This window comes from Odocoileus virginianus, chromosome 5 (genome assembly GCF_023699985.2).
Source record: "Odocoileus virginianus isolate 20LAN1187 ecotype Illinois chromosome 5, Ovbor_1.2, whole genome shotgun sequence".
Lineage (NCBI taxonomy): Eukaryota > Metazoa > Chordata > Mammalia > Artiodactyla > Cervidae > Odocoileus > Odocoileus virginianus.
In genome coordinates, this window is record NC_069678.1 from 48,346,787 (window position 1) to 48,413,034 (window position 66,248).

Sequence of the window (66,248 nt, forward strand, 5' to 3'; positions counted from 1 at the left end):
ATATCTACTTTTTCTTCACGTTTTTTATATTTCTTGACTACATGGTTTATCGGTAAGTTTTTCAAACCAGTGCAAATCTCCAAAATTTTGTCCAATATATTTACTGAAAAAGATCTACCATCAGTGGACCCGTACAGTTTAAACGTGTGTTGCTCAAGAATCAGCTGTAGACTTTTTGATGTTATTCTCAGCTGGGTTTTCAGGAATCAGGTTTACATCCACGAAAGTCTTCAATTTTATTCCTTCAAACATTACTGAACATCTATTATTCACAGAAACTGTACTAAGTGAACTGACCACAAAAAGCAGTGTGCCTATACATGGCCAGGTAGCTAAATAACATACAGTGTGATAATGCTTGAACAGAGTCAAGCAGAATGCAAATGACAGAGAAATCAATCCTGATTGGCAGGTGGTAGAGAGGTATAAGAGATGAAATACTACAGAAGGGAAACATGAATAGTAATAGGCATTTGTTTACTGCCTAGGCTTCCTTAGTGGCTCAGTGGTGAAGAATCTGCCTGCCAATGCAGGAGACATGGGTTCGATTCTTGCATCTGAAAGATCCTCTGGAGAAAGAAATGGGACCCCCGGCCCAGTATTCTTGCCTGGCAAATCCCATGGATGGAGGAACCTGGCAGGCTACGGTTGCTGGGGTCACAAAAAAGTTGGACATGACTTAGCAACTAAACGACAACAGCAACAACATTTACTGTCTACTGTGTTTCTGACACTTCAAAAAGTACTTTAAGTATACTTTTATTTAATCCTCAAAAGAATTCTCCGAGGTAGGTACTATAATTATTCCCATTTGCCAGATGAGAAAACAAGGTACATAGAAATTAAATAACTTTCCCAAAGTATAAACAATGGCATGGAGATGGGACAATGCATAAAACAGTTAGGAAGAGGAAGTCACTCAGTGCAGCACTTGTTTTAGTGTTTGAGATCAAGTATGTCCAGATTAGGAAAAATATCCTAAGAAGTTTGGACATAATGCTGTGTAGGCAAAGGAATTCATCATAAATCTCTGAAAGAAGCATTGGTAGGGAACTAGGGCACATGGTCATGTTTTTGGAGCAATGTGCTATAGTAACAAATTTGCAGACTCTTCTTTCGTATAGAATAATGCTAAATCAAATATAAATTCACGTTGAAGGAACATGACTCTTGAAGCATAATGTTTCCTCTGTTATACATGAATGTAATTTGCCTGCACAAATTAACTCATGTGTAAGTGGGTTCGAACCTCATTATCCAAAAGTAATGTAATTGAGAATAGCATTGTTTTAAAGCAAAAGACAAAAGTTCCCATTTTATGTGTTTATTGATCACCATAGGCCTTGAGCATCATACATTCAAATTTCTATTTAAACATGCTAAAATAGTATATGTTAATAACATCTTAGTTTGCAAACATGCATGAATAATGTCTGATATAACACCAGGAATAAAAAAATTCTAGCACAGAGCACAGCATTTCCAAATGCTATCATATATTCAACACCAGGAGAAAATCATCTTCCACTTAAATAGTGCATACCTTTAACAAAATTATATTAAAAAAATTTTTTTCTGTTGTGATGGTTTTCCTTTAAAAAAAAAAACAAAACAAAATTAGAAGCCTTAGTTTTTAGTTGAGCTTCCAAATTCAACCTTCACCACCTTCTCCATTTAGAGCATTGACCACTAGGGGGCAGAAATGACCCAATCATTTAGTTTGTTTCTGTTTGTTTCAGATTTTGAATCTGAGATGTATGCTCCTAAAGCCAAAGGTGTATTTTCTTAAAAACTGCATATCAAACAAACAAACAAAAAGAAAGAAAAAAAAAACTTAATTCAATTTTAAGTCTTTTTCATTTTTTATTAGTTACCAAGTCCAAATCTTTTGTTTGTTTTCAACTACAATAAAATTAAATTTACAATAGAGAAACCACTGCAGTGATGTAAAGTAATTAGCCTCCAACTAATTAAAAAAAAATTTGCAATAGAGAGATTGATAGTTGATTATTGGTTTGTTTGATAGTTGATTACTGGTTTGTTGTAGTATAAGACTAGCAACGTCCTTCAGTACCTGGGTTTATGTTTCTAAGTGCCTACACTAATGATTAATGTAGTTATGAATATTACCTAATTCACATATATTATTAATTACATATATACATATTATACATTATACATGTTAATGTAGTTACATATATTATCTAATTATGTATATACATATATTATCTAATGATTTAGTTATGTATATTACCTAATTTAGTGCTTATGACATGTCTATGAATAAAGTGTTAGCACCCTCATATGTAAAATGGGGAAATTAAAGATTTTTTAAAAGATTGCAAATTATGCAGCATAATAGGGATTTAGACCCAGTTCTGCAAAATTCCAAAAGTTTTCTATGATACGAATTTTTTTCTGTGTTAGTATGGAATATACAATACATGCAGGAAAGTACATAAAATACAAATATTAGTGTCCTTTGTTTTGATCAGAATGGTGGTGCCCACCATTCTGATCAAAACAAAGGACACTTTTAGCTCCTGCAGAGGCACCAGGTGCTACTTACTGTTCACAAACCCCCTCCACCTTGGGAGGTAAAGAAATAAAAGAGTCTACCCGATTTTCTATGTTCTTGCCTGTAGAGACCAGCTCAACAAGCAGGGTTTCCAAAAGTGTGACATGGCGAGAGAATGAGAAACAAGACACAAGAATTTGGATAAAAGCGAGGATCAGGGGACCAACACCGCTCCAAGGTGAAGGTGCCGAAAAGGAATCCAAGCCAACTTTATTATACTTTCAGCCGTGAATGAAAGAATATGCAGGGAGTTAAGCTATAACTCATGTGGCCTTCAGGCCAAAGAACAAAATGATCATTAACCATTGATTAAAAGGTCCGTCTAGTCAAGGCTATGGTTTTTCCAGTAGTCATGTATGGATGTGAGAGTTGGACTGTGAAGAAAGCTGAGCGCTGAAAAATTGATGCTTTTGAACTGTGGTGTTCGAGAAGACTCTTGAGAGTCCCTTGGACTGCAAGGAGATCCAACCAGTCCATCCTAAAGATCAGTCCTGGGTGTTCATTGGAAGGACTGATACTGAAGCTGAAACTCCAGTACTTTGGCCACCTCATGCGAAGAGTTGACTCACTGGAAAAGATCCTGATGCTGGGAGGTATTAGGGGCAGGAGGAGAAGGGGACGACAGAGGATGAGATGGCTGGATGGCATCACAGACTCGATGGAACTGAGTTTGAGTAAACTCCAGGAGTTGGTGATGGACTGGGGGGCCTGGCGTGCTGCGATTCATAGGGTCACAAGGAGTCGGACACAACTGAACGACTAAACTGAACTGAACTGAACTGAATTAAGAAACAGTAATCAATAACAAATCAGTAACTAAGACTAATATTCTTATCTATAGATTTTTCACTGGATACGTAAAGCATGTGACTCTGAGACACCAGTTGAGAAACAGTTTGTGGTCAGTTTTCCAACTCCAGGATCATATCTTGTTTTCAAGATTATGAATTGTTCCCTCTGGACTTGTTCCAAAGGTTTATTTGTTCCAAATATTTCCTTCTTTTTATTGCTGAATAGTATTCAACTGTGTGGATATACCACATCTTTTTACTTATTCACCAGTCAATAGGCTTTTGGATTGTTTCCAATGAAGTTGAAGATATGTAGACAGACCCAATGAGCTAGCAATTTCTCAGTTATACATCTTAGGGGCAATTTTTATATGTGCCTCAAAAGATGTATATAAGAATCTTTGTAGTAGCATTATCCATTATCATCCCAAATTGGTGATAATCCCCAGGCCTATGAATAGTTTTAATAGAATAGATAATAAATTGCAGTATATTACATAGAGCCCCTCTCTACCTTGAAATGTAATCACCATCTTCATTTTTATGACCATCATCATTTCTAAGATCATCATTTCCTTTGTTTTACTTAGCACTTCTGTGAGATTTATATAAATCTATTCATCATGTATAGATTCATTCATATCTTTCTCCTTTTGGTCAATAGTATATTTTTAATATTTATTGATACTGTTGTATATAGTTATAGCTCTTTAATTTTCATTGCTACATGAAATGAAATCTCTATGTAATATTAATTTGCTACATCCTTGAAGAAGTGTTCAGATATTCAAACAAAAATGGCTTTAAGTTAAAGAATACATTAACAGAGACCCAAAGAGAATCAAGCACTTTAGAAATAACATAAGAAGGCAAAAATTAAGACAACATGGGTGAAGGTCAGAAGATGTTGACAAGTCATCTTAAAATAATCTTTTCCAAAATCACACACACACACGTATGGACACACTCAAGTTAGACTTCAGTTTTACAAGAAGAAACTTGAATTTTTCACAGATACAGAACATAATTTTTAAAGAAATTATTAGTCTTTTGTACAATTAGTGACTTAAATTGTGCTGTTCCTCTTTATAGGTATTATGATTTTGTATGTGTAATTTCATTCTAGACTTAAATAAAATATCCCCCTCAGGTTCAGCTGCTTCCCTTTTCCCCGTATTTTCTCATTTCACACTTCTCACTCTTCTATGATGAGATTAAAAGCTTCAATATGCAACATGCTCACTTATTTTCTTTATTCACACTTGATCATTTCTTTCTTCTGATCTCCGAGTAAAGGAAAAGAACATATTCTTAATGGGTTATCTAGGGAAAAGCACAGAGAAGGCAATGGCACCCCACTCCAGTGTTCTTGCCTGGAGAATCCCAGGGACAGCGGAGCCTGGTGGGCTGCCGTCTATGGGGTTGCACAGAGTTGGACACGACTGAAGCAACTTAGCAGCAGCAGCAGCAGGGAAAAGCAGCCAGTAGGAAGAAGAGACACTGGTCTACAGGAGGTCTACATCAACCCTGACTTTGGGAGTGCATTCCCCACAAGGAAGGGATGGAATGGAAAAACCAAGATGGCAGAGTCAGAACCACAAACGTAGTAGTGTGATAGTTTCCCAGGAGTTTGCAAGCCGGAGAGCCAGAGATACGATACTCTGATTTCCCACAAACTGAAATAAGATTTGAGTTTAAGTTAACTCCTGCTTATCTTTGATTGGAACAGTGCAGCATGTACTATCCACAGGTTGATAATAGGAAATACACATAATACTAAAATCTGAAGTCATAAACAGGAAAAGCACCCACCTCTACGCAGAACTGATTACACCGCATTAAGACAGGCTCTGATGAGGGAAAGCCATTGAAAAGTCAAGTCAAAAAAAAAAAAAAAGGCATAACTATAAAGCTCCAAGGAAGGACCAATAATCAAAGATCACATCTGATCAGGAACAATGCTGAGTCAATCCTTTTCTGAGTCCCAAGCAGCAAAGCGCATTTTGACAAAAGAGAACAAGGATACTGCTTGGTCTGTTAAGACAGAGGTGAATCATTTCAAATTTTCATTTTAAAACAAGACAAGAAGGGGAAGAAGTAATGTAGGTCCAATATGCACCCAAATTGGAAGTAGCCACATAGTAGACACCTTGAAGCTTTTACACCGTCAAACACATCTACCTGTATTCTCAAGAGGCAAATTCTCTAAGAAGTCATCTGCAGCCCACAGCATCTCTTTCAGTGCAGAGAGGATCAGGACATCTATGACAGGCTCCAGTTCCCACTCTGAGGTATAATTACTAACCACAAAGATGTCAGAAAGAGCGAATCCAAGTTTTCTGTGAACTGCCTCTAGCTGCAATAGAGAATGTAAAGCCCAGAAATCTTAAAATAGTGAAAAATACAATTTTATGTCAATATAAATTATGAAAGCACTAACATATAGTAAGGACTTGACAATGCTTTTGCTGTTGGAGAATGTAGAGACAGAGATCTGGCCCCATAAAGGGGTTTCTTCGAGAACTTCACAAGTCAAGTTCTAACATCATTGCTAATTTTCATTTAGAATACACATAATAAATTCGATATAAATGAGAAGTGAAAGGTACCTAATAGTTTCATACAAACTACACTGAAATTCAAGCATTTTAACACCTTTATATTAGAATCTATCATTTCCTTTAATTTCCTTTTTAAATTTCTTTTCGATTTTTATTTATTTATTTTTGGTTGTGCTAGGTCTTTGCTGCTTTGCACAGACTTTCTCTAGTTGTAGCGAGTGGAGGTTACCCTCTCTTTGAAATGCGCAGCCTTTTCATTGCAGTGGCTTCTCTTATTATAGAGCGCGGGCGTTAGGCACACGAGCTTCAGTAGTTGCATCCCACGGGCTCAGCCTTGCAGTGTGAGGGCCCTAGAGAGCGCAGGCTCCAGTAGCGGTAGCATTCAGGCTTAGTAGTTGCAACACATGGGCTTGGTTGCTCCGGGACATGTGGGATCTTCCTGGACCAGGGATCAAACACAAGTTCCCTGCATTGGCAGGTGGATTCTAATCCAGTGTACCACCAGGGAAGTTCCTTTTCAGTTTCCTTTTAAAGGTTATTCTCAGGATAATTTAGTGTTATGCTTAATTCAGGCTTTGCCTAGTTTATTTGTGGAACCACACTTCCTAGGTTCGAAATAAGACTCTGTCACCTCCTAGCACCATCAGTAAACTAGCAATTGTTTTACTCTGTATACTTCTGTTTCCTTATCTATCAAATGTGGTAATGACGGTGCCCATCTCATAAAGCTGTTATAGAGTATTGAATAAGAAAACGCATCACATGCTCAACGGGCTTCCCTGTTGGCTCAGTGGTAAAGAATCTGTCTGTAATGCAGGAGACCCGGATTCAATCCCTGGGTCAGGAGGATCCCCTGGAGGAGGGCATGGCAATCAACTCCAGTATTCTTGCCCTGAGAATCCCCATGGACAGAGGAGCCTAGAGGTCTACAGTCCATGGGGTCACAGAGTCAAGACATGACTGAAGCCACTAGGCAGCAATAGTGCTCAACAAACATTAACTGTCTTTACTTCCTCCCAACTATGGTTCCCACCTCCAGGTTCCCTCGACTCTGCACATGGGTGGCAGATTTTTATTGGCTTAACTTTGGTCATACCATTGCTCTTTCAAAAAAAAATTGCTGCAATTCCATATAATGCACCTAATTAATAGAATCATCTCATGCAAATGGAACTTCCTCACTCTCTCTACCACTCCAAGGATTCAGCCCTCCCCTAAACTAAACAGTGCCATGCTTCCCATACACACTACCTTTTGCTTCATTGATGCATTGACTTATGCTGTCCCTGGGGCCTCAGATTTTCCCCTTCTGGTCCCTTCACTTCCTGAAATGCTCCTCCTCAGTATCAACCCAGTAATGAAATCATTCCCCTCCCCTTTAATATACTATTTTCCCTTCTCTAGACTTTCAAAGCATTTATTTTTAATCATTTCTGTTTATCACACTCAATCATATCATATTCTTTTGTCAATTTCTTCTTATCCTACCACCTCCCCCAGTCTCTTTACCTCTTCCTACAAAATTATAAGCTTTTTTAGTGCAGGGAAATTATTTTTATTACCTCTGTATTTGATTGGAGACTGTCATATCTGCTTGATCATTAAGGTAATTTATATAAGTTGAATAGAATCTAACTAAGTTAAGTTGTAATGAATGGAAATATCTGTGTCAGTGAAAAGATAAATATAAATTTAATTTTTAAAAATTGGAAAATGAGCCTGAGTTATCCCAAGCAATTGTTTTAATTCTTCTTAAACACAGTAGGTGTTTGTTTTTACTTTTATACACAGTAATATGTGATTAGAGTGACATAATACCCCAGAAAATGTGTTTACAAATGGCATCACCCATTACCTTAAGTTTCACAAGCACACATTTGTATATGTCTATGAGGTCAGCTTTTGTAATCAGAAAAAGGTATCCACAGAGTGAGCAACACCACATGGACCACATCTATGCCAAAAAGATCCATATTATTTTTATTATTAAAGACAACACCAATATTTTTCATTTGATCAGCTATCAATTATGCAATATGCTATCTATGGAGCAATTCCAGAGACTTGAAAAGATTCCGCATCCCCCACAAAAAATGTCCCCCTTAACTACTCATTCATACTCGGAATTCGTCTAACAGAGGAAATACCCTTCATTGCCTCCTATGGGAAAAGACAAGACTTAAAAGAAACTCCCTCTTGGAAGAGGTAACTAAAATGTATGCTATTGCATTATTAATTGATTTTACATCCTATCCAAACATTTGCATTTTTATGGAGATTAGAGAAAACCAAAAGAACTCTAACACACAAGATGGGGGAAAAGACGCCTCAAGAAGGAGACGGAATTTTAGCAATCACCTCACTGAGCACCACCCTTGAAAGCTTTTAAATTTCAGTGAACAAGTAAATCAATCATTCCCTGCTTCTAACTTAATCAAAGTTGTGACAAGTTGGCTCATCTGCAAACAGAATGAATAACAGGGCCTAGAAAAACTATTAAGGCACCCTAATTCCCTAATCCTATTTACCTTCTCTGAAGCCTTGATGCTACCTCTCCCACTAAACATCTTACTTTCCTACATCTTTTTCTTACTGAAATGTTCTTTTCCATTTTCTAATCCTTTAAGAAACAAAGGGGAATTTAGGATTCTTGGTAAATAAACACATGCTAGAATGTCGAGGTAGCAGGCAGTGAGGATTATAGTAACCTCTTCATCTATATTGATTTGTTTAATCTTTGTAATAAATCTCTGAGGTAGGCTCTATGATTACACTACAATTTTATAGATCAGAAAATTGAGGTACAAAGTCACTCAGCTTGTAGGGATTAATTTGATTGAATCACACTGATTAGCCAGAGGAGTATTCACCTATGAGGGCTTCCCAGGTAGCGCTAGTAGTAAAGAACCCGCCTGCCAATGAAGGAGACATAAGAGATGTGGGTTCAACCCCTGAGTTGAGAAGATCCCCTGGAGGAGGGCGTGACAACCCACTCCAGTATTCTTGCCTGGAGAGTCCCATGAACAGAGGAACCTGGTGGGCTACAGTCCTATGGAATCAGACACAACTGAAGTGACTTAGCACACACACATTCACATATGCAGTTTCTTAAGTTCTTCATCCTGTCCCCAAACTACCCAACAATATAATCAATTGCCTTAGAAGTAAAGTGGAAAGAGACTCACCAGACTTAATCAACTCCCTTCGAATTCTTTTGATCTTTTTCACCATCTGATAGGAGAGCTGTTCAACAGAGTTGGCATTGAACACAAATGCCACACAATGGACTCTGTCATCCAGCAATGGGCAGCCTGTATGGTTACCAATACCTTTTGGCATTAGTTTCAAGGAATTAAACTGTAAAGTAAACATAAAGCAACATATTAATTCAATGAATCACACTCCACACCAAGCACAGTTCAAGTGACTGAAACTGAACCAAACAGGCATGTCTCTAACATTAAAGAGCTACCCATGTGGTAGAGAAGACAGTTGTTATGCAATTAGATAGCTGTCCTTTCACATGGTCAGGTAAAGCTTCTGTGAGGAAGGGTCATATACTCAGAAAGCTAAAATGTTGGGGGGAGTTAGTCTGATAAAGGGAATAAGGAGATGGTAGAGACCATTCGAGATAGAAGCAGCAATGTGGATTAAGGTGGAAATGAAAGCATTCAGAAATCTGGTATCATCAGAATACAAGGGGGAAAGTGATTCAAAATAGGATGTGTTTACTCTTGAAATTCCTCTGCTGGGAATCTGTCCTACATATATACTAGCAAAATACAAAGTGACATATATACAAAGCTATTAACTTCAGGACTATTTGTAGTGGCAAAAAATCTGATTCGTCAACGACATATAGTATTCTATCACCTCTCTAAGAAAGGAGAAACCACAAATAAACTATAAATTTTTATATGGGTACTTATAAGAAAAGAGGAGGAATATATTTTATGAGTCAGAGAAAAGATGGATTCTTTGAGTACACCCCCTTTTCTAGATTTGACCTTGTATAGATGATAAACATAAATATAAAACTAAATTTTAGAAGCTATCCTTAACTTTAAAAAAATAAGCTTTTATATCCAGTGGGATCATAACCACACAGAGATATACAATTTGATTAACTTGAAAACATAGTCATTTGTATATTTCTGCTACATATTTCCTAAATTGAATATAAAAATCTGCTAAAAGACTAAGTTGTTTCCATCTTTGATTGTGTTTATATTATGTTGGTATTAAATATGATCATGATTAGATTGTTCATGGTAGTAATAGAAATTTTGCTCTGAGACCACAGTGAATATTACATGCAATAAAGCAAATGAGCTGTGACATGATATTCTGCCAACTCTGATGCACTTAAGAATAGGGATTCTCTGCTTGGAAGAAATCAGATACAAATGTAAGATTGTTGTTCAGTGGCTAAGTCATATACAACTCTTTGCGACCCTGTGGACTGCAGCACACCAGGCTTTCTTGTCCTTCACTATCTCCCAGAGTTTGCTCAAGCTCATGTCCATTGAGTCAGTGATGCCATCCAACCATCTCATCCTCTGTCACCCACCCCCTTCTCCTCCTACCCCTAATCTTTCCCAGTATCAGAGTCTTTTCCAATGAATAGGCCCTTCACATTAGATGGCCAAAGTTTTAGCACTTCAGCTTCAGCATCAGCCCTCCCAGTGAATATTCAGAGCTAATTTCCTTTAGGATTATGTAAAATAAAAGAGATTAAGTAGGAATTTGAATGGAAAGTTTCTGCATGAATTCATAATATATTTTATCATAAGTACATATATTATATATGTATGTGTGGGAGGGGGGTATCTTAGCCCTGTCTACAGAAAGGGGCAAGAACCAGTAGCCAACTAAGAAGCAATCAACAGTTCTAATGACCCAAGCAAAGACTCCTTAGAGAAATCACTGATTTAAAAATCTAGAACTGGAAATATATACAATGTGGCTTGAATATCTAGTATATCATAAATAAGAAATATAGAAAATTTTTAAGTTTCTGTCAAAAAAAAAATCACTCAGTATCCAAAATGTAGAGGTTTCCACTTGTCAAAAATGGCATATTTGGCATCAAAATGGAGAAAAACATAGTAAATAGAAACATATCAAGTATGTTCAATTCATGAGTTCATATGGATAATAAAATAATAAATGGCAATTGTTGGCAGATACAAAGAGCTAACTTACTGTTTCAAAAGTTTGTAAAAAAGAGAAAAAATGGAGCATACATTTCTACCTTTCCTATATAAGCTCTACCACTAAATAATCTAGTAATAGAAGAGGGGAAGTTTCTCTTTCATATGTGAAATGAAGGAGTGATAGAAAGAGAATATCACTATTTTCACACTGCAGTAAAGGACCCAGACATTGAACACTGATGAATACCTACATTAGAGAAATGACAAAACCCAAAGTTGTATGCCTCTTCATGAAAGGACACAGCACCACCTATGAAGCAGAAGCTGAATTTAAACATGCCACAGGCATGTTTCAGCATGCAGCAAAGTTCAGGCTATAGGTTAGTCTAGAGAACAAACAATTAGATTTCTTTAAAAATTCATTTCAAAGAAGAATACCAGAAGATATAGAGGCAGAACATACGGACTAAAAGAGGCTGCAGAGATTTATTTGAATAATGTTTCTAACAAATCGTTAAAAAAAGATGCATGCTAAAGAGAAATGGGAAATACTTTGCAAATTAAGAACAAGTATAACTTTTAGATGTGATAAGCATATTATGGCTATATTTAATAAAAGACACATATGTGCCATGAGTGTACATATTATATATATATATGTTTATATACATACATATATAAAAAATTTGACATGTTAGATATAAATTAAATATATATATTTTAATAACAAATTTTAAATAGATATATTTATTCAAATAAAAGTGAAAGTGTTAGCCTCTCAGTCATGTCCAACTCTTGGGAATCCCATGGACTGTAGCCAGTGAGGCTCCTCTGTGCATGGAATTCTCCAGACAAGAATACTGGAAAGAGTAGCCAGGAAATAGTGGAAAGGAGTGGCTACTCCTCCCTCCAGGAGATCTTTCTCACCTAGAGATCAAATGTGGGTCTCCTGCATTGAAGGCAGATTCTTTACCATCTGAGTCACCAGGAAGACTAGAGATCTTGTCAAGAAAATTGGAGTGATCAAGGAAAAAATTCATGCAAGGATGGACGTGATAAAGGACAGAAACGGTAGTACCTAACAGAAGCAGAAGAGATTAAGAAGATGTGGGAAGAGCTCACAGAAGAACTATACAAAAAAGATCTTAATGACCCAGATAATCACAACAGTGTGGTCACTCACCTAGAGTCAGACATCCTGGAGTGTGCAGTCAAGTAGGCCTTAGGGAACATTACTACAGACAAAGCTAGTGGAGGTGATGGAATTCCAGCTGTTATTTCAAATCCTAAAAGATGATGCTGTTAAAGTGTGACATTCAATATGTCAGCAAATTTGGAAAACTCAGCAGAGGACACAGCACTGGAAAAGGTCCTTTTTCAATCGAATTCCAAAGAAAGGCAATGCCAAAGAATGTTCAGATTACTGTACAGTTGCACTTATTTCACATGCTAGCAAGGTAATGCTCAAAATCCTTCAAGCTAGGCTTCAGCAGTAGGTGAACCAGATACACACACTGAATTAGAAAAGGCAGAGGAACCAGGGATCAAATTGCCAACATTCTCTATATCATAGAGAAAGCAAGGGAATTCCAGAAAAATATCTATTTCTGTGTCACTGATTATGCTAAAGCCTTTGACTGTGTGGACCACAACAAACTGTGTAAAATTCTTAAAGAGATGGGAATATCAGACCTCCTTACCTGTCTCCTGAGTAACCTGTATGCAGGTCAGACATTGAACAACAGACTGGTTCAAAATTGGGAAACAAGAACATCAAGGCTGTATATTGTCACCCTGCTTATTTAACTTCTATGCTGAGTACATTATGCAAATGCCACACTAGATGAATCACAAGATGGAATCAAAATTGCCAGGAGAAATATCAACAACCTCAGATATGCAGATGACAACACTCTAATGTCAGAAAGTAAAGAGGAACTAAAGAGCCTCTTAATGAGGATGAAAGAGGAGAGTGAAAAAGCTGGCTTAAAACTCAACATTCAAAAAACTAAGATCATGGCATCAGTCCCATCACTTTATGACAAATAGAAGGGGGAGAAAATAGAAGCAGTTATATATTTTTCTTCCCTTGGGCTCCAGATCACTGTGGAGTGTGGAGATGCAGCCATGAAATTAAAAGACACTTGCTCCTTATAAGGAAAGCTATGACAAAACTAGACAGCACATTAAGAAGGAAAAATATTACTTTGTTGACAAAGATTCATATAGTCAAAGCCATGGTTTTTCCAGTAGCCATGTATGCATGTAAATGTTGGATGGTAAAGAAGGTGGAGTGCCAAAGAGTGGATGCTTTCAAGTTGTGGTGCTGGAGAAGACTCCCGAGAGTGCCTTGGACTGCAAGGAGATCAAACCAGTCAATCCTAAAGGAAATCAACCCTGAATATTCATATGGAAGGACCAATGTTGAAGCTGAAGCTCCAATACTTTGGCCACCTGATGCAAAGAGCTGATTCATTGGAAAAGACTCCAATGCTTGGAAAGATTGAGGGCAGGAGGAGATGGGGACAACAGAGGATGAGATGGTTGCATGGCATCACTGACAGGATGGACATGAGTTTGAGCAAACTCCAGGGGATAGTGAAGGACAGGGAAGCCTGGCGTGTTGCAGTCCATGAGGTCCCAGAGGGTCAGACACAACTTATCAAATGAACAACAACAACAGCAACATATATTTAAAGGCATATTCACTTATGGGTGAAATGTTATGACTTCTCATATTTTCTTCCAAATAATACAGGAGAGAAGAATGTGGGTAGACATAGATGAATCAAGATTGGCTATAAATAAAAAAATTGTTGAAGCTATGTAAATGAAAATTTGTTAAATAGTTTTGTCCACTTTTACATAAGTTTAACATAAGTTTATTTATTCTCTATAATAAATATTTCTTTTAAAGAATATTTTAAAATAAGCTTAGCTACCTCTATAAGATAACTTGACACTAAAGAATGAAAGAACCTTGCATGAATTTAAAAATAAAGTATTTTATGTTTCTGGATAAAAATACTGGATGTGTAAAGATGTATATTGACATGCAATGTAAAATTTTCACATCATCCCAACCAAAGCAACAACAAATCAAACACAGAAACAACCAAATAAAGCACAAGTTCATTTGAAAAATTGTATGTATGAAATAGTCAAAAATCTGTGAGAAATGAATAATGAATGATGTATCCAGTGAGTTATCAAGACACAATTTATTGCCATAGAAATTAAAACAATTAGACAATATAATAAAAACAATATCACAGAGGAATTGAAATATATATTAATAGGAAAAACTATGGAATAAAAAGTAATACATACATTTAAAATGAAAAATAGGCAAAGACATTCAATGAAAGATGTTGATACATTTGACTATTCATTTGGAACAATATGAATTAATAGTTAACTTAAGATCTAAATGTTTATAGAAAGGAATGGGAAAGTTGATTTGTTTTTTTTAAAGGCTGACTGAAGTAGTTCTTCTCTTTAATATTTTCCTTTTTCTTGCCTGGAATATTGACAGTGCTTAGCATGATCATCTTGAGAACACAAAGATTAAAAACCACATGTCTTAGTCATCCTGGCCTGCTGTCACAGGTTAAAGAGAAAAACCTTTATTTCTCATAGTTCTGGAAGCTAGGAAATCCAAGATCAAAATGCTAGTAGATTTGGTGTGTGGTGAGAGCCACCTTCTTGCTGTGTCCTCATATGTTTTCTAGAGAGGCCATCTCTTGCGTCCTTTCTTACAAGGGTACTAATTACATTTATGAGGGTTTCATTGTCATGATCTAATCACCTCCGAAATTCTCTACCCTCAAACCTCAGCACGTTATGGATTATGCCTTCAACATATGAATGTGGGGTTGGGAGGGCAAACATTATGCCTTATTCTGAGGGATCTCAGAACCAAAAGTCAGAAGGACTCTTGAAATTAATAACCTGCCACACTGGCCCAAAACTGCCTACCTTCAGACTTCCTGTTACATAAGAAAAATCACCCATGTGAGTATATTGATGTAGTTAGATTTCTGTTTCACATAACCAAAAGCAAGCCAACATGAAAGAGCGCTCATGGTTATAACAGCTATAAGAAGAATCCTTTGGATGCTTTGTATGCTGTCACTTCAGTTGTGTCTGACTCTTCATGACTGTGTGGACTCTATCCTCTGTCCATGGGAATCTCCAGGTAAGAATACTGGAGTGGGTTGCCGTGCCCTTCTCCAATGAATCTTCCCAACCCAGGGATGGAACCCAGGTCTTTTGAGTTTCCTGCACTAGCAGGCAGGTTCTTTACTACTAGTGCCACCTGGGAAGCCCCTTGGATGTTTTAATTCTTTATAAAATAAAATATCAAAATGCAGAAAAGGATCATGAACAAGTATATTTTAATACAGAAAATCCCAACACACTAGAGTCTGATATTGTCAATTGTGGGCAAAAATAGACATTTTAAGTATCAATTATACATTCTCAATAATTAGCTAAATCATACCTGGTATCTGTCAGGAAAATGGCCTTCTAAGATACAGGGTATGTCATCCATGTCCAGGCCTTCTTTCTCACTTAGCCCCATTGAGTCACACAGAATAAATGGCAGAGTGTTGTTATCCTTCGCATCCTTAATAAAATATGTTCTGTACTGCAGAGGGAAAAAAGCAGCTTTAAGAGCTCATTTAAAAAAAAGACTGTAAATTGAAATGAACTCTATGTGTAATTAAATTGATCAGCAAAAGGCATTTCAAATCTAGTTAACTTGACTAAAGAAGCAAGGGCTGAGTGATCTAGCATGGACTCACCTTTTCAGATGTCCCGCTTGGATTGGAACCCACCAAAGCCTGGTTCGTTACATGGCCTCGGAAAATAGACTTCACTGAGTTGACAAAGCTAGACTTCCCAGCTCCAACTGGACCCAGAAGCAGAATCTGAATTTTGTGAACCAGGCCTCCATATGGTATGTAATTTCTGATAGCACACAATAGGCTCTCCTTGAGCTTGTTTAGATAAGACAAGTTTAACAGTTGACTAAGGTTAAATCATAAGACTCTACCATAAATTTTCCTAGAATTCAGTCTCTTTTCTTCTTCTATGTTATTATTTATTTCTAACTAGCAACTTGTATACAAAGACATGAAACTATCTTATCTCAAATCCTATTGTAAAAGAAGTAAAAGTAAAAATAACAGTTTTAACTAAAACCAATCAGACATAAAGCCTTTTGAACTTAAGTATATATAAATCTTGGAATAAACAGCAATTATGTTAAGCAAGAAGATAAATTATCAATAATAGACTTCAAAAACCACAACACAATATGTGACTTTTGAAGCTTATAGACGTAGATGGTTTCTAACATGTTCTTGAAGTTTGTCATAAGTATTCCTGTCCTGCCAACCACCCCTGCCCTGAAATAGTTAAAACTGTAGCTCTAAGAATTCTAAGCAAAAATACAGACATTCAGCCAAATAATAATTTCCCTTTAATATATAAAAACATTAGAAATGCCTTTCAGTGCTCTTTTTGCTTTAACATTGAAATTATGAAATATTTTGTGATTATAGATATAGTTTGTTCTTTGTGAGGCACAAGTTATATGCTATAATTTACACTACCAATTTTATTGACAGACTGTACAGTAGAATAGGGTTTTCCAGGTGGTGCTAGTGGTAAAGAACCTGCCTGCCAATGCAGGAGACATAAGAGACACAGGTTCAACCCCTGAGTCAGAAGATCCTCTGGAGGAGGACATGGCCAACTCACTCCAGTATTCTTGCCTGGAGAAACCCATGGACAGAGGAGCCTGGTGGGCTACAGTCCATAAGAGTCACAAAGAGTTGGGCATGACTGAAGAGACTTAAAGGAGGAAAGGATAGTAGAATAAGTCTCAGACAATGAACAGGATAATAGAACATTGAAAACATTGACTTACTCAGTAATCCCATTCATCCTCCTTTCATCCAATAAATCTAGAGAAATAATCAAAGAATAATGAAGATTACAGGTTGTTGAATGATTGGAACTGAATGAAGGTCAATGAAGTCACTAGAAAAAATTACAAAAATTGCCTTTCTGCAGGAACAGTACAGTATGGTGAAAAGCAAGTAGAAAATTACAGGAAATCTCCCTAATGTATTTCATTTGAAGAGTCCCGAGCCGAACTCAAGGTGGGCACTGCAAGATCTTTTCTCACCAAATTATTTAGCAATAGTGTGTGGTCCACTCCAACATGAGAGATGTGGGCTGAGTCCTCTCTGAATGAGAGAAGCAAGGCCTAGAGGCATAGAAAGGCCAGGGAAAGACTTGAAATACTCTAAAATATCTTCTCCTCCATAAATCCAATAGATCTGAAGGGGATAATGTACAAAAACACACAAATAAAAAACCACAGGCACCAGATTTTCTCTAAAACCTACTATCAACTGTTGGGCCTCAGAACTTCCAATCCAATTGATTTTCTTCTTGGTGCAGAAGGGAATGTAGTACTTGGGCATAAACAATGAGAGCACAATAAAGGTTTCAAGGGCAGACTTACGTCTTCACTGAACCAGTGAGACTCAGGCTCAGAATTCCTTTATTTCTTGGAAAGTGTTACTCTTTTTTGGTGGATTTAAAACTGGAAGGATTAGGTGTAGTGATGCTGGTAACTCTAAATAACAAAAGAATACTACTGTGTGGAACATTTCTAAATACAGCTAAATGCATGATTACAAAAAAAAAATGTTCTTTAAATTACCAAAGGTAGAAATAGTGAAGACTGTGTTCAATGACTACAATATAATAAAACTAGAAAAGAATGAGTGTAAACAAAGAGAAGGGCAACCTCTTAGGATTTCACAAAGCACTTTTTATATAGCTTCAACATCCAAAAGGAAATAAAAATCACAATTGTAAATGTATAGAATATAAGAATATAAATACTTAATATCAAACTTGGGATGTGTATATTTCATGAATAACAAGAAAGAAGGAAAGAAACAGAAAATAGAAACAAAAGAATAAAGGGAAACAAATCTTAGAAATATAAGAATATAACAAAAATAAAAAGGAAAATTCATAAATTGAAAAGAATGAATTAATATAGTAATTAATTAATGTAAAATATGAAATAAATAAATTACTAACTAGTCCAATCAAAAAAAGCCAAATTCACAAAATGTCACACCACAAGTTACATACCAGTATGGCTACAAATTGCAAGATCAGTAATAAAAGATTTGGGGAAAGTTTTAGAGAGACAGAAAGTCTCATACACTGCTCGTGGTAATGAAAACGGGTATGACAATGTTGGAAAACTTTATCAGTATCTACTGAAACTGAATATACACATACCTGATGACCCAGCAATTTCATACTTATATTCTTAAAAAAAATTATATATATATATATAAGCCAAAAGACATATACAAGAATATTTATAGCAATATTATTTGTACTAGCCCCAAACTGGAAAACCCAAATGGTCACCAAAAGTGACTTGACCTTTTTTATAGGGTGATGGACTCATTACAATGAATATTATATGAAAATAAAAAGGAGAAAATTACTACTATATAATACTATGGATGAATAATTAGGGAGGTAGAAGTTAAAACAGCTGACCTAGGATACATTCACTCTCTTTACCAGGAAAAGAAAAAAAGTAACTAGTTCAAATTTTCTTATAAAGATGCTAGTAGTCTTCTCTCCTGGGAAATAAACTAGTGATATTTGCTACAAGGACGGTGTTTTTCGCTTGAATATCTTTAACAGTATGTTCCTGACTAAGAATTATGTGCTGAGTTACTTCAGTCATGCCAAATTCTTTGTGACCCCATGGACTGTAGCCCACCAGGCTTTTCTATCCATGGGAATACTGGAGTGGGTTGCCATTTCCTTTTCCAGAGGATCTTCCTGACCTAGGGATCTAACCCAAGTCTCCTGCATCCCCTGCAGTAGCAGGCAGATTCTTCATCACTGAGCCACCTGGAAGCCATTTCTTTATTTCAAAATGATATATTGACGTGTAACTAGCTAAAGGCTAAAAGGCAGCATAGTGTTATTCTAGAGTCCAGGGCAGTATCTGGCACATAAACAGGTATTTCTACAACACTTTTGTGGGTAGCACAGACAACTGAAGCTTTTGTAAGGTATCTATCCAAATGTAAACGTACATAATTCTTACACAACAACCCGCCATCAGGACGTTACCATAAAGAAGTATTTTTGTGTACTCATATGCATACAGATAATACAGGAGCGTTGGCTGTGACAGCAAATATAAGGAACAACTTATGTCCTTAGTAGAACAATGGGTAAACTAACTTTGGTCTTTTGATATGATGGATATAATAGGAAACTGCAGCAGAAAGCATCGAGTACCAGCCAAGAGAAGTTCAAGCTCTGGTTTCTTTCTAACAGTCTCACAATCTTCAAGTTTGCTTTCTGTTCTCTCTCTCACTTCCTTCCACATTATCTCCTCCTCCCTACCCCTTCCCCACACTCCAGAGAGCTCTAGATATGCAACTTTTGACCATGGTTGTGTTGTAGAAAACAATTTGGGGCCAGTTTTCAGTCTGGGCCTCCTGAAGATAAGGACAAGTATAAAAAATTATTGTTCCTTACAAGAATGGGTCAGCTAGAACCCTCCAAATGCGAAGGGTTATCTGGTTAAACCTACCTTCACATCGAAAAACTTCACAGTCCTGGAAGGAAATATAATGTTGATATAGTCCAAGTTTTTTCACTGTATTTATACTAAAATGCATCTTTTTTTCCTTTAGATGTATACTGACTTCACGATTTCCATAATCATCTTCATCAAATAACATAGGTAGTTTAAATGGTCCTACTTTGCATTTTGTAATTATAGACTCTTGAAAGACAAAAACAGTGATTAAATAGTTTCCTTCCCCATAGTTCTTTTGCATATATGCCCCAACAATTTGATCGTCACTGTAAACCACTGTTAGAGTAGGTCCTTGTTCAGAGCGTATCTTAAGCAAACTGTTAGTGGAGAATCCATGGACACTGGCCTTATAGAGAAGACTAAACTGCTTTTCTTCAAAGTAATTTTGCAGCTTTTTCTCTTGCCTCCATGTCAAATGAGTTGCCACTGCCATACTTCTCAATCTGGTGGAAAATCAAATATTTTCCATTAAATATTGAAATTTTTACACTGCCAAAATATTTGCGTTAATGCTTCTTATTTACTTTGCATTACAAATGAAACGTGTTAACAGAGAGTGAATCAATAGCAAGGAAAGTCATTAGCTAGTTTTTCATTCTAAATGATTTCTTTTTTAATAAAAAAAAAAGACTACTGTTTGCAAGAGGCTAGGGAAAGTGGAAAGCCACAAATCATTTACCTGTTTGGAGAATCTCTTCAAGGGCTGAAGCTGAGGGTAGCTGCTCTGTCTGACAGCTAGGCAGGCACAAAGTGGGAGCAGAAACTTTCTCAGCAACCTTGAGGCTTTGGAGAGGCAGAGAAAAGGAAACTGAAACAGTGAGGTCCAGCCCAGTTGGCCTGAGTGCTCACTTCCTCTAGTAAGCAAGCATAAAGGGATCCAGCTAATTTTAGATAGTAAAGTCATATAAAAATTATATTAGAAGAATTAAGGAATTGAAGTCAGAAGGAAGAAAACCTAATAGCTCACTACTTTTTTTAATGACTTAAAAAAACTTTTAAGGACAATTCAGTTTCTATATATGGACACACAAAAAAAGCAATGTCTATTCTACCTCCAGCATGCATCTCAAATGTGTTCATTTCTCTTCATCTCTGCTATCAATATATTCTAAACCAACAAATGTAGATTGTTTAAACAGTTTCCTAACTGGTTCCTCTACTTTTCTGTTTTCCTCCTCTCCAATACTGTCTCTTCAATAGAACCAGTCATTTGTAATATATACACTGAATAATGTAAATTTCACACTAAAACCCCTTCTCTGATTCCATGTTGCTAGGGGTCACAAACCTGTGTCCTATAGGCTGAACACAACCTGCAGGTTTGTTTTGTAGGGCCAACACAATTCTTTTTCCTTCTTCTGTTTTTTTCTCCCCCCCTTGGTGGGAATGGGGTGTGGGAGTAGATTTTAAGTTTGAATATTTTTATATCACTCCATTTCCGATTGTCCTCATAAATCAACTAATTCTGGTTCTGAAAATCTTTAATTGTTTGCCTGGCCCAAAGAGGAATTTAAGTTTTTTATTCTATTTTAAAAAGCACTATAAAATACAAATATTTTAGATAGTTTTAGGTATTACTTACTTAGCTAAAAAAGTACCAGAAGCTATCATATGCTTATTATTTATAAGGCACTATCCATGTTATCTCATTTATTCATTTCAATAATCTTGTGGGAAAAAATACCAATCTTGCCTCCAGTTTTCAGATAAATAAACTATTGGAGTTCAATAACTTGCCAAAATTCACTCTGCTGCTAAATTTTAGAGCCAAGATTTGAACCATAATCTAAGGGAAAGCAGCGTGATAGGGATTTCACAGGTACATACATTTGTCAAAACCAATCAAATTATATACTTCCAACAGGTGCAATTTTATGTATCTCAATTATATCTTATTATAGCTGCTAAAAAAGTCTACAAGTTCCAAACAATATATTATCCTATTTTCCCCTGTATAGTAAAAAAGTGTGTAATACAGTTAAACTGCCTGGCCACATTTTAAGGGCAATGACATACATAGATATACTTAAATAATTCATTAACATGAAAATAAAAGTAAGAAAAATAGCATCATAAGATCACTGGCCTTCCACTCAAGTAGATGCTCTTTTGCAAAAGCCGTTAATTATCTGTCAACTCCAGAGTCTCTAGCTATGCAAGGTAAGCTTCCTATTTGTGTTGTGAACTAAGATTCTTTCATTCATTCTTTCTTTCAATATTTATCAGATACCTACTATGTGCCTCCACTGTTTTGGAGGCTAAGGATATAGTAGACAAGACAAAGTTCCTGCCCTCATAAAACTATAGTCTTTAGAAGGCAGGCAATCAACACAAATGTTATCTAGAGAAAAAAGTTGTGAGGAAAATAAATGGGAATAACAGGGAGAAGAATGACGAGGAGTATCTGCCACTTCAGATCATACAATGAGGGAGTGTCTGAGGAGACGGTGTTGGAGGAGAGCCCTGAGTGAAGGTGGGGAGAGTGCCCTGGATATATCCAGAGGAAGGGCGTTGTAGGCAGAGGAGGGCAAGCAAAACCTTGGATGGTAGTAAGGAGGACAATATGGCAGCAGTAAAGTGGGTATGGAAGAGATTAATGTCAGTGATCACTCTAAAAAGAGAAAGAATATAGGGCAGCAAGAAGGCTACTGCAGTATCAGCTGAGAAGTGAAGATCACGTAGCCTAGTGTGATAGTGAGAGAAGCAATGAAAAGTGGTAAGAATCAGCATACATTTAAGGATGACAAAAAAGCTGTGAGAACTTACTGTAGGACTGGTTGTAATGGGAGGGGAGCAGGAATGGAGGACAAAGGAGAATTTACCCTTTGGACAAAGGAGAATGGCCCTCACAGATTTTTGTCTAGAGAATGGGTAAATGATGGAACCACTTGTTGAGATGTGTGTACTGGAAGATTTCTTGAGGGGATATCATATATTCTGTCTTATACTGAAATCTGTAAGTGCATAATACAGCTAGTTGGGTTTATGAGATCAGAGACTAGGAAAGAGGACCAGGTTGAACATTGCATTTGAGAATCATCAGCATAAATCTACATCTATATATCTGGAGAAGGAAATGGCAACCCACTTCAGTATTCTTGCCTGGGAAATCCCATGGACAGAGGACGTGTTAGGCCACTGTCCATGGGGTCTCAAAGAGTTTGACATGACATAGTGACAAAACAATGGCAGCAATATCTATATTTATCTATCTAGAAAGCTAAAAGTGACCTTAAATTAATGAGAGCAGTCCTATAGACCAAAACCTGCCCCTGTCCCCAACATCTAAAGGTCATATTTATTAAAAGGGTCTATCCAAGAAGACTCAGAATGTGTGACCAGAAAAGAGAAAAGCCAGTAAGTTATCCCAGGAGCCACATGAAGAATGAGAAAGTGACCATCAAATATTCCACCATCAAATAGTGGAATACTTTCCTTCAGAGCCTCCTGCATTTAGACATCTGAAAAGACTCACTCTGTCTCTCAGGATCTGGGAATTTGAGGAAAAGTCTCATCTCAGTGTGGCAGAGGGCATTAGGGTAGTGACGACTATCTCTTGTTAGGGAAAGGGTGGAATTTGCTAGAGAAGGTAGCTCTGCTGCAAATAAAGAAGTGAATCTTCAGGGAAGCTGTCTCCACAGAGCTGAGTGAGGCTGTGGTCTGTGCTAGCAACGGAGAGGGAGGCCTCCCGCCCTGGCCTCAGTGAACGGCTCAAGGGTAAGCAGCTCCATTTCCTTCTTTTCATGCTCAGTAGAGAGGACCTCTTGTCAAACTGGCCAGTCCTGAGAGTCCCGAGTTCTTAGTGCATCAGAGACCACTGCTTTATATGCTGCTGGTGATAAGGAAGACTTTAAAGCTGACTCCAGCAAAGAAACATGGGAAGGTTTCTGAAAAGCTGTGATGGGCGGAGCAGCCTCGAGTGGAGATTATTTGATAAAACAAAAGGCTTTCAGATATTAAGTGAAGTCGCTTAGTCGTGTCCAACTCTTTGGGACTCCGTGGACTGTAGCCTAACCAGGCTCCTCCGTCCGTGGGATTCTCCAGGCAAGAATACTGGAGTGGGTTACCACTTCCTTCTCCAGGGGATCTTCCCGACCCAGGGATTGAACCCCGGTCTCCCGCGTTGCGGGCAGATGCTTTAACCTCTGAATTGCTGCTGCTGCTGCTGCTAAGTCACTTCAGTCGTGTTCGATTCTGTGCGACCCCAAAGACGGCAGCCCACCAGGTTCCCCCGTCCCTGGGATTCTCCAGGCAAGAACACTGGAGTGGGTTGCCATTTCCTTCTCCAATGCATGAAAGTGAAAAGTGAAAGTGAAGTCGTGTCCCGCTCTTAGCGACCCGATGAATTGCAGCCCACCAGGCTCCTCCGTCCATGGGATTTTCCAGGCAAGAGGACTGGAGTGGGGTGCCATTGCCTTCTCCGAACCTCTGAATTAGTGAGGGTTAAATGCAGTGTGACCACTGTCTGAACTTCTCCTATGTTCAGGTTCCACTGTTCCCTGAAAGGCTCATAAGAGCAGAAGATCCTCTCTTCTTCCATTTTGAAGACTGCCTTAAGAACTCAGACTGGAGTGAGGGGTCTAATATCACCTGGAAGGTAGCTGTCAGCTCAAATAGAAAGATGGGAATCTTAGGGTAATACTTGACACATTCCTTGTATGATCAATGAAACCAAAATAAATAAGGCTTAGCTCTGTAAAAATAAAGAAAACAAGACATGGAGATGGCAGGAGAAATCATTTGGTAGTCAGCACTAACCTCACATTCTTTTGAAAGATGCTATAGAACTGGCATTTATCAAGATGTAGTTTCAAACCTGCCCTCCTACCCACTCTATACACACACATTGTTGTTCAGTTGCCCAGTCATGTCCGACTCTGCAACCCCATGAACTGCAGCTCACCAGGCCTCCACATCCCTCACCATCTCCCAGAGTTTGCCAAGTTCATGTTCATTGAATCAGTGATGCTGTCCAACCATTTCAACCTCTGATGCCCTCTTCTCTTTCTGCCCTCAATCTTTCCCAGCATCAGGGACTTTCCCAATGAGTCATCGATTCACGTCAGATGACCAAAATACTGGAGCTTCAGCTTCAGTATCAGTTATTCTAGTGAATATTCAGGGTTGATCTCCTTTGAGATTGACTGGTTTGATCTCCTTGCTATCTAAGGGACTCTCAGAAGTCTTCTCCAGCACCACAGTTTGAAGGCATCAATTCTTTGGCAATAACCCAATAACTTAGACAGAACTTGCTCATAAATTATGTCATTTAAATGAATCAACACCTTCAAAAAGCTGATATTCTCAGCTTTCCTTTCCTTGAGACTTTAAAAAAACTTATTAATACATGCTCAATATGAGCTCAGAGTTGGGGTAGATCCTACCAAAGCTTGTGTTTGTGTCCTCTTCCCACCCCTTGCATACTCCGGCTGGTCCTTTTAGCAACAAGGATCAACCCTATATATTTGGAGTATTTTGAGTGTCTCAGGTCTTTAGAAAAAGATATGTTCCAACCGTTCAGACAGCCTCAGACAGCCTGAGTCTCAGCCTCACATTTTAGAACAGAGATGTGTCCTTCTATTGGATAATCTACAGATGATTAGATTATCTCTAGGTTAGATTATTATAATCAAGCCATTTAATCATGAATTTAATGAAAGGCTCACAGGCCACATTGACAAGATTGTCACATAGTTTCTTCTGTAAGGTGTGGGACTTCTTCAAATGGGAATGAAGACTTTGGGCACATTGCCCTGGCTTCTAGTCAGTATCTTAACTTTCACATGGTACTGAGAATTTCCCCCTTTGCTAATGACACGCTTCCTCTGGGTCTCTTCGATTCTGTTTCTCTTGATTTTTCCATCAGTGTTATGGCCAATGTCTCCTCCCTCTTTCTTCCCAGGATCAGTGACTACCTTGTACTTTCTACAGAACTGAGTCCTTATATTACCTTTTTAGTACATAGCAATTCCATAAATTCTGTGTTCAGATCCTTTCATGGCCTGGACTCCCAAGAATCTATATGGAAGTTTAAAATACTCAGATCACCGTTTCAGGTTTGTTTGAGGCTCTTTTTTTAACCCCTGTTCTAAATAATCTTAATTCTTAAGAAGACAATGGGGATGACTCTGGGAAATAAGGGATGAAATATACACAGGAAAGTACAAATAACTATATATATATATATATATATATATATATATAGTTATTTTAAGAGGTTATTCTAGCTGCATGTGCAACCCATTTGAAATATCTGAAGCCCTACTATGTAGATGAGCTATATTTTCTCCCTGGACTCTTCAGCCATGGGGACTTGACAATTCTCCCTCTATAAATCTACACTGAGAATAGAAACACTGATTGCCTACCCAGCGGAACAAGGTCTGATACACTCAGAATAACATATCTGTATTTTTATCTTATCAATAGTAAGCTTATTGAAATTATAGTGATCCATTCACATTTGAATTGCTTCTACAACATAACACCAAAATAAAACACAAATGTGCTCAAAAACTTAACTATGTCCAATTTTCTTTGCATTTTTTATTAATATCAGACTGGCATTCTCATGAAATATTCCAAAGAAATAAATTGTTTAAAAAAATTAAAATGATTTACCCACCTCTGTTGAGCTCAGCTTGCTGGTCTTTTCCATGCCTCTTGTGAGTTCCTGCCATCTGTACTTGCAGTTTTGCTTACACCAAAATTTCTTCCCTGGGGCCTGGAATAGCTCGAATCTATTCATGTGAGGGGTGTGCAGCTAGATATTGACTATTAGCCTAACTATTGTCTGACTGACCCCAGTGTCCTGCATTTTCTTCAGCACCAGAGAAAACTTTTGCAATGGTTTGGTAGGGTTGATTCCATCTTGCTCAGATTGAGGGCAAAAATCAGATGTATTTAATCTACTCTCCTCCATAAATTAGCCCAGACATTCATCACATTAAGGATGGGATTTGGGGACATCCAAATTCTCACAGCTTTATGGAATGCCTTAAGACTTTGATCAACCTTCCCCTGTGGCTCAGAAGGTGAAGAATCTGCTGCAATGCAGGAGACACAGGTTTGACCCCTGGTCAGGAAGATCCACTGGAGAAGGGAATGGCTACCCACTCCAGTATTCTTGCCTGGAGAACTCCATGGACAAAGGGGCCTGGTGGGCTAACAGTTCATGAGGCTCAGAGTCAGACTCAACTGAGCAACTAACACAAAGATTTTGATCAGCCTTGTTATCAAGTGGCCACTTTAGCATCAGATGGAGTTATGTCCCTACAAGATGATTAATCATCAGCTGGTATTTGAATCATCTGAGGCTTACTTGAGTCCCCCAATCAGTTTTGTCAAATTAATTATTAGCTTCCCTTTTTTATGAAGAAGCAACACGATAATCTTTTAAGATTATTTTCTAAAGAAGACAAAGGCTTGCACATCACCCACCATAACTACCCCTCTTATTAAGATGGATGCTGGATGAATTTGTACAATGCTACAAGTTTCTGTCAGAAATAATTACTTTTATTTTTACTTTTTTTCAAATTTCATTAAGATATAACTGATATAAAACATTATGTAAGTTTAAGATTTTCAACATGATGATTTAATAAACATATATTATGAAATGATTACCACAATATGGTTAATTAACATACCCATCATCTCATCTCAAATCATTACCATCTTGTATATGTGGAGAAAATATTTAATAACTACTCTCTAAGCAACAACTGAAATTTTGTATCCTTTAACCAACATCTCATTTCCCTCCCGCTCAGCCCTCGGCCACCACCATTTCATTAACATTTAAGTAATGTTATGCAGTATTTGTCTCCCCTATATGACTAATTTCTTTTAACATAATATTCCGGTCCATCCATTTTGTCTAAAATGGCAGAATTTTCTTCTTTTATGGTTGAATAATATTCCATTTCTTTATCCATCCATTTGTTGATGGACATGTAGATTAAGAAACATGTTGTGGCATGTTTTAATGCCACAACCCAACCCACTCATTCACCTACCACACCTACCACACAAAGGTTCTAGCACTGATACTTAAACCGTCTCACCAACATCCCTCTGACTTTAAGACAATATTCTACCTTATATTTCCCCTTGTTTTATGTACTGTGCCCCTTAGCACTATTTTGCTAAGAAGTATTTTAGCAATTTTGGCTGAGATGAATTGCAAATTATGTAAAGTTGAAAAAATCCTGAATGGCTTCTAAAATGCAGCAAAATGGTGGGTCCTGCTGTCTCTCAGGATGGTAGAGAAAGATCAGCAGAATCTACAATGTCAGGGCAAGTCCTCTCTCAGACAAAAGAGAAGTTTATCTCCCTTTCTGAAGCTCCCTGCCATCACCAATCTTTTCCAGCCTAAACTCCAAATAAACATTTAGCTCCATTGGAGGTTTTAATGTGCCCAAAGTGGTGTAAAGTCAGAGGATTCAGAATTGTGACATCAATTATCTAACATTGCCCTTTATAGAAAAAAAGAATAAACCTCAGTATTTACAAACAATGTTGGCTCACCTAGACAGTCCCTCATTGCTTAAGTCTGTTCATGATTCCATTACTTCCCTTCTTTTTCAGCATCTCCTTCTCCCTCATAACAGTATTCCATGCTATCCTTTCAAATAAAGTTCCACTTTGAATTTAATTTTACATCTAGAAAAACTTTCCTCTGCCCAGATTTTTGCTGACTCCACTCTGGAGAAGGATGAAGTATGGCCCTACAGTTGGTGAAATCAATGGTGTGTCTTGAGTCACTTTCAGTCTTTTCCAACCAACAATAGCCATGGCCTTTTTTTCTCCCTAGAATACATGGAGGCAAACATACCTTACTTTCCAGACCTGTTGTGTCTTACATCCATGTCATAACTATCCTGTCTGCCACTCTAATTTTGTTCCCAACATCTACTTTGGGCTCTACTCCTCAATACTTATGACCATTCTATTCCCAAATATTTTCTAAAGAACCTATCCATCTCTTCCATTGAATTATGGCTTCTGGACATTCATTAGAATATGGCTTCACCTGTAGCTTTGCTTTTGGAAATATTCCTTTTCCCATAATTATCTCAAAGGAATTCTTGCCCTTGTAATACCCAGGGCTTCCCACAAAAGATAATAATTCTAAGTTAGATTGTATAATATAAAGAACTATTGATCCAAAGCATATTCATTTGAAAAAGACAAAAATTTGAAAGGAGTTAAGTAAAAAGAGAGAAAACCTGATTCTTCTTCTTTCTTTATTAATAGTTCTAATTTCTTCAGCTATTCAGTGAATTTTAGAATCATTTGGGAGTACTTGTATAAAAGAACCTTATTATTAACTTGCACTAGTAACCTTATTTGATCACTCTACTTTGGAAATATGGCTAGGGTGGTTTGGAATTCCATCAGTGAAAATCAGGCATGGGTTCATTAGAGGAAAAATGTTTGTTTTTTCTCGCAGAAATGAAATGTTAATCTCTTGAGAACACTTGTTTCTTTTAATTAACTTAAATTCATATTTTCATCCAGAGTTAAGTGATACGTTCTCCTTCCTTTATTTCTCTCCAGCATTTCATTCTCTCACAGTCTTCCTTTTCATAAGGAAAAAAATTTAAATACATGTTATCACACTGGGGAAATCGGGGGATATGCTTAATAGCAGGTATGCTTGCACCCTTCAAGGCAGTGTGTGAATTTCTGTGAATACAAAGATAAGCAAAATCCAAACCCTGCTTCTTGAAAAGCTCACTATTTAGAGAAGCAGATATCTATAACCATTTTATACTCAGTGGGGTTAGTACTGACACTGAGTTTTAAATTAAGTGTTGAAACAATTAAGACAAGTAAGTAAGGGAACAGTTAACTTTGCTGAGGATATATTCAAGGTGTCATAGAAATTAATTTGTAAATAGTGCATAAATATGAAAGGTGGTTTGCAATAGGACATATGTTGGCCCACTGCTGCTCAAGATTGGCCATTGTACTTGAGGTATGACTGATCTCAGAAGGAACCATCAGCTAGATGTTGTCAGGGACAGAAAGTAAAACACAAGTAGAAGCAGAATCTCAAAGAGGCTGTTGGCAACTCCAGCTTGGGCCAAGTGTCTGAATCAAGTCAATTGAGGCAGAGCTGGAACATTGCTCCAGTTGCATCTGGAAACAAAACATAAAAAGAGTAAGAACAAAGAAATATTGTTACATGGCTGTCAGGACTACCACAGGCAGATGGGTACCAACCATCCAACTGAGAAATAGCATAGCGTTTTTCCAAAACCTTTGTGACAGGAGGAGGATGGGACCAGATCACCTGTTTACTCAAGAGGCAAATCCTCTAAGAAGTCATCTGCAGCCCAGAACATCTGCTTCAGTGCAGAGAGGATCAGAATGTCCTTTAAAGGGCCCATCTCCCTCTCTGAAGCATAATTTTCAACCACCAGTATTCTAGAAAGAGGAATGCCTAGTCTCCTGTTGACATTCTGTATCTGTGGAAAAAAGAATTTAATAAGTCATATCTAAAGTTTGACTGAATTTAAATATAATTTAAGAAAGGAACAGTAAACACAATGGCTTAATATTATTTTCTGAATATAATTATAATTCAGATTATTATTTTAAAGTAGGGTATTAACTTCAATCAACCAGCCAATTGATCCATTTCTTCATTTACCTGTGAATATGCAGTGTGAGCATGCACACACACACACAAAATATAAAACTATTACAATTCTATTTAGTTGCGAAAAGTATTCTTTACCTGGCTTTGAGAAATCATAGCCTTATTCATCTTTAAGAAGTTGTCTTGAAGAACGTCATTGCAATTTTTCACTTTAGTAAGTAATGCTACTTGTGCTACACCTGTATCAAGTAGATAAACCAGTTATTTTATATCATAAACAGCACTGTATCAACAAGGTAAGTAAATATGTGTGAAAATAGTACTCTGTAAGGTAAATTTAAGATCAGGAGAATGCAATATCCCCAAGAAATCTCAATATGGGACATGAAGTTCTTCTAATGGGAGAAATTATTTCTTCCAACATGAGACACTATTTCTAAATGGAATTAAAATTATACTAAGTTGTAATCAGCTACTATCCCATTCAAACAGTGTGTTTTAAATTGGTCAGGGGGGGGAAAGTGGTTGCTGGATCTTGAAGACTAAAGAACCTCAAGAAAGAGAGAAAGCAAGGAGAGTTGTGTGAGAGCATTTGTGAATGTGAAGTACACTGATTTCACAGTTCTACTAAGGACCTTACCTTTTCCCTAAAACCATAGAGATCAAAGTAAGTAATAACTGGCTGTAACTGAATCAAAGGTCTACTTTACTAACAGCTATTTCCCCAAGAAGGACAGGGATATCTCTACAGACCCCAAGGACATAAAAAGAATGAGAAGATGCTATGAAAAAGTCTACATGCATAAATTTGACAACTTAGGTGAAATAGAATGAAATTATACACTACAAACTACACTACAGCTCATCTAATATGAAATAGATCATTTTAATAGCTCTAAAACTATTTTTAAATTGAACTTATGGTTTTAAAAATCCATGAAAAAGAAATCTCCAGGGCCAGATGGTTTTATTGGAGAATTCTACCAAACATTTAAAAAAAAAAAAAAAAACTCTACACAATCCGTTCCAGAAAATGAAAGAGGAAAGAGTACTTCCCAACTCATTTTATAACACCTATATTACCCGAGATTAAGCTCTGACAAACACTACAGAAATTAAAAAAACAAAACAAAACTACAGACCAATATCCCTCATAAATATAGATGCCAAATTTCTTAATAAAGTATTATCAACTAGGATTCAGCAATATATAGAAGGAATTATGTACCATGAACACATGAGTTTTGTATTATGGAGACAAAGTTGGCTCAAGATTCAAAGTCAGTCAATATGATCCATGATATAAACAGACTACAGAAGGAAACAATTCCCATGATCATATTAATCTATAGAGAAAAACCATTTGGCAAAATTCAATAGCCATTCATGCTTTAAAAAAAATTATCAGAGAAGTTGGAATAAAGAACTTCTTCAACTTATTAAAGAACAGCTATTAAAAACTATAATGACATTAATTGACATTAAAATGGTGAAACATTGAATCTCTTCTCCTAAGTTCCGAAACAAAACAACGGTATTTGTTCTCATCACTATTCAACTGAAAATACTAGCCAGGATGGTAAGATAAGTAAAAATAAATAAAACACATACAAGTTAAGAAACAAGAAATAAAATTGTCCCCATCTGAGATGACATGAAATCCTAAGAATTTAATGAAAAAAATCTTCCTAGAACTAATAAACAATCAACATCCCATTAGGACTTTTTTTGTAAAAATACACAAAGTAACTCTAAAATTCCTACAGAAATGTAAAGGAACTAGAATAGATAAAATAATTTTGACAAGTAAGAATAAAGTGGAAGGAATTATTTTACCCACTTTAAGACCTATAGTTTTTATTATTATATAACCACAGTGGTAAAGACTGTGTGATGTTGGTAGAGGAACGAACATATAGATCAAGGGAACAGAATAGAGACCCAGAAATAGATGCACAGAAGTAAGGACAATGGATTTTTTATAATGGTAGAAAAGCAATAAAATTGAGAAATGACAGTTTTTTCAACAAATGGTCCTGGAGCAACTGAATATCCATAGGCAAAAATAAAATAAACCTTGACCTACATTTCACATCCTACACAAAAAGTGACTCAAAACTCATTACATATTTAAATGTAAAATGTAAGACTATAAAACTTTTAGAAGAAAACAGAAAAAAAACCGAGACTTAAAGCTTAGTGAAGGATTTTAGACACAAAATGAAAAGAATGATCCTTAAAAGAAAAAATTGACAAATAGGAGTTCACCAAAATTTTTAATAATGTGTTTGTGAAAGGCTCTGCTAAGATACTGAAAAGGCAACTGAGCACTGGGAGAAACTATCTGCAAACCATATATCTGATGACTGAATCATATCTAGGATTTATGGATCTTTTAAAACTCAACAGTAAAAAAAAACCCAAAGTGTACAAATAGAAAATAGGTCAAAGACATGAAAAGATATGAAGAGATCCTTTACTGAAGAAGGCATATACAAGTAAATAAGTACATTAAAAGATGGTCAATTTAATTCATCATTGAAGTGAAGTAGCTCAGCCATGTCCAGCTCTTTGCGACCCCATGGACTGTAGCCTGCCAGGCTCCTCCATCCACGGGATCTTCCAGGCAAGAATACTGGAGTGGGTTGCTATTTCCTTCTCCAGGGGATCTTCCTGACCCAGGGACTGAACCCAGGTCTCCTGCATTGCAGGCAGACTCTTTACCAGCTGAACCATCATTCAGTTCAGTTCAGTTCAGTTCAGTTCAGTCGCTCAGCCGTGTCCGACTCTTTGCAACCCCATGAATTGCAGCACGTCAGGCCTCCCTGTCCATCACCAACTCCCGGAGTTTACTCAAACTCATGCCCATCAAGTCGGTGGTGCCGTCCAGCCATCTCATCCTCTGTCGACCCCTTCTCCTCCTGCCCCCAATCCCTTCTGCCCCCAATCCCTCCCAGCATCAGGGTCTTTTCCAATGAGTCAACTCTTTGTGTGAGCCACCATTAGGGCAATGCAAATTAAGACCATGGCAAACTATCACTATATACCTACTAGAAGAGTTAAATTTTTTTTAAAAAAAGCAATAATGACAAATACTAGCAAGCATCCAGAGAATCTAGATCTCTCATATATTGTAAAATTATAAAATGTGCAGTAATCCTTAATAGAGGTTTGGTGTTTTCTTGAAAATATTAAACAACAGAGTTAGCATAGGACCCAGCAATCACACTTTGGGGGAATGATCCCAGAAGAAATAAAACTTACACCCACACGAAAACCTGCACACTAATATTCAAAGGAGCTTTATGTGCAAGAGCCAAAAAACAGAAGTAATCAAAAAGTCCTTTGATAAAGAATGGTTAAAACAACTATGGAATATCTATACCATGACTTACTACTCAGCAATAAACAGCAATGAACAACTGATATACATAACAACTTTTATGGAATTCAAAGGATATTAGACTGAGTGAAGAAAGCCAGCCTCAAATCAGACATACTGTTGAGATTCTAGTTGTATAACATTCTCAAAATTTATGGAGATGAAGAGAAGATTAATCGCTGTCAAAAATTAAGGATGGTGAGGATTGGAAGGCACCATGACAAAAACTTTTATGGCGATGGAATAGTTCTGTATGTAGTGGTAGTTACTCGAATCTACACATGTAACAAAATAACAGAACTATAACACACATTATGAGTGTTGTATCTCCTAGTTTTAATCTTTCTGGTCTAGTCACCTAATATGAGGAGGTAACTCCTCTATCTAGCCATAGGAAAATCACACATGATGAAAAAATTATAGCCATTCTAGTCTTTAAGGATTTCAGTAAAGCCTTTGAATGATCTATCTGCTATTGCCACCAACCAAACCGGGACTCTAAAAATTGGAAGAAGGGGACATGGGACCTTGGTGTATTCTTTTTGCAATTTTCTGTGAATGTATCTTTATTTTAAAGTAAAAATGTTTTGATGAATACAATGAAACTCAGTTTATAATAAATAAACGCAGTTTATTACTTCTTTTTGAATTTGCTTGAACTTTGCCATCATTTTAGAGGAGAGATTGTCCATAGAGTTGATATCAAAGACAAAAGCTACACAGTGAATCCTGTCTTTCAGTGATGGAGAGGTGATGAAAGTAGGATGCTTGGGTGTAATTGGTTTATGGGGACTAAACTGTTATAGAAATATAAGGTAACAGTAGAGAGTCTCTGATGAATTCTTTCAGATACAATTCATGTTTCAAGCATGATCTCCACTAACCTCCAACACAAAACTTCCCTTCTCCCAGATACTCCTGCCCCAGATTAGTTCATAGCATTCTCTCATACTTCCTCTCCACTGTTAGCATGGTATCGTTATATAAAAAAAAATACAACCCACTTCATTGCTTTGGCAAAAAAAATTGTAATTACAACTTAATTAATTATTAGTGGAAATATTCCAGAAAAGTACAATGTTATTTGTTATTTTAAAAAGTAATTTCAAATCTCAGTCTCTTCAAATCTCAAAGCACAATTGAGGAAAAGGAAATCACTGCTTAGAAATTGAGGCTAATTTTATTGCACCCAATATCTGAAAGAAAGGTGACAATAATGGTTAACTTTCTGAGAACTTAGAGTTTATCTTTTCATTTAATCTACTTAGCCACCTATGAGATCAGCATTATTATTATCTACATTTCACACATAAAAAAAACAAAACTCACAGAGACAAGCACGTAACTTACTTATGGGTACACATCTAATTGGTGGCAGAGCCAGCCTTTGAAATCAGGTATTTAGGCTGTATTAAGTAGTGAAGCCTGCTCACCTTCAGTATAACATCACATATCAACAAAGAGTAGTTGTTTCAATATTTTGTCTAAGTGATTATAAAAGTGCAAGAGATTATATTACTCCTTTCCTATTATTTAGAATCATTGCAAAGAGTAATATAAACACAGTTCCTCCTGACCTTTTCCTGGAAGCTATATGAGTAAAATCTTGCCTTTTGGTTATATTTCTTAATGCTGTAGAAAATAAGAGAAGTTATCTGCTTTCTTTACATAAATATTTTTTAATTTAAAATACAGTAATGTTGGTTGGTGTTGAAACCACTTTATAAAAATTTAAAATGCATGTGATAAAACATCAATGAAAAGCATTGCTGAAAATGATTTGAAATGTTCTACACTCTGAAGGATTCTTACCTTATATCTGTCTGGCACACACCCTTTTAAGATGTGGGGTATGTCATCCACACATAAGCCTACTCCCTCATTCTCATCCAGCCCCATGGAGTCACACAACATAAATGGCAGAGATTGGCCATTTTTTCCATCTTTAATAGAATATATCCTATACTGTAAAACAAAACACAGCAATATAAAAGTTCACTCTTCAACTAGACTTTAAGATGTAATAATAATAAGAAAAACTCATTAATACTTTTACTGTGGTCCTCAAACATTTTGGTTTCAAGATCAACTAAGTTTCTTAAAAATTATTGAGGGATCCCAAAGATATTTTACTCACGTGGGTCTTATCTATTTATGTACAACATACTAGAAATTAAAACAAAAATTTTTAATATTTCTTAAATTATTTAAAAATATAATATGAACCTGTTATATATTAATCTAACAATTTTAGAAAAAAACTATTTTCAAAAAATTATAGAAAAGAGTGGGATTGATTTGCCTTTTGCAATTCTCTTTAATGTCTGAATCAATAGAAAACAGCAAGATTCTCATAGTTGCCTCTGCATTCAATCTGTTGTGATATATTGTTTTGGTTGAAGTATATGAAAAAATCTGACCTCACACATACAGGTAGTAGGCAAGGAGGGAGTATTTAACTTAACAGCTTTTAGAGAATTATGGACATTGCTCATTAATAATACATCAAAGCTGAACAAGTGATAATTCCATAAAGATTACCTGCAATGTGAAATCTGTGATGCTTTCAAACTATGACATTAAGTTTGCTGATCTATTTTACACTTTGAATATACTTTTTATCCATCCATGATTTTGTAACCTGATGCATTGGTCATTTGAAAGTATTGGTTCACTGACTTATCTGGATCTTCCAAATATTGGCACATTTCATTTTACAATATTAAAATATCATATTTGTTAATGCCATCATTAATCTCATTAGATAAGTCTTTAAGTTCTTAAGTTTTCAAGCTCAAAGTAGTGGATACAAGCTTCCTCATGTTCTTTTTCTTAAAAGCTCAAATGTTATCTTTGACAACAAACACTATGGGTTGTTATCCTTGAAGTGATACCCTCATTTCATGCATTTTTCCCCAAAATGCCTACCAAATATCCAAGTATAAATAAGGAAGTCTTTCAGTTGTCTTTTCAATCATATATGATGTTCCATGAGAAAATTTCAGCTTACAACCACTATATTTTGACATACATTAGGAGAACTTTGCATGCAGAATCTGCCTGCAGTGCAGGAGACCTGGGTTTGATCCCTGGGTCGGGAAGATCCTCTGGAGGAGGTCATGGCAACCCACTCCAGCATTGTTGCCTGAAGAATCCAATGGACAGAGGAACCCAGCGGGCTCTAGTCTATGGGGTCACAAAGAGTGGGATACAACTGAGCAACTAACACTTTCACTTTCACTTTCAGGAGCACTTTATATGCACGTCCCATTTTGTCACACATTTAAAAATGATGTGCATTCAAAAGTTGAGCTTAAATAAAATCAATAACTGTTACAGATTCATCAAGAAAATTCTTAAATGAAACTGGTGTTTTGGTTTTTTTTTATAGCAAGCTCAGTGGTAGGGATGATTACAGTGACTGTGGAGGGTTTGCTGCCATTGCTTGATTCATGCTAAGATGCCAACAGATAAAATTATATTTGTTTGATCAGTTCAAGTGTTAATACACTAGAAACAGCAAAAAAATATATTAGTACTTTTAAAAGAGTCTTCAGCTCATGCTGCTGCTGCTAAGTTGCTTCAGTCGTGTCTGACTCTGTGCAATCCCATAGACAGCAGCCCACCAGGCTCTGCCGTCCCTGGGATTCTCCAGCTCATAGATCCCTTAAAAGCATTTCAAAGACTCTCATGGGATCAACACACCTCACTTTAAGAAGCTCTAGTTTAACAAAGGGGCTTTCCTGGTAGCTCAGCTAGTAAAGAATCTGCCTGCAATGCAGGAGACCTGGGTTCAATCCCTGGGTTGGGAAGATCCCTTGGAGAAGGAAAAGACTACCTACTCCAGTATTCTGGCCTGGAGAATCCCATGGACAGTCCATGGGGTCACAAAGAGTCAGAAACAACTGAGGAACTTTCACTTTAACAAAGCTTCTTTTCTAAACACACTCCATCTGATCCCAAGATTATTTTTTTAGGATAACTCTGAAAAAATTTCATTTATTGGTCAAATACACTTTCAACATAGACTCAACTATGGAAGATTTGGGAAGAATCACAAAGAAAAGGGCTTCTCAGAGACACCAGACGATACTCAGTTCTTTCAGCCCAAACCAGGAAGTAGAGAATTCCTCTGTAACCTATTGTCATTTGTGATGGAGTCAAAGCACCCATGGCTTCATAAAAATGCCTAGAGCAATTCTACTGGAGATTTTAATCTAAGTGAATGGGGTTTATTGGTACCTCAACATGAAAGAAATTACATGGAGCATTAGAGTTAGATAATATTCAATACATTGTAAAATTTCAAGATCAATAGGCAGCATTCATATTTCCAATAACTATTAACCTGTTTCATTTACAGCTTCAATTCTTCAGAAATTCTTCAATTCTCTGAGCAATAAAGTATTCCATTTCCTTCACAAATACGCTGTCCTGTTTTCCTTTAATGTATATAGTATTTGCATTCTATTTGGAGTTCAGGATCTAATACATCTTCCCTTAAAGCAGCAAGTCTTTGGAGTTTTCAACATAAAAAGAAGACAGAAATTCTGTCCTGATGAGTACCACTATTACAGCATGTCTCACACTTAAGAGTATTTACTTGATTATTATCTACATTGGTCTCTGAGCTCCCTGATTAAAGGGGCTGTAGTGTTATTTGCATTTAGGTCTTTATTACAGCACAATATTTAGCAAACAAAAGCATTTCAATCAATGCTTAATGTACTGAATTGCTGTTGCAGTATCTTGCTCCTGAGGCTAGGCCCATATATCATAGTAAAGCCACTGAAGTGGATAGAGAACAGCCAACATCCAGAAATAAGATGTGATTCCTAAAAGTCTTAGAAAATGCTTTCAGTTATTAAATATGACATAAAACTAAAATCAGCTATAACTGTCTTATGCTAAATTTTGCATTGACAATGTACAACATATTCTCTATCACAAGGTAACAATATTGGACTTTAGCAATCAGAAAAACACAGCTTGATTTTGACATTTTCTATTAATTCCCTTTATTCTTTTTGTTTGATTACATAATATTGACAAGCATAGAATGGAAGTTTCTAGATAAATATTGCACTGTAAATTGAAGATCTTTAGCATAACAGTTTTAAAAATGGTATTAGCACTTATTTCCTTAAATATATTTATTTACAAATAAGACAGTCTTTATAGGAGCATTGGTAAACTGATTTACCCCATGAAGGTTTTGCTTCTCATGATCATTTTCTATTAAATGATCTCATATAATGCAAAAGTGTTGCAATACATAATTTTCATTATTTTATTACAAAAAAAGAGAAAATAATTTCAATCCAAGGCAAACCATGTGGGACATGAGTAAATATATATATATCAAATAAAATGGACAAAGATTTCTACAAAGTTTTTTTTATTATATTTTATTTATTTATTATTTATTTATTATTTATTTGTTTATTTTATTATTTTTTGCAAATACCAAAAAGCATTCTTCTTAAAACTGCTTATATCCATAAAAATGGAAAGCTTCTCTGTCTAATATAACTCATGGGGGCAGTTCTGATTCCATTTTTATTCCTGTTTTACATTTGATTTAGCATTTAATTGTTCACAGATTAGGAGGTTAAGCTATCAAGAGAAAATGCCAAAGAAATTAACAAACCTCATAATTGTAACCTATAAAACAAAATCCTCAAGAAATTCTGAAATAACTTACCTGGTTCAGTAATGCTGGTGACATCAGATCCCACTATGGCTTGGCGAGTCAAATGGCCTTGGAAAATGGACTTCACTGAATTGAAAAAACTGGACTTTCCAGACCCAACTGGACCCAGCAAGAGAATACGGATTTCTGAAACCAAGTCTGCATAGGGACTGTAGGCTCTGACGTCTGCTAGGAGACTATTCTGTGCCTGGAAAACTGCAGTAGCTAAATACAACAGCCAAACTTCCATAAGGAACAATATAATTCTGCTGAGCTTTTCTTCCTGCTAAAAAGCATGTTTTAACATTTATTTATTATTCTGATATTAGCATTTTCTTTCATATAACTTGAAAGGGTCTAAGGTTATACATTCTGTGCTTGAAGAAAATGTACTTATCTATATCTGACTAAGTTAAACTAACCAGCAACCAAATCATTTCTAAACTATTAGCCTTAGACCCCATAAGTATAATAAGAAATAATATCAACACTGAAAGTGAATTTTCAGTAACAATATTACATTAAGGGGAAACAAAAATAAAATATATGCAATGCAGGTGTTTATCTATAAAGTGGGGAGAGGAGACTTTGTTTTTAAAATTTTCTGAGGTTCTCTGAAAACTTGATTCTCAAAACAAGGATTCAGAGGAATTATCTAAAATAGTCATCTCAACTCTAACTTTGAATCTAATAGGACCATAGTGAAACATGAAGTCATACTGCCATGAGGTGGATCTTAAAAATTCCAGCTGGTAGTGGTTTTGTTTTTGTTGCTGTTCTAAATTGTCTTCAACACACTAAGTCAGGACCACTGATTTTTATCACTCCAAGTAACATGGTTTTTAATCTCACCGTCAGTGCCATTTATACAGTTGATCTAAATGAAATGAGTGATAGATAGTCCAAGAAACTACTTACTGTGTGGCTCTTGTTATCCTGTTTATGTAGCCTGTCTCATTCTTAATTCCTAAAGGAAATAAACATGGCATAACAATTTTTAAGCTTGTCTGATTAAATGTGACCAAGTCTAAATTCTAAATAGGGCATTGAGTCTTTTTGCATAACCCAGCTGAGCTGTTTGGTCAGGAATTAGGGTTGGCAACATAACGAGATTAAGAGGAGCTAAAAGTGTCTTCTTTGTATAAGTCACTCTGCAAACTCATATAATTATGCCTAGGAGTCCCAGGGCTGACTCAAAAGGTGTCAGTGTCAAAATAATGAGTCTTCTCTCTCCGTCTCCATCTCTTCACTCATACTTCTCAACTTCTCAGCTTGATCAAAGCTGCCTATACTTTCTGGGTGATAACCCCATAACCTTTATGCTTCCATTTTTCATTTTGGAGGTTATTAAAAAAATTGTGGTATGATATTCACTTGTCCTTTTTTTCTTGTTCTTGTAGATTAATTATGAGCTACCAAACACAAAGACTAGAATCAGAACATAGTAGTGTACAAATTAACATACCTTCAACTCGAAAAACTTCACATTCTAAATATGGGGAGTCTGAGTCAGATTTTGCTCTTAATTTTTCCTTTAAAAATCTAGGTATGTTAATGCATCTGTTGCTGAAATTTAGAGATAAATACTTATTGTCATAACTAGAGAAATTAACTATCAGGCTCTTAAAATTACTTGTCACTGTTGAATTTAAAAATACAGATTTCATTTCCATTGTTTCATCCTTTTGAAGTGAAAAAAAGAAGGATGCATTTGGTTCTATAAAACTTTTAGACATTTCAGAACCATGCCCAAGCATAAAGATACCAAAAATATTGTCGGAATGATAAATCACTGTTATAGTGGATCCTTGACATCTGCACCTATTCTGCATTTCTGCAATGTCATTTCCATGGACACTAGACTTATAAAGAAGTCTCAAAGAAACATTTCCAAGCAGCTTTTGAAAACTTCTTTCCTCATTCCATGTCAATCGGGTTGTCACTGCCATTGTTCTGTATCTAGTAGGAAAAAAAATTTAATAGTTTCAGAGAGCAGTTCAGTATTGTGATTTCTGCTATACTAGTTTCAGTGATTCTTTATTCATCGACCCAATTAAAGCAGTTATTTGGATTTGGAGTGTTAAGAACTATATACACAAACATATGTATATACATATACATATATATTATATATTTTAATATATATAACATTAATGGGTAGATATGAAAAATAGATAATTTAGACATTTAAATATCATTAATTTTTTTAAATCATTAGGAAAAACAAACTAGAGACTGGGTTTTAAAAGTAGAGAAAAATTAATGAATTAGAGCAGGAGAGGTGGGTTCGATCCCAGGGCCAAGATGATCCCCTGGAGGAGGGCATGGCAGTCCACCCCAGTCTTCTTACTGGAGAATCCCATGGACAGAGGAACCTGGCAGGTTATAGTCCATAGGGTCAAAAACAGTCAGACATGCCTGAAGCGACTTAGCGTGCAAGCTTGGTGTATTCAAATAAGTAAAAGATAAGATTAAATGGCTAACAAAAAATGGAGTGGGGTGGGAATTGGAGGGAATTCTAGATTTAAAAAATAAATATCTGAAATTTAAAAATTGCAAAATAAATTTAATTGAAGGTTATACACACTTGAAAGGAAGAATTAGTTGGAAGAAGCTATATCAAATGAAAAATTCAGACAAAGAGAAGGAAGAAGAACAAAGGACCAAAGACAGTAGAGAGTATAGCAAAATGAGCGGATATCTATGCAACTAAAGTCTAAGAATGAGAGAAAGAAAGAACATGGCAGATATCAAAGTAGTCACACAAAGCTCAAAAACCAAGCAAGTCTCAAAACATTTCAAACATAAAATATATTCCCTAATACATGAGAAAATAAAGAAATCTCTTGTTAAAGAGTCTGCCCACAGTGCAGGAGACCCGGGTTCAATCCCTGGGTCGAGAAGATCCCCTGGAGAAGGAATAGCAACCCACTCCAGTATTCTTGCCTGGAAAATCCCATGGACTGAGGAGCCTGGCAAGCTATAGTCTATGGGGTCACAAAGAATCAGACACAACTGAGTGACTTCACTCAGTACTAGCAAGTCCATTGATCAAATAAGAAAACTCAATAAGATCTGGAAAATTGAATAAATGATCATTATTGTCAAAACTTGTGATATGAAGCTAAAACATGCTGTAAAAAATGTCTATAATTAAATATATGTATTAGAAAAGAAGAAAAGCTAAAAATGAATAATATAAAATTCAGCTTCACGAGTCAGGGGAAAATTGCCAGTTACATACACACAAAAAGAAATTAAGTATTAAAAGTAAAAGCCAAACTTAATAAAGCAAAAATAAATATACAAAGAGAAGATGAACAGATGTTAGTTTGAAATGAACTAACTAACCAATGTTAACTAACTAACCAATGTTTTCAAAAAGTATAAATAATAAAGTTGCTAAAACATTGCTGATATTGATAAACAGATGTTTATCAATCTAAAATTGATAATAAAATAATTGTCAATTATCAATTGATAATTCATCAATTATTAGCTGATTAAAACTGATGATTATCAATCTAAAATTATTAATCTAGTTTGAAACTAACTAACCAATGTTAACTAACTAACCAATGTTAGTTTTCAAAAAGTATAAATAATAAAGTTGGTAAAACATTGCTTATATTGATAAACAGATGCTAGTTTGAAACTAACTAACTAACCAATGTTAACTAACTAACTAACCAATGTTAGTTTTCAAAAAGTATAAATAATAAAGTTGGTAAAACATTGCTGATATTAATAAACAAAAGATGGTTGGGGGGAGGGACAATGTACCAAAATCAAGAACAAAGACAAGAATATCAGTATCTATGCTACAAACAATAAAAATATTTTTTAAGCTGAACAATTTTTTAAAAAATAAATTTGAAAACAAATTTATTTTTTCAAATTTGAAGGCAAATTTGAAATGGGCCAATTCTGAAAAAAACTTACCAAAACTGACATGAAAATAAATAGAAAAAAATGAATAGTCCCATAGCTATTCTTAAAAACAAAACTCACCATTAAAGACTTCCCACAAATAAACTGCAAAGATAAGTGGGTCCAATAACTAAACTAAACTTTGAGTGATAAACATTAGAATCTTAAAAAAACACTTCAAGAGAATAGAGACCAACACATTACAATGGCATTGCAAGCAGGAACACTGCAAGCTAGTCCCACTCCTAAATACAGATGTGATATTGTAAGCCAATCATCAAGCAATTAAAAATAAATATTTTTTTTAAATCTTCAGCAAAATATTAACAAGCCTAAAGAAAAAAAGGAAGTGGATTTTTAAAATTTATTCACAAAAGCAGCAAATAAAATAATGTACCTGGGAGCAAATTTTTTTAAAGATACAAACAACTTCTGTAGAGATAATTACAAGAAGAATGTTATAAAGGACATGAAAAATGACCCAAATAAATGAAGACCTATGCAATTTTCTTAGATGACAAAAGCCTTCTTAAAAATTATGTCAATTCCTCCAAAATGTATCTTTCAATTCAGTGCAAGGGTGATCAAAAGCCCAAGAACATTCTTTTGATTGAATGTAAGAAGATAATCTGAAAGTTCCCATGATATCTCAAGTAGCAAAGAATAGCCAAGAGAGTTTTTAAAGATGAGCAAGTTAAGAATTATATAAAATTACAGTAATTAGGAAAATGTGACTGTGGCATTAAGATAGTCAAGAGCCCTGAGACTGACCCACTTTCATAGCTGGGGTACCCTGGAAAACAGAGCTGAATGACAAGTTTACATGTGGAGACTTTACTGCTGGGTACAATTTCAAAGAAATAAACATGAGATAAAGCAGAAAGTGAAATTGATAACAACTTAAACCAAATACAAACTTGACACAACCGATTGCCCAACTTGGAGGGCAGGTAATAGCTCTATAGGAAAAAAAAATTTAATTAAGTTATATCATCCTCATAATCTCATAACATTCTCAAAAGTAAATTCCAGTTGATATGAAGTACTAAATGTGAAAAAATTTTAGAAGGAAGAACTAGAGATTGTCATTACAATCTTTGCATTTCTAAAATAAGATACCAATAGTACAAACTATAAAGGAAAGAAAAATAAATTTAACTACATTAAAACTTAAAATATTTTATAATAAAAGGTACAACAAATGCAACCTTAAAACATCATATATCTTACAAATATTATCCCACCTATGAACAATAAAGAAACCACAAACAACCTAATAGAAAAGCTGTCAAAGTATATGAACAAGAAATTCACAAGTGGAAGTAAATTAAATGGATTATAAACATATGAAAAAATGTTCAACAGTTCTAGTGACAAGAAACTGTAAATTAAACAACAATGGGATATCATTTCACATCAAACAAAAGTTCAGTGAAAGAGATGACCAGGATATAGAAACTCAGGAATATTTACATTGTCCTGATGGGCATGCATCATTTTGGAAACAATGTGCATAGCATCATTGTTTATGGTGATGTTAGAAGATTGGATGTACAAATTTTGACATATTCATAAAAGGAAATACCAAAGAGCATTGAAGTAACTGAATTAGTCCTATTTGTCTCAATTAGGATAAATCTCAAAGAATTCATATTGACTGGAAAGAAACAAGTGGAGAATGAGAATCTTAGCATGATACCATAAATAAACTGTTAATTTACAAAGCAATACCAGAGGTCATTTAAATACACATATATATACAATACTGTCTCAGAAAATAAATAAATAAATAAATAAATACACACATATATACAGTAAAAGAGCATAAAAACAAGCATGACAATAATTTATGACAAAGTCTGGGTACAATTTCTCTCTAGGAAGTAAGGGAACTGAAGAAAATATAAGAGAGACTCATCAATAATTTCAGCGAGATCTGTTTTCTCCTGAAGTTGTCAAGAAAAAAGCTATTCTTATTAATAAAGCAAATCACCTAAAAAACCTGAACTGTATAAGATTACAATAGTTTATGTATTCTCTGTATTCCCTGTATTTGAAATTTTCATTAAAAAACAAAACCAACAAAAGAGAAAAGCATGATCTTACTAGCGATTTCACTTGAAACTCTTCTTCAAAGAAAGAAAAACAGGCAAATTTCTTTGCCCACAGCTAAGAAACATTCGGTGGCAGCAAGTCACTTACCAGCTTTTCAGAATGGGACAAGGATTAATGGAATGTTAAGTGCTCTGTCACACTTATGGACTAGCCAGAGTTTGGAGACTAAAGGTTCTGTTGAGATCAGTGGCTTCCTGTTCCTAAGAAAGGAAAGTGAAACTCCAAGCAGCAAAGGAGCAGGAAACAGCAAGGTAACTGCTGTTAAGTTTCTTTTTCCCTAGAGAAAAAAGAGAACAAGAAAAAAGAGGGATCTGCTCAGCACAAGAAAAAGGTGCAAAGATGTTTGGTCCCTCAGTAGCCCACATCTAAGCATGCATGAAATGCAATTATTAATAAGAAATTACAATAAAAACTAATAGTTTAAAATTTTTTTTTGTCCATTTAACTATTTGGCACTGATCTATGGGACTACATACATTTTCCTAGTTTCTTCAATCTTATACAGTAAACTTTACTAGCATCCATATTTCTCAAAGTATGAAAATGAAATTTAATGACATTCAGAGACTTCGCCCAAAGTGATTGAACTGATAAGAGCAGTGCAGTCAGCTGGTATTCAAAACCCAGACTCTCTGCACTGGAACAAAGAGATTACGATTTGGCTTTTCCTGAATGCCCATGTAAGGCAGTGAGCAGCCTCTTTTCCCATTTACCAGTTCATTCATTCAGCATGGGCTTAGATCCTGGAGAGCAAAATGCTGAGTAAGATAAAACCTCCGGATAATGGTGGCCTCACGCTACTAGTCGTAAGTGAAGTGAAGCTAAGTCGCTCAGTCGTATCCAATTCTTTGCGACCCTGTGGACTGTAGCCTACCAGGCTCCTCCATCCATGGGACTCTCCAGGCAAAAATATTGGAGTGGGTTGCCATTTCCTTCTCCACGGGATACTCCCGACCCAGGGATTGAACCCCGGTCTCCCGCATTGCAGACAGACGCTTTACCCTCTGAGCCACCAAGGAAGCCCTACTAGTCTTAGAGCGCTAGTAAAATACTTGCTAAAAGATCGAAGTTTACATTGAGACAGGAATTAAAAGGAAGAAGTGAAGCAACAGAGAGCACAGTGTAATGAGACCTCCAATTATTTAAGTCTGTCTGGAATGGAGTGACGTCAGATTGGCAGGCAACAAGGCTAGGGAGGTGATCAGGGTTTTTTTTTTTTTTTTTTTTTTTTTTTTTCCATTTGTTCATTCTGAAACCATTTTACTTTATTATATTAAGGGAAAATTTAGAAGTGCAATTTAGAAGCAATGTAGATGCCAAAATGTGACTTTAAACTATTTTTGGCAGAATTTGTCTCTCTGAATTCTTCTGATCCTAGTAAATACTTTTAGGGGAAGAGTAATGGATAAAAATAAATAAAATACATCTTATTCATGTACCTGTAGACAAAATTGGACAGGAAAAAGAAAGAACGTTATGACCTATAGCGTTAGTCGCTCAGTAGGGTCTAACTCTTTGCAACCCCATGGACTGTAGTCCACCAGGCTCCTCTGTCCACTGACTTCTCCAGGCAAGAGTACTGGAGTGGGTAGCCATTCCCTTCTCCAGGGGATCTTCCCAACCCAGGGACTGAACCCAGGTCTCCTGCATTGCAGGCAAACTCTTTACCATCTGAACCACCAGGGAAGCACGGGATTCTAAAAAGTCTTATTTAACTTGAATTTTTTTCAGAAAGACAACATTCACACTCTGAAAGCAGGAGGTGGCACAATCAAAACTGAATGTCTTAGAAACAAAAGTTCTTCTGTTGTCTCTTGCTTTGTAACAAATACCATAAACTTGGAGGCTTTGAAACAACTCACATTTATTATCATACAGTTTCCATGGATCAGGAGACCAGCATGGCTCAACTGGATTCTCTCCTCAGGGTCTCTCACTAAGGTGCTGGCCAGCGTTGGTCCCCTCTTCCTGTGGAAAAACTCTTTCAGGTAATGGCAGAATTCAGTTCTGAGAAAGTGTAACACTCAGGTCCCCTATTCTTTGCCAGTCTGAGGCCACTCTCAGCTCCAAAAGTTGCTCCCAGTTTCTTGCCAATGGTCTCCTCACTCATCAGGGGCATACATGACATGGTGGTAACAGAATCCTCCAGGCCAGCAGCAGAATCTCTCTCTTGTCAAATCTTCAGAGAAAGCCCCTTTCTTTTAAGGGTTTACCTGATTGTATGGAGCACACCCATTGAAGATAATCTCTGTTTTAAAGCCAAGAAATTAATCATGGAAGTGACAGTACATCATTTTCAGATCTCTCTTGCACTCAAAGGGAGTCAGTTACACAATGATATAGGTCACAGGGGGCCAGCATAGATTTCTATCACAAAGAATAAGACTAAGACAAAACTGACCATTTTTTTGCCTTTTCTTTTTTTTTTTAATATTTATTTGGCTATACCAGGGTCTAGTTTCAGCACACAGGATCTTCTGTCTTTGTTGTGGGATTTAGGATCTGTAGTTACAGCACATGATCTCTTAGTTACAGTATATAGGATCTAGTTAACTGACCAGGGATTGAACCCAAACATCCTGCATTGAGAGTGGGGAGTCAGCCACTGGACCACCAGGGAAGTCCCTCCATTTATTTATTTATTTATTTATTTATTCAATCATCTATCCGTTCGTCTGTTGTTTGTTTGTTTGTTTGTTTTAAGTATAACTGACTTAAAATACTATGTTAGTTTCACTACATAGTGATTCACTATTTTTGCAGATTATATTCCATTATAGATTATTACAAGATAAAGGGTATAATTCCTTGTGCTATACAGTAAATCCTTGTTGTGCATCTATTTTATGTATAGCAGTTTGTATCCATCAATCCCTAACTCTACTTTGTCCACCTTCCCTTCCCTCTCCTCTCTGGTACCACAAACTTGTTTTCTACGTCTGTGAGTCTGTTTCTGTTTTGTATATAGTTTTATTTTTTAGGTTCCACATATAAGTGTTGGACTTTCCTGGTAGCTCTGCAGGTAAAAAATCTGCCTGCAATGCAGGAAACACAGGAGATATGAGTTTGATCCCTGGGTTGAGAAGATCCCTTGGAGAAGGAAATGGCAAACTACTCCAATATTCTTGCCTGGGAAATCCCATGGACAGAGAAGACTGGCGGGCTACAGTCCATACAGTCACAAAAGGGTCAGACACGACTTAGGGACTAAACAACAACACCTGAAACTACTCTAATGCAAGTCAACTACACTTCAAAAAAAAAATAATCAAACAGGGGGAAAAACCACAATTTCCAGTTCTGCCTAGAGTAAGAATCTAAATTTTAGACTCAGGCCTTTAAAGACTCAAATGGCCAAAGATTTTTGTCAATTGAGTTATTCCTGTAGCTGAATAGTGGACCAGCTCTAAAAGCAACAGGCATCCCCAACACTGAGTGTAGTCAGGAAAACCAGAGAGCCACAGCTCTTCTCGAGGAACAGAAAGGTATGGCCATGCTTTCCTTCTCCTTCTTTGTTCTTCTGCAGCCTCTTTTTGGTACAGACTCAGGTTAGAGTCAGACACGACTGCAGCAACTGAGCATGCTCACATGCACATGAGACAGTACTGGGAAGTACTGTCTTGCCTTAAACATTTTGGTTTCCCTCCACTCTACTTAATTTGCTTCTTCCTCTAATAGTTCCTTCCTTCTTCATTTTCTGCCTCCTCAGCATTTTTCCTCCCTTGATTTTCTTTCTGCTCCTCTGTGGTTTGTATCCAATTCTGCTTATTTTTCCTTAGCCGCTTAATGTATATTTGAAGAAAGAATTAAATGAAATAGATGCATGACAATTTAGAAACTCCCGAGATTAAAGAAGAACCCAGTCATGATTGCTGTGGCCTGTTTTCTAAAAGGAAGATAGAGCATATTTAAAGAAAAATATCTTTTTGAGAAAATAAAAATAAATATTTTTCTATGATTTAAGAATTTCCTTTCCTTATGATTAAATCTAAAACTACATGTTGATTGATTTCTCATTATTCTGCACTGTAGATGAATAGTGAATGGATTTAAACATGATAGTCAAACTCAGGAAGAACTCTACAAAGTTTATGTAATTTCAGATTTGGGGCTACCACAAACTATGGTATGATAAATGATCAATTTTATAAATTTTACTATAAGTACATTTAACATTTTTATTATTCAATGAAGAAGAATGTTCTATAATAAAATTTTCACAGTAATCATGAGCATAAAATAGAGGTATATTTAAAAGAGGAATAAGTTTTCATTCTTCCAACTCATGTGTAAATCATCATTTTCTTTAAATCAATTTGTTCATTTCTGAATCCTACTGCCAGAGTGTCAGGAATTTATGCTCTGGCATTTGGGGAAACTCTCCATTTTTAGAATTGGACCAAGGACTTTGAATCCAGAAGCAGGACAATGTATGTCCTAAAGCAGTTAGGGCATGTGTCCTAAGCAAACTATTCCAGTAACAGGAGCTTGACTGGGCGCCTTCTCCCTTGACTCCTGGACAAGTTTACTTCCAGTTTCCCTGTTGATATCCATGTAACACATTTCTGTTCTTTAAGTCAATAACAGCTGACTACTGTTGCTTATAAAAAAGAAACCCTAAAAAAAAAAAAGGAACCCTAACAAACCTGCATTTACTTCTCTATCAACACTCTCACATCCTGGATGATATGATTCATTCTCATACTTTATTTTTCTTTTTTAAAAGTGTATAGTACAATTAGTGTTTTTAATTGCAAAATGGTTAATTTACAAGGTTATATTAGTATCAAGTGTACAGAATCTTATACAAATATATATAATATGTTCTTTTTCAGATTTTTGTCCATTATAGGTTATTATAAGATACTGAGCATAGTTCCCTATGCTATACAGATCTTTGTTGTTTATCTATTTTTGTATACAGTAGTTTGTACCTGTTAATCCCAAACTTCTCATTTATCCCTCCCTCCCCCACCTTTCCCCTTTGGCAACAATAAGATTGTTTTCTATGTCTGTGAGTCCGCTTGTGTTTCTGCACACGATGATCCCTTCCTTCAGAGCCTTCTGGAAGTCGGGCCGATGGACAGGCTGATGAGTCCCTCGATCCAGCTTCTGAGCTCCACCTCCTCCTGAGGGTCGTGTTCCTACAGGAGCCAGCTCTTGACCTCTGCCAGAGAGCCGTAGATGGGCCCCTTGCTGAACTGCACGGAGCTCAGGGCTGGTGGAGGGCCACTGCAAGACAGTGTGGACAGAGCCCCACTGCCAGGCTCCCAGAAATGCTGGCTAAAGAAGTGGACTGGGGGCTCCGCCCCCACTGCTGATTCAGTGGGACCACTTTGAAGGAGAGGGAGGGGGGAAAGAACGAACCTAAGTAACCGTGAACTTCCAGATGTTCAAGCTGGTTTTAGAAAAGGCAGAGGAACCAGAGATCAAATTGCCAATATACCCTGGGTCATCGAAAAAGCAAGAGAGTTCCAGAAAAACATCTATTTCTGCTTTATTGACTACGCCAAAGCCTTTGACTGTGTGGATCACAATAAATTGTGGAAAATTCTGAAAGAGATGGGAATACCAGACCACCTGACCCGCCTCTTGAGAAACCTATATGCAGGTCAGGAAGCAACAGTTAGAACTGGACATGGAACAACAGACTGGTTCCAAATAGGAAAAGGAGTTCGTCAAGGCTGTATATTGTCACCCTGCTTATTTAACTTATATGCAGAGCACATCATAAGAAACACTGGGCTGGAAGAAGCACAAGCTGGAATCAAGATTGCCGGGAGAAATATCAATAACCTCAGATATGCAGATGACACCACCCTTATAGCAGAAAGTAAAGAGGAACTAAAAAGCCTCTTGATGAAAGTGAAAGAGGAGAGTGGAAAAGTTGGCTTAAAGTTCAACATTCAGAAAACTAAGATCATGGCATCTGGTCCCATCACCTCATGGGAAATAGATGGGGAGACAGTGGAAACAGTATCAGACTTTATTTTTGGGGGCTCCAAAATCACTGCAGATGGTGACTGCAGCCATGAAATTAAAAGACACTTACTCCTTGGAAGGAAAGTTATGACCAACCTAGACAGCATATTAAAAAGCAGAGACATTACTTTGCCAAAAGTCCATCTAGTCAAGGCTATGGTTTTTCCAGTGGTTGTGTATGGATGTAAGAGTTGGACTATGAAGAAAGCTGAGCACTGAAAAATTAATGTTTTTGAACTGTGGTATTGGAGAAAACTCTTCAGAGTCCCTTGGACTGCAAGGAGATCCACCCAGTCCATCCTGAAAGAGATCAGTCCTGGGTGTTCATTGGAAGGACTGATGCTGAAGCCGAAACTCCAGTACTTTGGCCACCTCATGCACAGAGTTGACTCATTGGAAAAAACCCTGATGCTGGAGGGATTGGGGGCAGGAGGAGAAGGGGACAACAGAGGATGAGATGGCTGGATGGCATCACTGACTTGATGGGCATGAGTTTGAGTAACCTCTGGGAGTTTGTGATAGACAGGGAGGCCGGACGTGCTGCAATTCATGGTGTCGCAAAGAGTCGGACACAGCTGAGCGACTGAACTGAACTGAAGTAACTGCAAAAAACAGTACTTTGACTAATACTCTAACACTAAAGATGAGAGCAACTGTAATGTTCCATTGTATATATGTACCACAACTTCTGTATGCATTTATCTGTGGATTAATATCTAGGTTGCTTCCATGTCCTGGCTATGTAAATAATGCTACTATCTGTGAGGACCTGGAGGGGTGGGATGTGGAGAGTGAGGCTCCAGAGGGAGGATTAAAAAAAAGTAAAACTCTCACTGTTTGCAGATGACATGATACTATACATAGAAAACCCTAAAGATGCCAGCAGAAGATGAATTACTAGAGCTAACCATTAAATATAGCAAAGTTGCAGGATATCTAACTAATACACAGAAATCCTTTGTATTCTTACACACTAGTAATGAAAAACCAGAAAGAGAAATTGAGGAAAAAATCCCATTCACCACTGAAACAAGAAGAACAAACTATCTAGGAATAAACCTACCTAAAGAGACAGAAGACCTGTATGCAGAAAACTATGACACTGATCCATCCATGCTAGTGCTCTGTCATGTCTGACTCTTTGTGACCCCATGGCCTTTGCCTGCCAGGTTCCTCTGTCCATGGGATTTCTCAGGCAATCCCATGAAATGGGTTGCCATTTCCTCCTCCAGGCCATCTTCCCAACCCAGGGATCAAGCCCACATCTCCTGTGTTTCCTGCATTGCAGGTAGATTCTTTACCTGAGCCATTGGGGAAGCCCTGACTGATGAAAGAAACCAAACATGACACAAACAGATGGAGAGATACACCATGTTCCTGGACTGGAAGACTCAATGTTGTGAAAACGACTATACTACCCAAAGCAATTCACAGATTCAGTGCAATCCCTATCGACCTACCAATGGTATTTTTCATGGAACTAGAACAAAAAATTTCACAATTTGTATGGAAGCACAAAAGACCCCGAATGGCCAAAGCAATCTTGAAAAAGAAGAATGAACTGAAAGAATCAACTTTCCTGACTTCAGACTATACTATAAAGCTATGGTCATCAAGACAGTATGGTACTGGCACAAAAACAGAAATATAGACCAATGGAATAAGATAGAAAGCCCAGCAATAAGCCCATGCACCTATGGGCACTTTATCTTTGATAAAAGAGGCAAGAATATACAATGGAGAAAAGATGATCTCTTCAATAAGTGGTCCTAGGAAAACTGGAGAGCTATGTGTAAAAAAAATGACATTAGAGCAATCCCTAATACCATATACAAAAATAAACTCAAAATGGATTAAAGACATAAATTTAAGACACGAAATTATAAAACTCTTAGAGGAAAACAAGGGTAGAACACACTTTGACATAAACCACAGCAATATCCTCTATGACCCACCTCCTATAGTAAAAGAAATTAAAAAATAAATAAACAAACAGGACCTAATTAAACTTAAAAGTTTTTGCACAGTGAAGAAAACTATAAACAAGGTAAAAAGACAACTCTCAGAATGAGAGAAAATTAATAGCAAATGAAACAACTGACAAAGGCTTAATCTCCAAAATATACAGGCAGCTCATTCAGCTCAGTATCAGAAAAGCAGCCCAATCAAAGAGTGGGCAGAAGACCTAAACAGACATTTCTCCAAAGAAGACATACAAATGGCTAATGAACACATGAAAAAATGTTCAACATTGCTCATTATTAGAGAAATTCAAATCAAAACCATAATGAGGTAACACCTCACACCAGTCATAATGGCCACATCAAAAAATTCTACAAACAATAACTGCTGGAGAGGGTGTGGATAAAAAGGAACCCTCCTGCACTGTTGGTGGGAATGCAAATTGATAAGGCCAGTATGGAGAACTGTATGGAGTTTCCTTTAAAACTAACATAGGACCCAACAACCCCACTACTGGGCATGTACCCTGAAGAAACCATAATTGAAAAAGACACATGCACCCTAATGTTCATCACAGCATTATTTACAATAGCTAGGACATGGAAGCAACCTAGATGTCCATCGACAGATGAATGGATAAAGAAATTTGGGCACATATACAACGGAATATTACTCAGCCATAAAAACAAATGCATTTGAGTTAGTGCTAATGAGGTGGATGAACCTAGAGCCTACTCTACAGAGTGAAGTAAGTCAGAAGGAGAAAGACAAATATCATATATTAATGCATATATATGGAATCTAGAAAAATACTATTGATGAACCTATTTTCAGGGCAGAAATGAAGATGCAGACATAGAACAGACTTGTGAACACAGTGGGGGAAGGAGAAGGTGGGGTGAATTGAAAGAGTAGCATTGAAACATATGCATTACCACATGTAATATTAGATAGCCAGTGGGAATTTGCTGTAGGACTCGGGGAGCTCAAATCTGATGCTCTGTGACATCCTAGAAGGGTGGGATGGGGTGGGAGGTGGGAGGGAGGCTCAAGAGGAAGGGGACATACTTATACCTTTGGCTGATTCATGTTGATATATGGCAGAAATGCAGAAACCAACACAATATTGTAAAGTAATTATCCTCCAATTAAAAATAAATATACAAAAAGATTGAGGGATATATATACACACTTATGACTGATTTGCCTTTTTGCACAGCAGAAACCAAAAAAAACTTTGTGAACCAATTATCTTCCAATTTTAAAAGTGTTTAATTAAAAATTATTTTTTTTAAACTGTAAAACATTGTATTCCAGTTACTAAGTGTGTTAGCAATAGGGGTTTGGATACTTAAAAATCAATTTTAAACTGATTACAAATCTGAAATGTGAAAGGTAAAGCAATCATACTTTTAGAAAAAAAATTATATAAACATTACCAGACTTTGGAGTAGATAAAGAATTCTTAAATAGAATGCAAAAAAAAAAAAGCTAACTATAAAATCTGATAAAGTGAAAAATATTAAAAACTGAGGATTTCTTATCAAAAGACACACCAATAAAAATGAAAATACATCCCACAAATTTCGATGGGAGCATTCCAATTCATATATTTGACAGAGAACTCATATCCAAGATAGTTTAAGAACACATAAAAATCAGAAGAGAAAAACCAATAGAAAAATTAGTGCTTCATAAATGGTGAATAGACATATACAAAATATTCAATTTCATCAATCATCAAGAAAATCAAAATTAAAGCCACAATGAGATATCACTATTCACCTACCAGATTTACTAAAATGAAAAAGACCAACCAATTGTTGGTTAAAATGTGGCACAATAGCAATTCTTGTTATAAAAGTATAAACTGGTACAAGCACTTTGCAAATTAGTGGGCAATATCAGTGAAAGCGGAACATAGAGTACCTCGTGACTCCTCAGTTCTACCAACTGTGCACTCTCCTATGCATTATCCGTCACAGGAAATGCACAAGGATGTTCTCAGCAGCACTGTTTGTAATAACCCCAGGCTGAAAACTCATCAAATGCCCATTGGCTGTAGAACAAATAAATATGTTATGGTATATTCACAAATGAAATACTGTATAGCAATGAGAACGAAAGAATGATACCTTCACACAACATACCTGGATGGATCCCACAAACATAACGTTACGTGAAAGAAGCCAGGTGGGAAAAGAATGATCTATCAATGTTCAAGTATAGCCAAAACCTACCTCTGGTGTTAAAAATCAGAATAGTGGCCCCCCTGCAGGAGTAGTGACTAGAAGCAGAAACGAGGGGAATGTTGTAGCTGTTAGTGTAATAATATTCTTGATCTGGGTGCTGGTTACACAGGTATGTTCAATTTATGATAAATTTATCAACATGTAATTTGTATACTTTTCTATATGTGCTATATTTCTTTAACTTGCTTAAAAGAGAGAAAAGGAAATAAAAGCAAACATAATGACATGAAATTAATGAATATGGTACAATTAACTCATAATTCAAATATAATGGGTAAGACTGTGCTAGGTTGCTTCAGTCATGTCCAACTCTCTACGACCCCATGAACTGTAGTCCACCAGGCTCCTCTGTTCCTGGGATTTTCCAGGAACTGGTTGCCATTTTCTTCTCCAGGGGATCTTCCCAACCATGCAGGGATCCAACCTGGATCTCCTAGGTCTCCTGCATTGGCAGGCAATTTCTTTCCACTAGCGCCACCTGGATATGAGTTTGAGTAAACTCCGGGAGTTTGTGATGGACAGGGAGGCCTGGCATGCTGCGATTCATGGGGTCGCCAAGAGTCAGACACAACTGAGCGACTGAACTGACTGACTGAGCGCCACCTGGGTATAAGATAGGAAAGATTTAACAAATTCCAGTTAGTCTTCATTTAGAATACATGTTCTCCTGCCACAAGGGGGTACCCTTGCGATACTCCTTTACTTATGACACTGCCTGTTTTCTAGATTCTCTTGGTGTTCTGAGGCATTTTACCTGTTATCTTTGGAGGGTTCAGCAAGGCACTCTCTTTACTGAAAATCTGTAAACCTACAGAATAGTATATAACATGAAGCCTCTCTGTGATTACTTCAAAAGTGGTCATCCAGTGGTGGGACATGTTTCTGCAAACTCTTAATCTAATTACTAGAAAATGCATCTTAATCTAGTATTTAAACCCATCCTTTACCCTTTCTAGTCTTTATTCTTGCTCTGTCTCTCGGGTCTGTTTCTCTGTTTTGGACAGAGTATAAGCTTCTTTTAAGGCAACTGAGGTGTTTTTATCAGCTACATTCTATCTCTAACTTCTTAAACCGACATTTGGGTAAACACTGAGATTTTTTTTTTTTCTAGGTGTTATCCTGTTTAAAGATTTTGTACAAATATTTAAACACTATATGTACAATCCCCATGGAGGGTAGCCCATCAGGCTCCACTGTTCATGGGATTTCCCAAGCAAGAATACTGGAGTGGGTTGCCATTTCCTTCCCCAGGATATCTTCCCAGACCAGGGATCGAACCTACATCTCCTGCATTGCAGGAGGACTTCCTTCTATAATTTTGTCCACTCATGAATTCAATCATTCATTCTCTGAGTATATATGAAATGCTGGTAAGGTGCTCAGCACTTTCTAGAAGCTGAGATGTGACAAGTTCCTGCCTTCAGGCTCTGTTTTCAGTGGGAGAAAAAATGGAAAATAAGTAATTGAACAAATGAATAAGCAAGCTAATGTCAGAATAGCAAAAATTCTGGTAAGCTGACAAAAGAAAACTTAAGTAGTAGTAAGTTACAGGGAGTTACTTTACATAAGCCTTCCTTTAGACAGGAAAGACCTCTTTAAAGAAGTACTATTTGAGTTAAGACCTGAATTGTGAAGAATCAGCCACAAAAAAGACCCAGAAAAGAGTTGCAGGAACAGAAAATAGCAATCAAAGAAAGATCTGAGGCAGTAACAAGCATGATGAGAAAGAGAGAAAGAAGATCAGAGTAATGTACAGAGAGCAGCAGCAGAAGTGTAAGATGAGGCCAGTACGGTTGGCAAGGATCAGAGCTGGTGTGGATCGACCAACCACATCAGGGAGTTCCTGTTTCATTCCAAGTGTAACAGGGAGCCAGTGAAGGTTTTCAGCGGAAGGAAGATATGATCAGGGATAGTCTGAAAGCATCATTATGTATGCTGAGAAAAAGACAGATGGCAAGGGAAGGTAGCAAAAGTAGGTGACGCATCCAAGTGACTTATGATGGATGGACCTAGGGTGGTGATGATCAGGATGGTAGTAAATGAAGAGGGAGGAAGAATATTTTGGAGGTAAAGCCAGGAGACCTTGCTGGTGGATTCTACATGGGACTGGCAGAAAGAGAGAAACAAAGAACAATTTCTAAATTTTTGGCTTAAGCAATTGACCATATGAAGGTGTCATTTTCTGAGCCAAAGGGAAACAGGAAAAATCAAATTTGGCCCATGGATCCAAAAGTTCCACTTTGAGTGTACCAACTTAGATGTTAAATAGTTATGTGGAGTTTTTTTCAGTTGCCTGTTAGACATACTAGTATAAAGGAGCTTCTTAGGAATGCCTGTCATTTCACGGTTTGTTCATCCCTTTATTCTCTCTCTCGTCTTTCTCTCTCTTCTCTTGCTCTGTGAGCTGATTTTTAGAAACTCCAGTAGAATGCATTTCCCAGGCTGAATTTAGATAATTTCAATGATTCACTCCTCTGCCCCCCAAACCAACCATGGCCCTAAGGAGCTATTACTGAAAACAGAGAATGTAATCTAACTTCTGCCTTACATACTGTGGGTTTCCCCGGTGGCTCATCTGGTAAAGAATCTGCTGCAATGCGGGAGATCTGGGTTTGATTCCTGGGTTGGGAAGATCCCCTGGAGAAGGGAACAGCTAGCTATTCCAGTATTCTGGCCTGGAGAGTCCATGGGGTCAGACACGATTGAGCGACTTTCACTTTCACTTACGTATTGTAGAAAGTTGCTGGGAATCAGGAAACATTTCCCGTTGTCAGGAAGCAGAACTGTTTTTTGCCCATTTTTGTATTACCTGAAACAGTGCTAGTATTTATATAAAATAGATTACTTAAACAGAAGTTATGTAAACCAAATGTTATCACTTAAAAACACTTTTTAAGCCAGCTCAAAGATCAAAACTTTGACAATTCTTTAATAAGGCAGATATCCAACATTTGCCTGACTTAGAAGTTCATTTTCTCCACTAACCTGATGGGTCAACGCAAATCCTAGCAGCCAAACCAGTTTGGCAAAATAGACGGAGATTTATCTAAAGTGAAATTGGACACTACTTACATGTCATTCTCACCGGATGACTTCACTTTCTGATGTAAAGAAAACTGCTTCTACATATCCACATTTTAATTTTAGTCGGAATGTAACATAATGAGAAGACTAGGAGAGAGAGGAAGGGAGGGAGAAAGAGACAGACAGAGAGGCAGAAAGAGAAGAGGAAAGAAACAGATTACAGAGAAATATATTGACTCCTTCTGCAAACATTTAGGACTTCTGGGGATTAAGTTTTAAGAACTAAAGGGTTTAGATCTTAAAGGTGTTATAAATAAAATCTTTGGCTTTAAAGTTTGTTCAGTGAAACATAGAAACAATATTCAGTCAAAATAATAAAAGTATATTAATAATGACAGTTCCATAAGCAATAAATAGATGTTCTACTCATGAAGACTATCTACAAAATAGCAAATGTTAAAAGAATTATAAGTAAAACTCTCTTTTCTTTCTATAAAATAGTCATTAATTCATTTAGTTCTTGAAATTAAATAAAAGCATTTTGGATTCCACCGAATCAGCAAACAGCCCCTTGCAACTATTCAAAAATTAAAAGATAAAGAATGATAATAGAAAATATATGTATATAAATAAAAGTTTTTCTTATTACTTGAAGTCTGATTTTCAATTCAGTGGTAAATAGTATATTATAGAAAACATCAGTGTATTAAAAACAATTCTTTGCAACTAATAGGATTTGCACTGGAATCTTTAGTTCCATTTAGTTTCAATCAACAATTTTTTTCAAATATTAATCCTCTCTCATACTGCTACTTCAGCAAATCATCAAAACTCTACCTACTAAATCTCCTGAAAAACTTCCAAGACAATTGAGTGTTGTGAGAATTATATTGATTAAGTTGTACATTTCAGTGTTCTAGAAAGCCAAATTGTAAAGCATCTTCTTCAGCTCTATTATTCATATCATTCTTCCTATCATACATCAGATTCCAGTAAATCTAAACCATGCTATTCAAGGTCAAGAAACAAAGAATGAACAGCTGATTAAAAACGGCAGGGTTGGAGAACTGGGCAGAGAAATTTTTAAACTATTTTCAAGTATTATTAATGTACCAAATCTTTATGGACCATCTTTTATGTGCCTGGTTACTGAGCTAAGCACTGAGGAGAGAAACATGCACAGCAGAGGGTCCTTGTCCTCATAGAGGTTTTCCAAGCAATGCAGACCCAGATTTTGAGAATATATTCACACAAATATATCTATATATACATATATATATATTACAGATCATAATTATAGCTATTTAAATCAACAATCCTTTTCCTCACTTAATAGGAGCATTTTTTAAATGTATCAAGATAGTCCAAGAAAAGTAGAGTTGAATCCAGTTAGATGGGAAGTTTGCAAGCTGAGATATGGTGGGATTAACTCACAAACTGGAGGACAGAAAGAGGAGGAACAACACTGTCAGAATCTGGACTGCGGTGACTTCAGACCATATGCTAGCCAGAGGTTCTGAGATATAACTCATAAATCTATTTCCTGGTGTCTTCTCAAATCTTTGGCACTTGAAAGTTATGTGCAGTGATAACACTGCATTTGAGTATCTTTTGCTTTCAATCTCTTTAAATTTCTCAAGTCCTAGTCACTAAGATTATTTCTGACTCACCATACAATTCTGTGTCTATGACTGATGAAGAATAGTCTAACAAAGTTTTTCTGGAAAATTCAGTTTTGTGTATAGGTCATATATTCAATACTGGGTAAGCATTGTTTATTCTTTTTACCACACAACAGATAATTTATGAAAGCTTAAAGTCTATAATTTAATTTTATAGGCAGCTATACTCCCCAGCTTCTTAATATATTTTCGAATATAATATTAAATGTGCTTGATTTTATTTGACATGGCTTCAGTTAAAATTTCAAGGTATCTAGAAATTAACTTATATACAATAGTTCTATTATCTTTAAAAATATAACTATTAAATTTTTTCCATTATATATAAAGTAATTAACATTGATGAGAATTCACTAACTTTCACATGCACACTCAGTCCTGTCCGATTCTTTGTGACCCCATGGATTAGCCAGCCAGGCTACTCTGTCCATGGAATTTTCTAGGCAAGAATACTGGAGTGGGTTACCATTTCCTTCTCCAGAGGATCTTCCCAACGCAGGGCTCTAACCTACATATCCTGAGGCTTCTGCACTGGCAAGCAGATTCTTTTCCACTGAACCACCTGAGAAGCCCTTCCTTACTCGTCTTAATGTAGAGATGTTGCTCTCATGATTTCATGAGTGCTTGATTTCACTTTACTGGCTATTTCCTTAAAATCTTGGTTAGAATATAGCAAAAATTCTCAAAAATAGTAAATAAAGTACATGCATGTGTGGTTGTGTGTGTGCATTATTCTCTGTGCAAAATACAAACTGTTTATTTTAATTAATAAGAATCTAATTGATAGTATGCACAGGCAAATGAAGAAAGTAAGAATCCTAGGCACATGATTAATCATCAAAGAAATTCACAAAAAGTCAAGTTCCCAGTCCACAGCACTCTTGGTCCTCAAGGCACCAAACCATCTTTCAGTCACCAGGACAGTTCTAAAAATCTAGTCAACTTTTAATCACCCCCCACTTTGACAGTCCTCACATCACTCGTTTTCTGCTACCAACACAGCTCAGTTACTATGTCTATTTCCCCTCTAGCTACCAATTAACTAATTTTCTCTGTATTTCCATATTCAAATTCTTGATAATGAGTGAATCTAGTGGGACCTACTAATTACCATTAACCCTTTCCAGGCCATCTTAAAAATGTTAATACTGATATAGTCATACATGGCTGACAAGGTTACGTGGCATGGAGCATGGGCACCCTGGAACAGAGCTGTGTGGCGCCTAGTCACTCAGTCACGCCCAACAATTTTTGACCCCGTGGACTGTAGCCCACCAGGCTCCTCTGTCCATGGGGACTCTCTGGCAAGAATACTGGAGGTGGGTAGCCATGTCCTCCTCCATGGACCCTGATACTACTCAGCTGTAAAAAAAAAAAAAAAGAATGAAATAATATCATTTGCAGCAACTTAGATGGACCTAGAGATTATAATACTAAATGAAGCAAGTCAGAAAGAGAAAGACAAATGCCATATGATTTCACTTATATTTGGAATCTAAAATATGATACAAATGAACTTACCTATGAAACAGAGACAGACTCACAGACATAGAGAACAGACGTGTGGTTAACAGAGGAGAGGAGAGGTGGGGGAGCGATGGATTGGGAGTTTGGGATTAGCACATGGAAACAATTTTATATATTTATGTTCCTGCTGTTCAGTCACTCAGTAATGTCGGATTCTTTGTGACCTCATAGACTGCATCCCGCCAAGCTCCTCTGTCCGTAGGATTTCCCAGGCAAAAATACTGGAGTAAGTAGCCATTGTCTTCTCCAGAAGATCTTCTCAACCCAGGGACTGAAGCCAGGTCTCCTGCATTGGCAGATTCTTTACCACTTACCTGGGAAGTCCAGTGATTCATTATAACTGAATCACTTTGCTATATACCAGAAACTAACACATCATTGTAAATCAACTATATTTTAATAAAGTATTTTTTTTAAAGAAACTAAGGACAAATTATTTTATGCTTAAAGCTACCAGGTGTTCTTAAATGGATAAAACCCAGTATAGGTTTCAAATTCCCATTGTGTTTTCTATTCTTATGAAATGAACATTGACCACTCAGTTACCATGAGCTTAATGATTAATACATAGTTTTAATATATGGCTTTTAAATTTAGGAGATATTGAAAGGAGTTTAACAAATATTTGTCAAGAGGGAAGGAAGGATTAGTATTTCTCATGAAGATGATATAATGTTACAATTTACACAGTTATTAGCACAGGAAAATTAAGCACCTGTTTTGAAAAACACAAAGTGCAGAGATCAGGATCCAACAGATGCTGCTTCTATTAATGCACAAATTGCTTGATTATTTCCTAATGCCCTGTTCCACTGCCATGCCTTTTGGCCTGATGACTTCATTGGATATGCTAGGAAGGCACAATTTGTCTTTCATTATTTATGACCTTGGGAAAGTTGAGCTATAGTGAAGCATGAGCATCTCACCAAGATTCTTTATTTTGATCCAGATATCCAGCTGAGACCACTAAAACATAATGCATTTGGAGGAAGATGTAAGACCACACAAATTTATGCTGATGCTTTGGTACCCACAGAATAAGATTATATTGTGATGTTTACAATGAGACGCCAATTTATCTTCACCTTAGGAGCTAGCAACCTGCTTTCAGAAACTTTGAAAGAGTTTTGCAAATATTGGAAGGCTTATATTTATAACACTCTATGAAAGAAGAGAATAAAGAGAGGGTGGGATGAATTGACAGAGTAGCATGGAAACATATACATTACCACGTGTAAAACAGTGAGAATTTGCTCTGTGACACAGGGAACTCAACCCAGTGCTCTGTGACAACCTAGAAGGGTGGGATGGGGTGGGAGGTGGGAGGGAGGTTTACGAGGGATACCTGTATGTATACCTGTGGCTGATTCATGTTGATATATAGCAGAAACTATCACGCACAAAGCAATTATCCTCCAATAAAACATTTTTTAAAAGATGGATAAAAGATAAAATATCTAATAAACAGTTGGAGAGACAGAGATATAGTATATAAAAATATTATTAGACAAAGGGACCAGAGACAAAACAAATCGAACAATGTTTCAAAAAAAGTAAAACAATAATAGGGTCTACATTCTGAAGTTAATTCAGCCTGTGCCATTATAAGAAATTAGTTGAATACAGTTCATTTTTAGCTTTCAGTTCAGTTCAGTTCAGTTCAGTCGCTCAGTCATGTCCGACTCTCTGCGACCCCATGAATCACAGCACGCCAGGCCTCCCTGTCCATCACCAACTCCTGGAGTTTACTCAAACTCATGTCCATCGAGTCAGTGATGCCATCCAACCATCTCATCCTCTGTCATCCACTTCTCCTCCTGCCCCCAATCTCTCCCAGCATCAGGGTCTTTTCCAATGAGTCAACTCTTCGCATGAGGTGGCCAAAGTATTGGAGCTTCAGCTTCAGCATCAGCCCTTCCAATGAACACCCAGGACTGATCTCCTTTAGGACAGACTAGTTGGATCTCCCTGCAGTCCAAGGAACTCTCAAGAGTCTTCTCCAACACCATAGTTCAAAAGCATCAATTTTTCAGTGCTCAGCTTTCTTCACAGTCCAACTCTCACATCCATACATGACCACTGGAAAAACCATAGCCTTGACTAGACGGACTTTTGTTGGCAAAGTAATGTCTCTGCTTTTGAATATGCTGTCTAGGTTGGTCATAACTTTCCTTCCAAGGAGTAAGCGTCTTTTAATTTCATGGCTGCAATCACCATCTGTAGTGATTTTGGAGCCCAAAAAAATAAAGTCTGACACTGTTTCTACTGTTTCCCCATCTATTTGCCAAGAAGTGATGGGATCAGATGCCATGATCTTAGTTTTCTGAATGTTGAACTTTAAGCCAACTTTTTCACTCTACTCTTTCATTTTCATCAAGAGGCTTTTTAGTTCCTTTTCACTTTCTGCTATAAGGGTGGTGTCATCTTCATATCTGAGATTATTGATATTTCTCCCGGCAATCTTGATTCCAGCTTGTGCTTCTTCCAGCCCAGCATTTCTCGTGATGTACTCTGCGTATAAGTTAACTAAGCAGGGTGACAATATACAGCCTTGACGTACTCCTTTTCCTATTTGGAATCAGTCTGTTGTTCCATGTCTGGTTCTAAGTGTTGCTTCCTGACCTGCATATAGGTTTCTCAAGAGGCAGGTCAGGTGGTCTGGTATTCCCATCTCTTTCAGAATTTTCCACAGTTTATTGTGATCCACACAGTCAAAGTCTTTGGCATAATCAATAAAGCAGAAATAGATGTTTTTCTGGAGCTCTCTTGCTTTTTTGATGATCCAGCGGATATTGGCAATTTGATCTCTGGTTCCTCTGCCTTTTCTAAATTCAGCTTGAACATCTGGAAGTTCACGGCTCACATATTGTTGAAGCCTGGCTTGGAGAATTTTGAGCATTACTTTACTAGTGTGTGAGATGAGTGCAATTATGCGGTAGTTTGAGGATTCTTTGGCAGTGCCTTTCTTAGGGATCGGAATGAAAACTGACCTTTTCCAGTCTTGTGGCCACTGTTGAGTTTTCCAAATTTGCTGGCATATTGAGTGCAGCACTTTTTAGCTTTACTGAGGTATAATTTATGCACAAAAATACTGTACACACTTCATGTATGCAACTCTTGATTTGGATATATGCATATTTTCTGTTTTCCAAGATTAATAAGTTTAGAGATCTGCTATACAACACAGTATTGATGGTTAACAAACCAGTATTGAGCACTGCAAAATACTATTCATTTGTACATTGTATGTTGAGACAAGAGAAACTAGGACGAATAGAAACAATCAACTTTATCCAGATTTTTTAATATCATAAGCCTGGAACTGTGTGCAGCACTTTTTAATTTTTAAAAATGTGTTACTCTAATTTCTTACTATTGGTTTTAGTAGTTTCTTCTTTATTTCAGTTTTGCTTGCTAGGCTTTTCAAGAATATTAGATTATTGGGTTCCCGACTCTTAGACAAGTAACCGATTTTTAGATTTTTATCAGTTGCCATTTTCTATTTCCTGAGTCATTAATCTCCTATTTGCTCCACACTCTTTATCATTTTTGGTGCTGTGCTCATCCTCTGAGTTTGGGGAATGACATTAATTTTGCATTTCCTATACATTTTCCTTTAGTTCATGGTGCTTACAATAATTTTGCTGCTGTTGTTCATCTTCAAATGCATTGGATAAATGTTTAATTCAATTGTTATAAATTTCATCTGCTTCAATAATAAAATATTTAAAGTTTTGAATTTTCTCTTGAATGGACCTTTGGACGTATTTCATATTTTAATATGAAAATTACATCTTCACTTCCTCTAAATAGCATGAAATTGAGCTTGAATTTTATTTTAAATCCAATAGTAATTTACATGATTGTGCATAATAATTTATTTTAAATGTGTTATTGAAATATCTGGCCTTTGGGTAAAATTTGTTTAGTTAATGGGTAGTCTAAAATTATTTTTTCTATCAAGTTATCTATGTATTTCAAACACATTTTTACACGAAATACTGTGAGGAAATGGCTTATGACCATGATATTGTTCTTGTGAACCATGCTTATTCATATAAAATTATCTTGCTTAATGATTTGTCTTGAATTGTTGTTGTTTTGTAGCTACGTCATTTCTGACTCTTTGCCACCCTGTGGACTACAACATGCCTGGTTTCCTGTCCTTCACCTTCTCTCAGAGTTTGCTCAAATTCTTGTCCATTGAGTCAGTGATGCTATCTAACCATCTCATCCCCTGCCACCCTCTTCTCCTTTTGCCTTCAATCCTTCCCAGCATCAGGGTCTTTTACAATTAGTCAGTTCTTCGCATGACCAAAGTATTGGGG

The 66,248-nt window shown here is 36.6% G+C and overlaps 2 protein-coding genes across 2 annotated transcripts; both read right to left on the minus strand.

Moving 5' to 3' along the window:
* Nucleotides 1-1,308: 1,308 nt before the first annotated feature.
* IFI44 (interferon induced protein 44) lies at nucleotides 1,309-20,537 on the minus strand. Its single transcript, XM_020889734.2, is given in 9 exon segments — nucleotides 1,309-5,725; nucleotides 7,786-7,858; nucleotides 7,860-7,884; nucleotides 9,116-9,287; nucleotides 15,591-15,737; nucleotides 15,895-16,089; nucleotides 17,021-17,061; nucleotides 19,752-20,203; nucleotides 20,440-20,537. Coding segments are annotated over 8 exon segments (1,284 nt in total). The 5' UTR covers nucleotides 20,194-20,203; nucleotides 20,440-20,537; the 3' UTR covers nucleotides 1,309-5,536.
* Nucleotides 20,538-29,871: 9,334 nt separating this feature from the next.
* IFI44L (interferon induced protein 44 like) lies at nucleotides 29,872-45,674 on the minus strand. The gene is given in 10 exon segments (XM_070467182.1): nucleotides 29,872-29,909; nucleotides 30,064-30,238; nucleotides 30,511-30,612; nucleotides 34,381-34,551; nucleotides 35,567-35,714; nucleotides 39,455-39,689; nucleotides 39,722-39,732; nucleotides 40,365-40,413; nucleotides 40,912-41,405; nucleotides 45,579-45,674. Coding segments are annotated over 9 exon segments (1,413 nt in total). The 5' UTR covers nucleotides 41,396-41,405; nucleotides 45,579-45,674.
* Between the last annotated feature and the right edge of the window lie 20,574 nt (nucleotides 45,675-66,248).